Below are 66,634 nucleotides of genomic sequence, written 5' to 3'. Positions count from 1 at the left end.
AGGCAGGGCTGCCTGCACTGCTACTCCTGGGCATCCTGCAGCTGCCATGGGCAAAGGTTGCAACCACATCCATGTCTTTGTGTCCATAGATGAGGACTCACAGGGCAGAGTGACACAGTGGTGACAGCCCAGTGCAAGCAGGGTATCCTAGCCCAAGACCCTAGCCCCAGGTCCCCCAGGAATGGCCTCTTTGCTGAAGATCACTGCTCCCATGTGGTGCTGCTCAAACTGGGAAAGAAAGTCTATTCATTAAATCAAGAAACCCAAAAGACATTGCCTTGGGCCCCAAGGTTTTGTTTAGCCCTAGATGAAAATATTTTGCACTGAGTTCGGTACAGGCATTTGAAACATTTCCCTTTTTTCTTTCTGGAGGCATGAGTTGTGCTCAGCAGAAAGCATCCAGTTGTTTGAGGTCCTTCCAAAATCTCCATTAGCTCTTCAAATCTTCTAAGACCTTCATTAGTCCTCAGGCTGAACCACTTTGTGGGCAAGACCTTGTCCCATGGGTGGATCAACCATCCCACTGCCAGGCTGGGAGGCACCCCAGACTCTGAGCCCAGTGATGGTTGTGCCCTGGCCAGCTTGGAAAGACTTCAGCTGGTTCCAGGAACGTAAGAACCAAATAATCTAACAATTCCATCATTAAATATTTAGTATTGACGTCTTAGGAAGGAAATAATTTGGGTTTGTGAGAGACATCCTGGTGCTGATGCTCCTGCACTGATGCCAACACCTTCTCTCTGGTGGTTGGTGAGTGGCTTCTCCATGCCAGGCTGCCAGGCTTGTCCCATTGAGTTAGAGGGACCCAGCACCCCAGCAGCATCCCTGGCACCCCTGCATCCATGACAGCTGGAGGTATGTGACTGATTCTGGGGAGGTTCTTGGTGAGGTCTCCAGGAGCAGCTTCACCCCTGCAGTGTCCCACACTCTGCACTGCCTGGATACTTGCACTTGTCAGCTCCTTGTTTTCCTTCTCTGTCCCAAATCCTAAGTGGGTTTTCCTAACCTAGTCCTTTTTCACATTTTCCTTGGATGAGTAGACTGTTGCATCACTGCCAACTCAACAGTATGATTTATGCAAGTCAAAAATCTCTTTAGCCCTCCTAAAATCAAGGAATTAGGAGGATAAAAAAGAAGAAAAACCCACAAAAGCAGCTTTTGTAAGCAATACTTTTAGGAGAGGGTATTTATTTCTCTTCAGGGTCCTCAGCCTTCTTCCCTCCCTTTTCTCAGCTTCTTATGCAGCCCCTGTCTCCAGAGGGAGCCCAGAATTATAAAACCTTGGGCCCCTCCTGCCCTATTGCTGCTGGCTGGAGGCACCAGGATGATGCCTTCAGGGCCAGGGAATTTCTGCCCACCCTTCCAGCTGCCAGAGCAGCTGCAGGGCTGAGAAATGACTTTCCTGTCCCTGGCGTGTGCCAGTGTCAGGCTGTGATAAACCACTGCCACAGCTCCACAGCTGCCGGGTGCTCCAGCACTGCATGTGAGTGTGCCAATGACTCCCTCCAATGGCAGATGGATGGGGGAGCATTGCTACAGGCCCTGCTGTGCCAGTATCCATGGTAGTGCTCTGGGAGATGCCTGGGGATTCGGGCACTAGAGAAATCCTCTGCCTCGGGCACACGTAAGGGCATGAGCACAGCAGCACAGCTGTGGCTGTAGATGCACATGCTGTGCCAGGCTGTCCTGTGGACGTGCACACAATATCTGTGCACACACTGACTGTGGTCATGCCATGTACATGCTCGTCTTGTATCTGTTCACATCGTGTTTATAAGTTACACTGTCCATGGTCACATATATCCTTGCTCACACTGTGATCCTGGTGACACCATGGCTTTGCTCGCACTGTGGCCATGCTCTCACTGTACCAAATTGTTCCCCTCCTTGGCTCTCCAGCAAGGTAAAGAGGAAAGAGGCCTTCCATGGGCAACCAACCAACTGCTGGGGCTCGATGTTCTCCCCTCCAATGCCCCCAGACACCCTGGACACATGAGCACTGTTAGTGCTGCACGGTGAACCTCATCCTGCAGCAGCCTGGGAAAAACAGGCTGGGGATAAAATTAGCTGGAGTTTTTATTACTGGGATTTTATTTTTAAAAGCAATGGAAAGTACATCAATGATGGGAAAACCCCAGAGGTCTGGGTCAGCCTATGGGATCGCAGCATGCCTCTGCTCTGTGGTGGATATCCTGCGCATCCCAGGAGGGATGTGTTGTGGGAGCTGGCTTGTGGGAACAATCAGCATGGCAGCAAAGACTATGAGGGGGCTGATCCTGCCCTCTGGGGTGCACCAGGGTGGTGCAGTGGCACATGGGGCAGCAGGGACAGCTGAGCCCTTCCAGGAAGCACCACATGGCCATAGGGTCCCTGGGAAACTCTGGTAGGAAAGACCCTTCCTGTCTGAGCAGTACTGGTGCCTCCAGCCAGAGAAGATACAGCTGGGAGTCTGCAAACTCAGGACAGTCCTGGAGAGGGAGAGGGATGGAGCCACCAGCTCTTCCAGTATGTGAAGTGATGGTAGAAGCCAGATCCATCCCATCCTAAAGCAGGTGGTTCCCAGTGCTGGGGTGCAGCAGCTCCCTGATAAGGGATGGTGCTTCTGGAGGTTTGCCTGCACTGCAATAATGGGATTTTGACAAGTACAGAGAGGAGGGATCTACTGAAGGGTGAAAATCAGAAAATCATGGCTGGCTCAGGACACCCCCCCTGCTGAAGACAGCTGGAGACAGGGGGAGGGCTCAAGGAAAGTGTCCCATATGCTTGCTGTCCCTTCCCTCGTTCATGGACACTGCTGGGTGGCAGGAGGGCACAGTGGGAATATCACAGCTGTGTTATTGCTGCTGCTCCCAGGTTTATTTGCTGAAAGTGATATGTGGCAGCAAGGAATGTGGATTCTGACATTATTTTTTAAACAAATGGAACTTGCACCTATACAGATCTCACCTGAAAACTTAAACCTACTGCTAGGAGCCTAAGCAAGTGCCTGGTCCCCTGGTGAGCTGTCCAGTGACTCCCAGGAGACCCCAGCTATTCCAAACACTGGAAACATCTCTCCTCATGCAGCAGCCCACTGCTGAGCCACAGAACCTGATGTCCATCCTCTACCTGCCACTCAGGAGTGATGGTCCTGGCAGATTATTGAGAGGAGCCTGAGCAGCACCTGCAGCCTGGCACAGGGCTCAGGCTCTCCATGCCTCTGCTGGAAATGGCTGGAATGTGGCAGCTGCCTGGCAGCTCTTCTTGACTCTGGGTTGGGGAAGTCCTGCTGTGATTGGGCAACCCCCTAACCACAGAAGAACTGACACTGCCATCTTGGGCCTTGCTTCCAAAGAGAGATGTGCAGGGTATTGGAAAGGGAAGCTAAATCCTTTAGCAAGGCACATAAAAGCCTTCTTGCATGACAAGGTGAGGGTAGGAGACCGTAGCAGCCGGGCAGGCTTCTGGCACGTTTGGTGCTCAAACCAGCCCTCAGAGGCTGAGCAGGCTCCTGCCATGGGAAAGCAGAGGTGTGGAATATCTGCTCCACCCTGGACCTCCATAGGTTTTAGGAGTACAGCTGCCTCTTCATGGGCATCCCCACTGGCTGCAGGTAGTCTCTGTTCTGGCACCTGGAGCACCTCCTCCCCTCCCTCTCCACTGAACTGGGATCTGCAGGGCTGTGCAGTTGTTTTTACTCTTAAATACACTGTCCTAGAGGACCCTTCATTTACTCTGGCAGGCTGAGCTTTGGGTGGTGGTGGGTCCAACACAGGGACAGCTTCTGGTGCTTTCTCACTAAGACACTACAGACCCTCACTGCTCAGACCTTACCAATGCAGTCCCAAAGACACCATGTCCCCCTGGCAGGATGGGGACCAGACTAGAGCAGAGGGGGATCAGCCCCTTGCCACAGGGCTCATGTCAGGGGAGAAAGCTCATCAGGCATCGTGCCAGGGCTGCAGGAACAGGGTTATCAGTCTGAGGGGCTGCCCTGTGCCTCAATACTTCCCAGCCCTCTGTCCTGGCAGGAGAGGGCTCCTGGCAAGACAACCAGGAGAAGCCAGTGGGGCTTTTCTGCTACCTACTTCCTGGCTGGTTCGATGCCAGGACAACAGGGATCCCTGCCCATGGGCCCCCTCAGGGCTTGCATCACACAGACACTGTCCTGAGAAACAGGAGACAAAAAAGGGTTTAGAAAGTGAGGAAAGAATAGAGATTTGTACTTGGGTTTGATTTTCCTTCCAGGCAAGGATCCTTGCCAGCAGGGGGATTATAGCCTTGGATACACTGAGATCCTTCCAGGCCTTCAATGCCTCTAGGAGGACAAGATCTGGGCTTGGAGCCAAGGCTGGAATACATCAGGGGCTCCCATTCACAGGATGCAGAGGCCCAGCAGGAGCTGCACTCCGTCAGTAGCTCTCTCCTGACTGAGGGAGGTTGTTGCATTCCCATATTTTTTACTCTACCAGTTAAAAAAGCTCTGCTGGTTGGATTTGCAACTTACTGGCCACACTCAAAAACATCCCAAAATGCCTCACATGTGTGTACACATGGCCTTACTCAGTGCTGGGACTCACATGGCTTCACTCAGTACTGGCACTGATGTGGGCATCCCGAGAAATTCCTGACAGATCCTTGCTTCCACTCCAGTCCTGTCCGACTCCATGCAAGTGGAGATGTGGGTACGTGCCCCTGAGCAAAATCATCTTTCTCTCTCAAGGTTCACTTATCTCTGCTGGACTGTGGGATTTACCAAACAGCAGGACAGGCAGATGGGAGGTTTCATGAGACCCCACACAGAATATTGTGACTCCTCCATGCAAGGCAACAAGACACTGGGGAGAGAGTCAGCCCCAGCAGCTGGGGAAGCTTAGACATCCAAGGTGCAGGATTCACCCTGCCTGGAGGTCCCTGACAAAGAAGCACCTCTGGGCTTGCACAGTAGCCTGCATTGGCCTGCACTAGCCAAAATATACACCTGATGTCTCAGCTGAGTCCCAGGGTATGTCAGTCCAGGTCCTGACTGGAGTCACCGAGCCTTGGGGACTGGGAGCAGGTTCCCACTCCTCCATCTGTCTGTGCCTCCAGTGCAGCTCCCAGGCAGAGCTGAGATTGGGAATGGGAGTGGGATTTGGATTGAGAATGGGGCTGGGGGATTTCTCCCATGGACCACAGCCTGTGCACGGGTGAGCAAGCAGCCTCAGCCCAACCTGAAACCAAAGAAACAAGTCCCTGCCTGTATTCCTCAGTCTGTGCTGCAGAAGCAGATGGGGGCTGTGCTCCTTCTGGGAACACCTCTGCAGCCTCATGCTTTCCGAATTGTCCTTCTGGCTGCTACAGGGACTAGGCTGCTCTCCAGCCAGCCCCTCTCTGTCCCTGCTGGTTCTTGGTCTGGGTGCCTATGCAGAGGAGCCTGCCTGGCTTCCAATGCTCCCTCAGGAGCAGGTCAGGACCTCTGGGGCTTCTGCCAGGGCTGAGGTCAATGTTGTGCTCTGGAGTGTGTTGAGGGATTGTTTGTGCATTGCTCAGGGCTGGCCCACACTGGGCCAATCCGAAAGCTGTTGAATGCTTCTGGATTGAATGGTCCCCTGCACTTGCTGTTGGCTGAGGAGCTCACAGATGGGAGCAGAGAACTCTGTCCCTAACCCCTCCCTTTGGACCCCAGCCTGTTGCAGTGTCTAGAGGTTCATTGTATTCTTCCTGTTATTACCCAACCACATATGGGAGCTGCAGGGCCGCCCACCAGCGCTCCCAGATGTGCCGCCCACCAGCGCTCCCAGATGTGCTCATCCATGTTTTACAAAGCCAGTGTGCAGCCCTGAGTCCCACAACCAGCAACCCCCACCTCTCAGAGCCACCAGTGAGTTCCTTCTCCTGCTCCAGAGTCTCCTTTGATCCCCCATTCAACCCTGCAACCCTCACCCAGGTGGCCACACCTCAGAGGCTTTTGTTGGAAGAGATGGATTAGAAAACCTCTCTCCTTTGTCTGGGGAAGTGACGGGCCCCTGCACTGCTGGGTGCACTCCCCACTTTCTGTACTCCCCACTCTTTGTACTCACCCTGCACTCTGCCCCCAGGGATTATTTCCCCTGTTCCATGGTGGGGACAAGCTTTTCTGTCCAGCTGGGATGGGTGCCAGCATGTCCTGTCTTTCCTGGGGAGTCTGTGCCTGTGCCTCTCCCTGAAGAACGGATGTGTCTCCCCGAGTCACTGAGCTGAAGCTGACGTCCACACCAGCTGCAGGGGATGTAAAAATACAGACAACAGTCCTCAGGTGCCTCAGGCATGCTGGTGACACATCCTCATCCCATTTTACCTGAGATTAAGCTGTGTTTATCCGGTATGGGATGAGACAAAGACACCAGCACAATAGGGAGTTGGGGCTCCTGAGCTGGTTTCCCTTTGCCTGGGACATCCATCCCTTCCTCTGGGCTCCTGTCCCATGCTGCAAAGAATGATAGAACCATAGAAGGTTCATTCCTTTGTGGAAGGGACCCACAAAGATTACAGCATCACAGAATCATTAAGGTTGGAAAATACCCAGAAGATCATGGAGTCCAAGTTCTGGCCGTGCCCAGAGCCCCACCAATCCCACCCTGGGCATCCCTGGCAGCGCTGGCCAAAGGCTCCTGGAGCTCTGGCAGCCTCGGGGCCGTGCCCATTCCCTGGGGAGCCTGGGCAGTGCCAGCACCCTCTGGGGGAAGGACCTTTTCCTGATATCCAGACTAAACTTCCACTGACACAGCTTCATGCTGTTGCCTCAGGTCCTGTCAGTAAGCAACAGAGAGATCAGCACCTGCCTGATCAAACAGGTTAACCTGGTCCCTTGTTGTTATGGCCCCATCATGGTGTTGAAATAGGTTGTAATCATGAAAAATCAGCATTAAATTGGGGGAGCTTATTGCTGTCTCACAGCAAACCCTGCTCCTGCATGTGGTGGATTGTCTGGTTATTTCAGGTTTCAATGCCATTTTCATATCTGGTCATGCTGAGGGGATTTGTCCCTCCCACTATCAAAGCAGTTCCCTAAAAATTCATGGCATGCCTCTGTCCCTGTGAATGGTCAAGGCAGGACGAATGTAGAGAGAGCAGTGCTTTGGAGGTCAACAGAGATGACAGAGATGATAGAGATGAGATGCTGGCAGGCAGACAGATGGCAAGCATGGTGGCAGGCAGACAGGTAACAGTGTGGCAAGTAGAGATGTGGCAGAGTGGTAGTGTGGCAGGGCAACCAGGCTGTGCCGGGCTGGCTCCCACATAGCCACTTGCTCATTGAACCTGACCATTTGGGAAGATGGTATGCTTCACAACTGAGTCCTGCAGAGGTGACATCTGTTCTTACCTTTCTTTGATGGTGCCCAAAATCCACATCCGTGTTTCCTCAGGCAAGGCTGCTATCACATCCTGCCATTGGAGCACATTGCCTCCTTCGACTTCCATGGCAGAGAAAGTCCTCCCTGCCCCTCGCTTTTTTCCCACTGAACTTTCTTGTGCCCGGAGCTCAGGCACTGCCCACCTGGGACACCCACCTCTGCACAGACACCTGCTCCTCCCCAGGGACATGGCTGGGTTCCCTGTGAAGGATCTGGGGCTGTCCACACACCGTGGGCAGAGGCACTGCCACCCTCGGTGCCCTGCTCTCCAGCCTGTGGTGCCTTGACAGGGCTACATGGGAAAGGAGAAATTACATGAACTGTGCACCCCTTTCCCCCCCACCCCTTAGTGGGGCAGTAGCTGGCAGTGCCCAGCCCTGGCTGGGCTGAGCTCAGACAGCTGTGTTGGGGTGCTCCTCACCTGAATGTACCCTCATGGGGTATTTGGGTATTTCTGTGTCTATACGTGTGTTTGCCTGGCTGAAATTCCCCTGGGAATGAGAGTATTTCCACCCCAGCATGTCCAAGCTTTTGGTGCCTTCCTGTTTGCCCTGGAGGTTGAGTATCCTGGGACACCAGCAATTGTCCAGGGTTTGGCACAGGCTCCCTCAGACCTCAGCTCACACCTCCTACCCCCTTGGGGCTGGAAAGAGGGTGGCAAAAGTGACCCCATGAAGAGGAGGGGCAGCCTCCCCTTGGGAGGGAAGGAATGCCAGCCCCCCTTTCAAAGCCATCCCTGAACAGCCAGGGAATAGGATGGCCAAGTCTGTGCAAACCAGGGTATGGAGGATACATCTCCCAGGATGGGTCCCACCACACCGAGGACCAGATAGGAACTTCCTCCGGAGCCCCCAAAACCAAAAGAAGGATGAGGAGCAAGGGGACCATCCCTACTCCCACAGAGCTCCTCAACCCTGTTTCTGCTCCTTACCATCCAGAAAAGAAATATTTTTTCGGTCTTTGAAGACCTCATTGCTTGTCCATCTAAAGGTGAAGCAGGAGGTTTGAGGAAAGGATTAAGTGCAATCCAGAAAAGATCTCCATGGTAATCCCTGATGCAGTTGCACTGTGGAGAATGGCCTCAGAAGATGAGGTGGGCAGCATGAACAATCAAGAATACACAAGTATTTTTCCCATAGAAACTTGAGAAGGGTCAGCCTGGGAAGGCAGAAGGGTAGAGGAAATGATGCTGTGCTGAGCCTCAGGGACAGGACTTTGTTTTCCTGTGGCATAATCAGCATCAAAGAAGAAAAAATTTTTCACAGACATTAATATCTTAATGTCTTGAAATAGATTGACATGGATTTTCCAGGGTTAAGTGCTTAATGAATTGAAGTGAGAAGGTGAACCCCTGCAAACAGACTCACAGATTGAACACAGCAGTCCTGCAGAGAAACCACAGTGATGGGCACTGCCAGGGTGAGGGTGACAATCTGTCCCCCTATTTAGCCATTTTCTTCCCCAGACTCTGCTGCCAGTCACTGCTTTGGGGACAGCACTGGAGCTCGTCCCCTGTGGGACCTCCAGCAGCAGAACCTGCGCAGTGGAGTGGCACATCAGGGCTGGGGGCTCCTGCACCACAAGCCCTGGGCAAAGCTTAGCCCCATGAGCATCTCTGCGCCCCAATACCACAGAGATGGGCAGGAAGCTCTGCATGCAGAAGGTCCAGTGCTGGTGCAATGTTTGCAGAGCAGGGGTCCATGAGCATGACTGTGAGCGGCAGGAAATCTCCTGCTTCAAAAAATATTGAGAAGTGAGGCAGGTGTGAGAAGCCTCAGGCCACATCCTCTGTGTGAAAATGTGACTGTCACCCTGCAACCCAGCTGCTGCAGGAGGCACATCATCCAGCCTTCTCTCCTTGTTTATTATTTTGTTCACTGTTGTATCCCACTGTGTAAGCAAGCCGCAAATGTCCTTCTCAGAGGAAGGAGCCCAACCTCCTTTGGCACACTGCTCCCTATGCAAATGTATCACATTATTCACTTGTGACCGTATTGAAAACAGCCTCAATATACATCTGGGCTCCTCAGGGCTGTCACGAAGTTCTTGTGATGATTAAGAGCAGGAACACAGCCACAGTTGTTAATCATCATAGATGAGATGTTCTTGGAGCTTCTCTGTATCTCGGGATGTTCCCACATCCCACTGAACCCATCTAAGGGCTAAGCCCCAGGGCGGGGGCAGGATGGGGTTGAGCCTGGGGTCAAGGACCATGGCCGGAGGGGTAGATGGGGCTCGTCCCAGGCACACAGGCTGTGCCCAGGGAGGAGGGACAGGACTGGGCTGAGCCCTGCGAGTAACGGTGATGCTCCAGGGACAAAGCTGTTTCTGGAGCCGGAGCGGTGCCTGAGAGGCCGGGCTGGGGCTGATCCCGGGCAAAAGTCCCGAGGTCTGGGGGAGGTAGATCGGTCTGATCCAGGGGCAAAAGGGGCAGGAAGATCTGAGTCCGAGTCCGGGGCAGCCGCAGGATTCGCAGCCCGGGGCCGCCCCGCGCGGTGCCGCCGAGGCCGGTGTCCCGCCCGGGTGGGCTGGGGCGGCGGTGACTCAGCCGGGAGAGGCGGCCGAGGAGGAGGCGGGGGAGGAGGAGCGGCAGGAGCCGCCGCCGCCGCTGCCGAGCCGCACACCTGCCCTGCTCCGCCATGGCCCGCCGCCTGGCCGCCCTGCTCCTGCTCCTGGCCCTCGGCTGCCTCCTGGGCATCCTCCTCCTGCTCCTTGGCTCTGGGGACGCACGGGGCCCGCCGGGTTTCAAGGTGAGAGGGGCGGCGCAGGGACACCGGCCGCGGAGCGGTGGCGGGGACCGGGAGATCCTGGGCTGCCGTGGGCTGGGGGAGCCGCCGCGGGCACCTCGGTGTGTGACATTCCCGGTGTGTGACATTCCCGGTGTGCGGATCACCGGAGCATCAGAGGATCCCCCGCGTCACGGGGCTGAGGGGTCCCTCATCCGCGGGCCGGGTCGCGGGTCGCGGGTCGCAGCCGCTGCCGGGAGCACAGGGACAGGGCTGCCCCAGCAGCGACACCCATTGTGTGGCACCTCCGCTGCGGCACCCCTCGGCTGCAGCACCCCTCGGCCGCCCATCCCTTGTGCCTTAGGACGTGCGTTTTGGGAGGGGAATCTGTTGGACACGCTGAAAGATAGCGGCCCCCCGGGTCAGAGCAGCCGAGTCAGCATCTGCTGCTGCGGCTCTGCCTGGCCCAGGGCTCCCCTGCACCCCCAGCATCTCCCCCGGTTCCGCTGCATCTCCTGAGCCGCTGCTGCTGGGTGACAAATGCACTTTGAATACAAGCTGCTTTCCTCCCCCCTTTTTTCATTGTAAATTCAGATGATGAAAGAAGTTCCCGAACAATTTATTGTTGGCCAAGTGCTCCTTTTGTAGGCCAAGTCTTTTGTTTTAAAATACTCCCAGGCTCTTGTCCTGAAAAACAGTTCATCTAAAACCCCCTTTTTCTCATCCCAAGCAGTTTACTTGGAAACTTTCTGAGCCAGCCTGCATGCCAGATGTGCCACTGCCTTCTCTCTGGGTCAGATGTAATGAAGACTAGACTGAGAAAACGAGCTGACTTAGCCACGATGACCTTTTTTTGCTCTTAGTGTAACTACCCATTATTAACTCCTTCTCTGTGATGTCTTTCTTTGCCACCCATTGCCACATGCTGGGGCAACTTGGGCAGTGCCGAGCTGGTTTGAAAGTGGATTTTTTTTCTCTTAGATTGGTTCCAAGACTCCATATGTAGCACTTGGATCAGCCTGGAAAGCCTTTCTTCTTTCTGGTTCAAAGATAGACCTTTGGTTTTAAACCAAATTAATTCCCAGAAACTTTTCTTCTTGTGCTTTTTTTGGTACTTTTTCACTCCCTGAGTGGTAGCACCTTCTAGTCTGCAGGCAGTGTTGAGGTTTTGGGCCCAGCAGCCCTGAACACCCACCTCGGTCCTGACCCTGCTCAGCACAAGGCCTGGCCCAGGGAACTCAGGGTTCCAGGACTTCCCAAGTGCTGTGAGGTCCAGTATGGTGTGTGCACCTGTGTCCAGCAGTGCCTGTTCCCATGGGGCTGGCACCGGGAAGGTCCTGAGGAGGTGTTTTTGCAGAAAGCTCAGTGCTGTTTTCAGAATGCAGAACTTCATGTTATTTTAGCTCAGCCCAAAAGATGCCCACGTGGTTTAGAGGTCAGTCCTGCTATGGGAGACCCTTGGCATGTCTTCCAAGGTATCTCTGGCAATTTCTTCGTCCTGTGGCTGCTGTGGCTACTGCAGCATGAAGGAAACCTGTCACAACTCACTGCAAATCTGGGTACTGCATGACCTCCCTACCCTTGAGAGAGGCAGAATGGTGGGGGGCCAGAAATGGTGCGGGGGCAGATGTTGCTCACACAGCATGGGGCAGCCTGGAGAACCTGTGGGATAGGGGCTGAAGTCCTGGGCATGGCCATAGGGCACAGTGCCAGGCACATGGAGCATTTTCAATGTCTGCATCTGCCTCCTCCCCTGGGCAGAGCCATACACTGATCAGGAGCTCCAAGCCCTACCCCATCACTGTCCTCTGTGTCCCCTTTGCAGCGGCTTTAGGATTGAGCAGCCCTGACTGGGGCTGGGCTGAGTGATGTTGCATTGGGGCAGAGCCCTTGGGACCATGGGTGACCCAGGAGGCAGCAGATATAGGGCTGGAATTGGAAAACTGTCCCAGTGTGGGGCCACAATGGGGACTCCTCTGTGTTCCCCCTGCCTGCAGCATCACCAGGATCTGGTCAGGGAGTTCTGTTAGGAAAAACCCCTGTGCCACCAGGAGATGCTGGTTTTGGAGACTGTCCCACATGCATGAGGCCCTGCTAAAGCACTGGGTGCCAGCAGGCAAACATGCTGAGGCTTTTATCCTCCCTCCTGGGGTTTCCCACCTGTAGGGCCCCTGGAGCCCACCTGCCGATGCCTCAGCCACAACTCAGACCCACACGGCAGCACACTCTACTCTGGGGAATGCTGTGGGTCTGACACCCAAGCCCAGGGTCTGGGCAGGGACGGAAGGCAAAACAGGAACAGGATCTGGCACCTTTGCATACCACTGTAGGTGACCCCATTTGTGATTTCTGTATGAATGCTGGAGGCATGGGGTGCCCTTGGGATTAGAGGTGACATTCCTTCTTCACTGGGAACATACTAGGCTGCCTGAGTCTTGTGCACACACAATTCCCACCCCTGCTTATCACTGCCAGGCTAGGACAGTTTCGCCACAGGGACAGGCTGGGGTGCCAAACCCTGTGCCCCCAGGAGGGGCTGGCACAAGGCTGAGGTGGCTCCTCTCATGCCAGGGTGGCTATGGGTGAAGTGTCACAGCAGTTGGCCAGGCACTCTCTGCAGTGGTAGTGCCATCGTGTTGCAACATCTCACCTCAGCCCAGCCAAGTGCTGCTGCTGCCACCGCCATGGCCGGGGGACCCCTGGGATGCCCCTCACCCACCACTCCATACCTGCTGGGGTCCAAGAGGAGAGATTCCCATCCTGGCCCACAGGTTTTGGCAGCAAAGGGCACTAGGATGTGCCTACATGGGGCAGCCAGTTCTCCATCCTGCCCCAGTGGTGCCACTGTCACCAGAACATGTCACCTCTGCATGGTGCTTGCCCTGGGTGCAGGCTCCATGCTGCCTCTCAATGCCTGCACTTCCCTGGGCACGCACATGTGCCCACGCACACCCATGTACACGCCCCTCCTAAATGCATGTATGCACAGACATGCACCAGTGTGCACACAACACTGGCACACCTCTGTGCGTGTGCACCTCACGTGTGCACACCCACGGGCAAGCATCCCCACATACCTACCTCCACACCTAAATTTGCACACACCTTTGTATGCCCATGCACACACACACAAACACGCACACTCCTGCAGCATGTACACCACATGCACACATCCATGCACGTGCACATACATGTGTGCACCTCTCTACATGTGCAACTCCACCCCAGGTATCTACCCCCATGAATGCACCCTGGCACCAGGTCTCCATGGGGTGAGAAGTGGGGCACAGCCAAGCCAGCCCTGCTGAAGGCAGGAAGAAACTCTGGGAACCAGCCTTCCCCCTGTCACAGGTGGTGGGTCTCCTCCTGCTCACCCTGGAACCAGCCCTGTGGCCATCTCCCTTCCTGCCATCCCCGGCATCCCCCTCCCAGGCTGACCCCATTCTTGGTGGGCAGCACCAGGTATCCCTGGCACTCCAGGTCATCCTCATTGTCTCATACTCCAGCACCTCTCAGCCCTTGCCACTGTGTAGATATCGCTGTCTCCAATCTTGTCCCTCCCTGTGGACTTCAGCCCCTCCATGATATCTCCAGGCTGGAGACTACTCCCAGTGTCTCTGCTGTGCTCAGCCCTGTGTTTGGGGATGACCTATCAATGTTTTCCCTTTGGGGACAGCCTTGTCACCCTGCTACTGCTATCACTCCAGGTGATACTTGGGGTAATGTGGTGCCTTGTGAGCAAACCAGAGACATCTGCATGGTGGCTACAGGGTGTGTGGACACATGTGCCACTGTGGTGGACAGAGAGGGTCCCTTGAGGCTGGACCCTCCTCAGAGTCTCCTGTGGCTGGTCAGTGACTGCTTATCTGGGGACACAGGGGTGGCCATGGTACTCCAGGGTGGGCAGGCAAGGCAGAGGTTGCCCTGGTGAGAATGAACTGGGGTGCCACATGCTGGGCAGAGAGGACATTGAGAACCCTCTAAGCTGACCAGAGCACTCAGCCCAGCACCCAGTAAAGGAGGCTGGGGAAGGGTGTGGGGGGTGTCAGCCTCCTTCCTCCTCTTTGCAGTGTTTGTCAGGAGCTGAAGCTGCTTCACTGCTCCAGCCTGGCCACAGAGGGGGTTCTATGCTGGCTTGTAGCTTTTGGCCCAGGGCATGAGCAAATCTCATGAGTCTGGGCAGGTCACCCATGTGAGATGGTCCCTTGAGGGAGTAGCACCACTGGTTCAGGGCCATGGGTTCACAGTGTAATTTGGGCTACCTATAAGTGGGGATCTCAGGTGTCCCTACCTCTGCCCTGACACTTCTGTTGCCTGAGCTGGGGAAAACCAGGTGACAGGGACAGGAGTGGCATGGGGCATCCATGGCAGGCAGGGCTGGCCTGGCTTCCAGAGCCATGCAGGGAGAGAAGCTGCCTATTCCAGCCCTTGGCTCTATCAAGTCTGGGCAGGGCAGGAGCAGACAGAGGCTCATAGGAAGTTTAAGCCTTAGATGGTTTCACCCTAGAGATGCTCAGCTGGGGTGGTGCTGAGTCCTGCCTTGCTTTCCCCACATACTCACAGCCCTGAGGGGCCACAGCAGCCTCGAGACCATGGGCAGCAAGGGTCAGGCAGAGGGGTCCACCCTCGGGCGCTGCAGGCAGCATGTATGGTGTCCCTCCCTGGGAGCTGGGTAACCTTGTTTGGCAGAAGGAGTAGGGTTATTTATAGCCAGAGAATGGCCGAGCCATACAAGGGCAGGAGGGATGAGGGGCCTGGCTGCCCTTCTTTGGCCAAGAGCATCCCAAGGAGCCATTTCAGGTGTCCCTCCCCATCACCAGTCCCAGGGACTTGCTAGCATGGCTCAGCAGGCAGCCAGGAGGGATGACAACCTGCCATGGTGGGAAGAGACCCTTGGGCTGCACTCAAGGGGGTCTCCTTACCCAAAAAGCCAGAGTCCTTGTGCTGTTGCAAATAGCATCTCAGAATAGCCAGTATCCCACTCCCAGTCATATCCTAGGCAGATGTGTTTGGGCAGATGTGGGCCCAGCAGTGCCAGGCTGGGCTTAGCAAAGCCTGCCTCTGTGAGATTATGGTCTGGGGCTGCTGGATACTGATGGGGTAGGAGTAGTTGTGCACTGAGCCCCAGTGCCTTCCCTTGGTAAGGGCTGGAGCAGCCAGGGGACCTTCAGTCTCCAGGCCTGACCCACCACCTTCCCCCTGCAGTACGGCATCGTGCTGGACGCTGGGTCCTCCCACACTGCCATGTTCATCTACAAGTGGCCTGCAGACAAGGAGAATGACACCGGGGTGGTCAGCGAGCACAGCATGTGTGATGTGGAGGGTAAGGTCTGGCCTGGGGCTGGGGGCTGGTGGCGGTGTCTGTTGCATGCCTGAGGCAGGGCAGCGTGGTGTGAATGCCCCTTCTGTGCCCAGCTGCCTCCCTCTGTATTCACGGGTGTAGTGACGTGTTCTAGAGTTCAGCTCTATTCCTAAAACATCTCCCAAGTCCCCCCAAGGCTTGCAGCCATGCATGCTTGTGGTTTATCTTTTCCTAGCAGGTACTGATCCACCAGGGAATAATCCAGCTCCCTGCTTAGCCCAGTGAGGAGCCAGGGTTGGTTTTTCTCTCTGCTTATCAACCTTTCCCAGACTGTCAGCCAGCAGTGGAGATGTGGCTGGACCCTGGATGGCTCCATGCCCACAGAAAACTTTTTGGACAGCCTGGAAGGGGCAAAGCTGCTCACCAGGCATCTTCCCAGTGAGCATCATCCCTTCACCAGCAGGGAGCAATGCTGTTCCTCTTCACAGGTCCTGGCATCTCCAGCTATAGCTCAAACCCTCCGGCGGCCGGGAGAAGCCTGGAGCACTGCCTGAACCAGGCCCTGAGAGATGTGCCCAAGGAGAAGCACACGGGCACCCCGCTATACCTGGGTGCCACAGCTGGCATGCGCCTGCTCAAGTGAGTGCTTGGGGGGCCCTGTCGTGCCACTGTGACATGCCAGCTTGCCACACACAGCAGGGCACAGGTGGTGAAGGATGGCTGAAGTGTTGCCCCATTGCTTGGCGAATTTCTTCAGCACCCAGCTGCCCAGTGTTGTGTCCCCTGCAAGAGGGAGTCCTGCCTTTCAGAGCGGGATATGCTCTGCAGGGCACAGCCAGCACAGCACCAGTGGAAAGGGGCTGGTGGGGGGCCAGAGCGAGGATAACCCACACAGATTTTTTGGATGCTAGGAGGAAAATCCCTTGCACCCACTGTCAGCCTGATGAGACAGTGAGAATCATCACCCCTCAAAAAGCACATGGGGGAGAAGTAGTGCTCCCCTCGCTCAGCCCAAGCAGAAGGCAGCACACTTCATTCCTGCCACCTGCCTCCTTCAGCAGAGACAAAGGGAATTTTTTGGGACTTGCCTGTGGGTACCTAGGCAAGGGCTCACCTCTCTCCTGGGCCCTGCTGTGGCAGTGCTGGCTCCCATGGGCTGTTGGGACAGAGAGAGCTCTGCAGCACTGTGGCACAGTCCTGTCACTCTGCCCTGTCACTTGGCCCACAGCATTGCAGACCCAAAGCTGTCGGACACTGTCCTCAGAGCTGTAGCAGCCACACTGAAGTCGTATCCCTTTGATTTCCGGGGAGCAAAGATCCTGTCAGGGGAAGAGGAAGGGGTCTTTGGCTGGATCACTGCAAACTATCTCCTGGAGAACTTCATCAAGGTAGGCAGGGGATATTGACATCCAATGGGATGGCTGTGGTGGCTGGGCAGCTCATCATACACTTATGCCTGCTCTTGTCCTCCTTGGCTCAGCGTGGATGGCTTGGAGAATGGATCCAGCCTCAGAAGAAGACCCTGGGGGCCATGGACTTCGGGGGTGCTTCCACACAGATCACCTTTGAAACCAGGGACACAATTGAAAACCCCAGAAATGAGGTGATGCTGAAGCTGTATGGCCAGGCATACAAAGTGTACACGCACAGCTTCCTCTGCTATGGGAGGGACCAGGTCCTCAAGAGGCTACTCTCCAAGCTCCTCCAGGTACAATGTGTGTTTGATGTGGATGGTGGCTGTCACGACCCCACAGTTACGCCCTCACCCCAGTGTTTACACTGTCCCTCAGCCCTGGACCAGCTGCACACCTTTACCAGCCAAGTTGGGCTTTGCCCTTAACCCTCTCTTGTGTTCCCAAGGCTTTCTCCCACCATCTCCATGAGGTGATGCAGCCCTTGACTAGAGGCAAGACACCCCAAGCCTCTTGGGGTGTCTTTTTTGAGACACTTCTGGCAACTGCTCTGTGTCTCACTGCTCAAGCTCCGGGGAGCTGTGGCTACAACACAGCTCATGCACCCCATGTGTCCCTCCTCTGGCAGGCTGAGAGCTACCAAGGAACTGTGTCCCATCCCTGCTGGCCTACGGGCTACAACAAGAGCCTATTGCTGAGCAGCACCTATGACAGCCCCTGCACACAGAAGGAGAGGCCAAGCCTTGCCCTCAACACCGTTACCTTGGTCGGCACCGGGAACGGGAACCTCTGCACTCAGCTCGTCAGCAAGCTCTTTGACTTCAAGAACTGCCCCTTCTCCCGCTGCTCCTTTGATGGTGTTTTCCAGCCAGAGGTTTCAGGAAACTTCATTGTAAGTCCCGGCATGGAGGAGGGTGGTGACACAGCTGCTAGCTGGGCAGGTTGTCCCCGGCTCCCCAGCATCATGTAGTGGCAAAGCCAGGCCCCCAGCTCTGCAAGAGTGGTTGTTGGTGCCCACCACACTGGCCTGAGAGTCTGCTCATGGTGAGAGTTTGCTTCCAGCCTGACCCACAGCTGCTCCTTTACCTCCATCAGGCCTTCTCTGCCTTCTTCTACACGGTGGACTTCATCCAGACTGTGATGGGAAGACGTGTGCACCTGCCGAGTGACCTGAAGGATGCTGCAGACACTATCTGTGCCACCAGCTGGAGTGAGGTGGGCTCCCTGGGCATCGTGGGAAGGAGGGGGCTGCTGCATGTGGGGTATTACCCAGGCTTTGAGAGAAGCCATTAGAGGTCACTGGGTTTCCTGGCACCAGTGGAGTAGGGGCAAGGCAATTGATGGCTCCTGCATGGGACTGGGATGGGGCTCAGGTGAGTATGAACAGCCTTGGCCTCACAAGGTGGTTACATCTAACCACCCTGAGTTTCAGGCCATAGACACAAGCCTGGCCATTGCTGGTTTGACCCCTCTTCTCTTTCCCTCTGTGCATCCCAACCAGCTGCTCCAGAAAGCCCCCAAGCTGGAGAAGAGGCTGCCAGATTACTGTGCTGTCAGCACATTTGTGTATTTGCTCACCACCAAAGGCTACAGCTTCAACGACCACTCCTTCCCCAACATTGCCTTCCAGAAGAAGGTGGGTAGCACCAAAATACATCCCCATCCCATGGGATCTCTTTGGAGTTAGGCCAAAGAACCCTGCAGGACAGATGATCCCATATGGAAAAAGAGCCAAACAGAATCAAGAGGATCCCAGTGAACAGGGGGAGAATGGAACTCTCAGTTTTTGGAGGGATCTGCTGGGGGATGGAAACAAATGAGCTGACCTGGCTGTGGGATGGTTATAGGGTCAGGTCCTTCAGCCCTTCCTTGGCCCTCAAGACACCAGCCATCTCAAACAATGCTTTGCTGAGGCTTTTTGGGAAGTTACCTCAGGGTGGGATCTCACTTTCGCCTGCACGTGCCACAGGATGTGCAAGGAGCTCAGGACTGGCTTGAGTGCATAAGGTTTTACTCCCAGGGGATGAGCCCAGTTTGGCACAGGATGGTCACTGCTCTGTCCCTGGGCTGGCTGGACCTGTGGGCAGGCAGAGGGTCAGGGGGCTGTGGGCTCCCCCACACTCTTCTTCCTTGGGCTGACACTGAGGCAGGCCCTGAAGGGTCTGGAGCACAACTCTTATGAGGAGCACCTGAAGGAGCTGGGGGGAGCCTCAGCCTGGAGAAATGGAAGCTCAAGGGGGACCTTCTCACTCTATACAACACCCTGACAGGAGGCTGTAGCCAGGTGAGGGTTGGTCTCTTCTCACAGGTAACATGTGACAGGACAAGGAAGTGGCCTCAAGTTGTGCCAGGGGAAGTTTTAGTTAGATTTTAGGAGAAATTCTTTCATGGAAAGTGTGGTCAGGCATTGGAACAGGCATCCCATGGATGTGGCAGTTACCGTCCCTGGAGAGATTTAAAACACATGCAGATGTGGCACTTGGGGACATGGTTAAGGGGTGGCCTTGGCAGTGCTGGTGTTAGTGGTTGGACTCCATGATCTTAGATGTCTTTTCCAACCTCCATGATTCCATGATCCTAAAGTGTCCTGAGGCCCATGCAGCTGGGCTGGCTGGGTGGTGACCATGCCATGATGTTTCAACAGGCAGGAGGAACCTCCATTGGCTGGGCCCTGGGCTACATGCTGAACCTCACCAACATGATCCCGGCAGAGAAGCCCTCCTCCCACAAAAGCATGTTGTACAACTACTGGGTCATCCTCATTCTGCTCTTTGTGGTCACCACCCTGACATCCCTGGTGACAGCCATCTGCCTGCTCCGGCACAGCAAGTCCAGCATAATCTGATGGCAGGGACAGAGTGGGCCATATCTGCAGGACCAGCACCATCCTGCCTGCTGGAGCTCCACAGTCTGAATGCTTGTTATGTGGCAAGTGCTCAATGTCCTCCTCCAAGGCCTGACACCGTCCCAGTATGAAAACTGTCCCCTTTTGCCCTCCCCTTGCCCTCAAACTACAGGAAAGAACAAGAAAAGACCACTGGACCTGGTAGAAGGGCTTAAATGTTTCCCAGAATTACTCAGGGATGGACCCTGGAGCAGGCCTGGGAATGGGGCATTCAGAGTTAGGACATCTTTTTGCCACCAGAGCTGAGCTGAACTGGGCCAATGAGCCCATGCAATAACAGGATTTGTTTTCATGTGTATGTGTATGAATGGGGAATATTACTTACACTAGTCCTTATAGCTGACATTGCTAGCCTGTCCCTGGAGCATGAGCCCTGCCTCCTCGGGAGCTCTGGGCATCACCCAAAGCCCATGCTGTCTTTCTGGCTGACGCACAAACCCCACTGACCTTCCTGAAGGCAAGGTCTTGACCTTGGCCATTGGCCTCAGCTTTGGTTAAGGGCTTAGCAACAATCAGATGTGGGAAGCTGGCAACTTCCAGGTCCCACTTCAACAACCCAGACATGGTGCCTTCACTATCCCCGTGGTTCCTATGCCAGACTTGCCTTTGCCACAGCCAGAGATTCCTGCAGCTCCATGGTGCATGGCCATGCTGGCACAGAGCTGATGGGCTCCTGCACTGTGGGGCTTTGCTCCATGCCAGGATTTGAGCCCAGCATCACTCCATACCAGACAGCTGGGAGGATGAGCCTTTATTTCCAATTGAGTAAGCACAGGGATGTACAGACATGAAGAAGGTTTGGTTTTGTTTGAGATTTTTTTTTTAATAATCTGAAATAAACCTTTGTAACCACTGCTATGGCTCAGTGGCTTGTGATCAGCAACAGGCAGTTCAGCCTGGCTGTCCCATGGGGACAGATCCCCTCAGCCACATCCACAGGTCAGACTCTGCCTGAAGATATCAGCCCTTGCAACCTGTCTAATGCTGAGACACCATCACGGCTCTGTGCGCTCTACCAGGCTGGAGATGACCTCAAATAGACCAAGGTGGGCTGGAAACCTCACTCCAGACCCAGGCCCACCTGGAGGTGGAGGAGCTCCAGCCAGCTGCAGTCACCAAGCTCATTCCCCAGTGCTGGAGGTGCGGTCACTCCAAAGGTGGGAGCAGGCAGCTCAAGCTGTCCCTCACTGCCACAGCCCCCAGCAGAACAACCTGCCAGCAGCCTCCACTGCCAGGGCCCAGCATTGGTGCTCAAGAGTGGCACCAAAGCAGCTCGCATTTGCTGCTGCAGTCACTTGCAGCTCAGAGACACCAGGACACACATCACAGTGCTTGCCAGCTGCATGGACTGGTCCCAGCACTCCAACCCTTTGAGAAGCTTCCCCCTCCCCTGCACGTTCCATGAACACTGGAGAGGAGTGGCTGTAGGGACCTGCAGCTCTCACTGCCCTCTTTGATCCTGCTGGCAGCACCAACTCTGCTCCGTGGGTTTGCTCACTTCCCAGCACCCTTCCTCGCTCCAGCTGAACTCCTGGAATACCCTGCTTGACTTAACACACCTGTTCCCTGCAGCACTTTGCTTTCAGCTCTTCCACTGGCTGCTCCCCATCTCCCTGCACAGGGCAAACCTGATTTCAGTTCAGATGAAACTGTGAACCCCCAAGCCCAGTTTCTTCCCCAAGCTCCTCATCTCCTCAGGACAGGGACTCCCTCCTGTGGTGAGGTTCAGGGCCTGTTTACATATCTCACACGGAGAAGGCACTTCTGGTTCCTGAGGCAGAATGCTGCTCTAAGAACCCAGGCAGCTCCCAGAATTCAGGCTGGTTTTCCTCTTCTAAGAAATTCAGCTGTAGCTGAATCAGAGCTGGACATCCACCAAGAGAAGACCATTTACCTAGTCAAGACTTGGAGTCTGACATGGAAAAACCCCTCATGCCCCACCGTGTGCACGGGATTTGAGGCAGTACCATTACCTTGCCAAATAGTTATGGATCTGGACAGGCAATCTGGGACTAGCCAGTGACAGGTGAGCACTGCAGAGAGGGGCCCTGGGGACATGGTTGCCCCTGTTACAGGGGAAGAGGACAACCTAGAGGCCACCCAGCTGTGGGGTTCAGCTCAGGCCTGTTCAGGTAGGTATGAAAAGCCTTGCTTCTGCAGTGGAAGGAACATGGGGACTGGCTGGACTCAGGAAACACAGGGGACACAGCAACAGCTCTACCCTCACAACTTAGCCCAGACTTGTCTGTGCCTGTAGCCATCTCAGAGCAATCCAGGTGCTGACTGTGACTACATTACCACCGAGGGACCAGAGCTTTCTGCTCCAACACGCACTGCAGAGGTTGCCTCAGGCTGATATTCACCACCTGCTCTGTCCTTCACGTCATCCACAACAAGTGCCTTCAGCTCTCAACTTTTATTGTACCCCCAGTGCAATGTGCAGAGGCCATGGGGCAGACAGCAGCAATCTGTGAGGTGCCTCCACCACACTTTCACTGCAGGATTAAGTCCTCTGAGCTTGCCAGCAGTGTCGCCAAGACCACCATCCTTACAGGCAGCATGAGCAGTGTCAGGTTGGGTAGGCAGGAGGGTGTGAAGCAAGACATGGGCACAACATGCTATGCTGTGCTGGCTACTCCACCACGTCACCATACTTGTTCCTCTTCACCACTGTTGCAGCGCCATCCCTGCCCTCTGCACCTCTGGGGAGGTTTTCTGCAACAAGAAAGTAAAAGTTCCTTGGACCTCCAACTGCGCTGGTGAAATTCATCCTGGTGAATTTGCCGAAGGTGGGCAAAGAACCACAGAGCCATGGGGAAGCATGTAAAGCCTCTTCAAGTCGGTCTAGCTTTGGGAGTTCAAGGTATGTGTGGGAGACAGCAGTGAGCAGCCATGAGAATTGTCCAGCAGCGCCTGTCTTGATGCCCCTCCTGTTCTGCCCACCTTACTGAGCAGCAAATCCCTCCACATCTCAGTTACTCTCTCCATCCCTTACCTTCTCCTTCCTCTTCCAGCAAATAAGCCTTTTGTGCTGCCTCTCGTGAATACCCAGTGCAGGCAGGGCAGGAGGCAGCAGCAAGTACACCCAGCCCACATCTCCAGCCCTGCTCAGGAACCCACTGTGCCAGGTGCACAGAGGGACGGGGGAGGTGAGAAACCAGGTAAGGTGCTCCACCCACCACAGCTGCTCTTGCACCCATCCCTTGGCTGTAGGCTGTCAGTTGTGGGACTTATGTAATGAGATTTAAGTAATGACACAGTCACCAGCTTATTTACAAGACAGGAACAGCAACGTAGTTATTGCAGCAGGGAAGAACCAGTCACCACGACAAGCTCAGGGAAAGCAGCAGTAGTAAGTTATGATTGTACCTGTGGGCTGAGACACCCCACCAGCCACGGCAAGCTCCTGTGGGGACTTGCCCGTCTCCAGGTAAATCCAGAAGTCGGAACATTTCTGCGTCTCAGCTCTGGTTACCACGTAGCTTCCGAGGGACCCTGCAGCTGGGGAGGCCGAGGTGGTCCTGGCAGAGCCAGTAGCACCTCAGTGGGGACAGCACCTGCTGCCGCGAACCATCCCGAGCCCTGGGGGCCGGGGCACAGGGAGGTGGCTGGAGGCAGAGACAAGCCCCTAAACAGTGGTAAACACCGCTCTGTACCGCTCGGGCTGGGCACTTACCAGCAGCCAGCAGCAGGCTCCACTGCAGGCTGTAGGGCAGCATCTGCCGCACCAGCTTCTGCACTGCGAAGGCGGCCCCGCTGCCTGCCGAGACACGGCCGGGGTTACGGGACACGGCCGGGACATCCCCGCTGCCCCCGGGGAGCGGCCAAGGACAGCCCGAACAATGCCGGGGTGGCTGGATCGGCCCGTACCTGCCAGGAAGCTGCCGATGCCCTTCATGAAGGCGTGAGACTGGCAGGCCGCGTACTGCTGCAGCGCCTGTGGGGAGCGTCAGCCGGAGGCGCAGCCCTGAGCCCCGGGCCCCCCCAGCACCCCCGGGCCCCCCAGCTCGCCCCCCGCGGGCCGTACCGGGTGCCTGGCGGCCACATCATCCTCCACCCGCCGCACGCCCAGGTTCACCATGGCGAGGCTGCCGGGCCCGGGCCCGGGCAGGACACGGCGCTCCCGCCCCCGCCGCTGCGGCCCGCCCTTTCCGCCGCGGCCATGGCGGAACCGGCGGGGCCCTTTCACCGGCTCCGGGCCGGGCCGGGCCGATTCCTCTGCTACTGCGGCCCCGACGGCGCCGTCTAGTGAGAACGGGGCGGGAGAAGGAGCAGGTGGTGGGGAGGGCACGGGGCCGAGCGGGGGTCGAGCAGCCCTGGCCTGAGCTGCTCCCTCCCACAGTGTGACCGACGCGATGGAGGTGTGGGCCGGGGAGCTCGGCGGCTGCCCGGCGCTCGGCTCTGTATGTACCGGGGGGCGCGGGGGGCGCCCGGGCCTGAGAGCCGGAGTGCCAGCGGGGCAGGGATAAGGGTCTGGACTCGGGCTAAGCCGTGTTGGACGCGCTCTTCTCCTCCTCTCCCCCCGCAGCGGTGCCCGGCGGAGGAGCACGGCGCGATGCTCCGGTGAGTGTCCGGCCCTGGGGCCTCCCTCGCTGCGGGCACCTTCCTCGCCGCGGGCTCCCCTCACCGCCGGCCCCACCTCGCCCGGGGCTCCCCGTCTCACCCCCGCTCCCCGCAGGGCCGCTCTGGGTGACGGGGCCGCCGAGCTGAGCCTTGGGCCGGGTTCGGCCGTGCTGCGGCTGCCGGAGGAGCCGCGCTGCCCAGCCCTGGCCCTCGCACAGCTGCCCGCCGCAGAGGCACGTAGCCGGCTGCAGGCGCTGGTCTTCGGCATGGCCGGCTACATCGAGAGCCTGGAGAGGCGACTGGAAGGTCCGTGGTGGGTTTAGAAGAGGGGAGGGCTAGCAGCTCCTGCCACTTCCCTGGGATGGTCACCCCCACCTAAAGTGCCCCGGGTGCCCGAGTTCAGCCGCAGCAGGAGAGGGTTTCACCCCAAATGGTTTCTTCTCACCGGTCCCAGTGGGCCAGCTGAAGAGCTGCTCCCCATCACTTACCTGTTCGGGCTGGCCCATTCTCAGAGCTGGCCAAGGCCTGCTCCACACCCCCGCAGGCAGAAGGGTACACAGTGGTGTGTCTTTGTGTGGAAAAACAGCCCTTAGGGCCAGCACCACACCAGCATCCTGAATGTGGGAGTCACCTTACAGACATCTGAGGGGTCTGGGAAGATTTTGGTGCAGCAGCAGTTTGGATGGAAATGCTGAGAGGAGAATGTGGCTTAGTTTGGCTGTGGAGGGAGCTCGCTGGGGAGGCTTGAAGTGCTGCATGCGGAATCGGGGGGTGTTGTCACAAGCTTTGGCTCTGGCTTCTCTCTCAGTAGCAGTGGAGACAGCATTTAGACGTTCCTGCAGCCCTGAGAAGAACACCACCCAGAGCCAGCAGCTCTTCCTGCCAGGTAGGCACTGCCAGGGGCACCTTCCCTGGTCCTGCAATCTTTTGTCTTCTTCTCTGTGGAGGCTGCTAGTCCTGTATCCATATGCTCTCCAGGACACTCTGAGTGCCCTCTGCTGCGGCTGCTGGCAGCTGCAGGGCACGGCTTAATGTGGTGGCTCTCAGGGTGTCTGGGATGCTCAGGTCAAAGGCTGGGTGGGCATTGGCAGCCTCAGAAGGAGGGCAGATTTTCCTGTGCTTCCAGACTGGAGGCTGTCGTGGATCCATGGCTCCTTTTGGGAGAGGAGGCTAAGTTTGGCCCTTTCTTGCACTCTGGTGACTGCTGGTCCTGCCAGGCTGGGCTCCCAGAGGCTCCCCTGGCCCTGCAGAGATTGGCAGGGCTGCCAGAGCTCGTGGGTAACCTGTAATCTGTGTCCTACCTGTTCCTGACTGAGGCAGAGCCCAGCCCCAGGAAGAGTAAGGCTTCTGGCTCAGCTTTGCCAGCCAAAAGGAAGGTCCCTGGAGAATCCCTCATTAATCCTGGTTTCAGAAGGTCAGTGCTGGGGCTGGATGCTGCTCACTGGGCACACTGTGGGTTCTGCTCCAAAGCAGCAGGGCTCAGGGCTCTGCTGTTTCCTATATCTCCTTCCAGCAAGAAGGTGTCATCTGGAGTGAGTTTTGAGGACTCCTGATGGCTGCTGTCCTGTGCCCTGGTAACAGCACTAACGGACCCCTATGTCTGAACAAGGAGGTGTCTCTTTTGTTCTGGACCTGCTGAGGCTCCCTGACCCAGGGAGACAGCAGAGCCAGCAGTATCTGGCAGCCACCCCTCAGCTGGGTTAGTGGCAGGGCCTTTGAGGGGGACAGATGGAGCAGAGGGGACACCAGCATGGTGGGTTTTTCCCTTGCAGCTATTCCCTGCAGGGACCAGCTCCTGAGCTCACTATGAACTGGTAGAGTTTGGATGGAGCTTTGATACCGTGGAATGGAAAGATCACCTGTGCTTTGCTTCTTGCCAATAAAGGTGTTTTTAGCCAGCTGGTCCCTCTGGGTATGCCTGTCTATTCTGCCTCTCCCTTTCTCAGGAAGCCTTGGGCCTGTTTCAGCTGAACCAGGAGGTCTGGGCCTCAGAGAAGTTCCCTTCCCTGCCAGCTTTTTGCAAATAGGCTGATGGGTGTGTGGTTAGAGCCTGGCCAACCCTTCTGGAGAGCTGGAAGGGTGGGCTCTGCCTTGCTGGGCACTGGGAGAGGATGAGGAGGTCAGTACAAAGCCTTGTGAGGGAGGAGATGCTGGGGTAGTCACTCCAGACTCACACTGGTCTTGCTTGCAAAGCTTTTATTTATTTCCAGGAACTCTGAAGCTTAGCTTGGGCTTTCCCTGCTTCACAACCCCCAAGTCTGTTGAGAGCTTCCTAATTGTGAGTTTTTTGGGGAACTGACCTCTGCCCATTGCCTGTGCCATCCTCCTCCATCTCCATTCCTAGGTCTCTATGGCTATGCCAGATCCCCTCAGCAGGTGCACGTGTGAGGGCACCCTGTGGTGCCTGCTGCCCAGGTGGGTGGCACAGTGTGCCCATGCAAGTGGCTGCAGGGCAGCTTGTCATCCCCAGCTCTGCCCCTGCTCTCAGCTGGGCACAGCTTTAGCACTGATGGTGCCCTAGCTGTGCCCCCTTGCTCTCATCCTGATGCTCGAGTGGTCACAGAGCTTGTCCTGGTTGTGAGGAAGGGTGGGTGCACAAGAGAGGCTCTGAGTGCACTGCAGATCGCTGCCAGCACCTGGGTGCCAGTGGAGAGAGTTTGGATGTGAGGGGCACAGCTCTCCTGAGCCCCTGCAGGCAGGGGCAGTGGTGGGCTGACTGCTGCCTGACCCCAGCCGTGGCCCTGCGCACCCCAGGGCACGTGGCCGGCTCACTGCGGTGCCCGGACCACGGAACGATAGGCTTGTATAATCTCCTGGCTATTGGGGCACGTGTATTTGAACTCCTTGGTTTCACTGGCGCTGTTGAGGTACCGCCACACGCCCCGCAGGTCCTTGGGGATCCCAAAGCGACGGTAATGCTGGCACACAACCTGCAGCACAAATGGGGGAGGCTTGCCTGACACGGTGCCAAGGACAGCTCTACCACCAGGGCAGGCACCGCTTGGGAAGGGTGGCAGGAAGCCAGGGACATCCCTGGCACTGCACAATCGAGGTCTGACACTCAGGAGGGGATGCAGAGAGGAGTGGGATCTATGGAAGGGCACTGTGCTGGGCAGAGCTCCTGGGGAGAGGGATGCTGAGGGGCACAGAACTGAGAGAACAACTGGGAAAGGAGCAGGGGCTTGCTGTAGGTACCAAGAGGAAAGTGAAAACTTGGGGATGCCAGGGAAAGGAGAAGGGCAGGGTCCTGGGATGCTTGTGGCTTACCTGAACAATGTTGAGCTTGGGCAGCAGGTTGCAGTCGGCCAATGTGAGGTGGTCTCCATCAAGGAAACGGCGCTGGGAGGCCCGGAGGTGAGGGTTCTGGGCCAGCTCGTGCTCCAGAGGGGCACTCAGGTACTCATCCAGCTTCAGCAAGGCCCGCAACAGGTTCCTCTGCAGCGCTGCAGGGAGGGTGGCCCGGTCACGGTACAGCCCTGCTGTGGGCATGGGGCCCCTGCTCTGCTGTGGCCTTCTGCCAGCCCAGCCACATGTCCAGGTGCCGCCTGTCAGCTTCTTCCCACCTGGCTCAGGCTGGCACCTGCCTCTGTCCTCCCACAGAGACCTGGCACAGCCACACTGGCCCACGTAGGGAGGGCAGTCCTTGGACAGACCTGACTGGACTGGGTAGGGGGACTGGGAAAGCTCAGTGTGACCAGGCAAGGTTTTGGGGTGTGGCACCCGAGAAGTTGCATGGGGTGCTCCCCCACCCGCTCCTCACCCTCATCCTGGGCAGGTACTGGGTTCTTGATAAAGGCAGAGAACTTGTGGAAAATGTCATTCCCAGCCAGGCTTGACTCCGGGTACTGTGGGACCAGACTGGGGCACCTGCGGGGACATGGGCACAGCTGAGGCGGGTGGCAGAGGCTGACAGACTCATCTGTCAGCCCCCTCACCCCTCAGCTTGTCCTGCCCTTTGAGGTGCCCCTTCCTCATCTCAAGGCAGCACCAGCCACTGACATGGGGGGGCCCAGCTGGTCCTCCAGGAACTCCTCGATGGTGATGGTGTCGGTCTTGGGCTCGCCGTTATAGAGGAGGATGGGCAGCTGGGCACCTGGTGCGAAGTCCTTCAGCACGTCCAGTGCCCTGTGGGAGATGGGTACACCGCTGATGCCTGGCATGTCCAGGTTCTGCAGGGCACCGTGTGTGTGTGTGTTTGTATTGTGCATGTGTCCCAAGTAAAGGGAGTTCTGGGGGGCCAGTGCACAAGGTGGTGCCTCCAGGCCCCTCCTGCCTCAGTGTGTGCCTGAGGAAATACCTGCCAGCCTCCACCAAGCACCAGTGGTCACCTGGGGAGGTGCAAAAAGCTCCATGCATCCCATAGTGCCCGCCCTTCACATCCCTTCCCAAAGTGTTGGGGACCTATCAACCCCCCACCCTGCACACAATCCTGGTGCCAGGGCTGGCACCCCTTGGGAGGGGACCACCACTCACCTCTTCACATCAACAGTGGTGAGGGTGAAGGGCACCCCTTTGAGCAGCAGCACCATGAAGAGCCGCTGGCAGAAGGGGCAGTGCCCCACGCTCTCCCCATCCTCGCTTGCCTGTGGGCACAAAAGGAGAGCTCAGCTGCGCTTTCACCTTGGCATGGCCCCAGTGGGGGCAGCCGCAGAGGGTAAAGAGTGAAGTTGACAGAGCACATGCCCCAGCCCAGCCTGGGAAGCTGTGCTGCAGTCCATGGCACCTGCTATGCCAGGCAAGGTGCCAGCTCCTGGCCCCTGCCTGCTCCCAGAGCCTCAGTGCCACACCCCAGAGCAGCCACATGGCACAGCAGGTGCTGGCCCTGGCACCCTCTGGGGACAAGCACCTCCAGGCTCTGCCAGCCTCACAGTGCCAGGGGCACAAGGGCTTGAGAGCAGTAGTGGGAGCAGGGGTGGCTGTGGCAGGGGCAGTCCAGCAGCAAAGATGTGCCAGAGGAAGGTGACAGCGGTATTGGTTGGTGGTCCTGTCAACCCCCGCCACAATCCCAGGTGAGCCCTGCCCTGCCCTGCAGAGACAGACAGACTGCCCCGGCCAAGCTGTGGCTGGGAAGAGCCTGGCAGGTGCAGGCAGATGCTGGGCTGCTGGGCCCTGCTTTCGTGGGGGAACCTGGTCCAAACTCCCCTGGTTTAGCCCCAACAGCCCCTGTGCCAGCAGGGCAGGAAGCAGACAGCGGTGCACCCTGGAGAAGAGCCTGAGCTGCCCACTGCCTGTCCCCTCACCTGCCTGGTGCTCAGTGCCTGTTGTCAGCCCCATTGCCTACCCGGTACCTGACCCCCTGCCCACTATCTGCCCCCGTGCCTGCCCAGTGCCCCCCACACCTGGGCAGTGCAGTGGGCAGGGGCAGCCCAACCACCCCACCGCAGCACTGCCAGGGCTGGTTGCCCAGGGCTACCACTGGCCTTGGGCACTTCCCTCAGGACCCCTCTCACCTTGATGAAGAGCTGGATTTGGGGTTTCTCGGCCATGCTGTGTGGTAGCTGCTGGTGCACTGCTGGCTACACCCTGAGTGCCCCAGCTGAAACCACGGCCCCTCCCAGCCCACATTCCTCCCCGGGGTGCACCCGCTCCCACCCACGCCTGGCCCCGTGGCACAGACAGGACGCCCTGCAATGGGGCCCCGCCACCGTGGCTGCTGCCAACCACAGGCCAGTAAGGGCAGCTGGTGGCATTGCCAGCTGCTGCCACTTCGGACAGTACCCCCAGCCACCCCACACTGCCTGAATGATGACAAGCACTGGGCACAGACTTGTGTTGTGCCCAGCACTCCTTGCCCCTAGCAGGATCCTGCACCCCCACGCTGGGCACTGCCACTCTCCCCCTCAGACCCCACCCTCCCAGGCACCCAGCCCTGCCATTCCCCCCATGCCCAACTACACAGCCTCAATGGATCCAGTTATTACTTTTTATTTAAAACGATCATTATTTTCACATTTCATTTTCTTTTTGTTTGGTAGCAATATACAGGCAGCTCCAAGACGTCCCCACCCCCAGGGGCCCCTGCCTGGGGCTGAGCATGGCACCGGCACTATGCCCGCGGCTGGTGGCCAAGGACGTGCAGGGGGAGGCAAGGCCAGAAGCGGGGCCAAACTCAACAAAGTGAACAGTGTTAAAGCAGCAGCCACCCCTGTCCTGGGACAATGCCATGGGGTGCTACCTTCCTGCTCCCACCCTTGGAGTGACTCTAGCAGTGACTGTGCCCAGGCAGCCCTAAGCCCAGGGCAGGGAGGCCACCATGGCCACACAGGCTGTATGGGCACCTCCACTAACCCTCAGAAGCCATGGGGATGATGGCATGGTGGCAGGGGGAAGACTGAGTGGACAGGGAAGACACTCTGTGACTGGGGTGCCAGTGCCCATCTAGAGCCTGGAGCAAGAGTGTAGTGTACCAGGATAAAGCCCAGAGCACAGCAGCACTTCCCACCCTGGAGTGCCCCAGGGTGCCACCATGGTGACAGCTGGGGACTCAAGGATGACACTGTCCCCTCTCTCTGATGGCAAAGGGCAAGCTTTTGAGCTGGCTTGCCCCCAGCCTCCCCTGGGGAAAGCAGAGTGTGGCCAGCATAGGAGCAGGGGCATGCTGGTGGGGGCTGCCCCCCTGTGCCCTCCACCCCATCCCAGATCCAGCTAGTTTCCCATATGCCATTAAAAAAAATATGGTCTGAAAAATCTGAAAATAGAACTTCTTCCCCCAGTTTCCCCCCTATTGAAAATACTGTATATTGTATCACAATCTATAGCAGATGGTATATGGGGCTGATGGGACCAAGGGGCATAGGGACAGTTGAGGTCAGGCCCTGCTCCTGTGCCCAAGTGGGGCCATAGCCAGCCTCTCCCCACCTCCCATGGCAGCCACCTGAGGTGCCTGGTGCTGCTCAGGGCCTCCAGCCAAGCCTGTGCCAGGGAGGCAGAGAGGACATCAGAGCACACAGGGCAGATGGACCATGGGTGCTCCCCAGGAAGGTGCATGGCTACCCTGGGGTATTGCCAAAAGACTATGGCACCCAGCAGTGAGGGGTGGGGTCAGCATCACAGACCCTGCTGCCACCCCATCTCCAGGCACAGCTGCAGCTTGTTGAGAGCTGCAGGAATCAGCCATAGCCCCTGTGGGTGACAAGGCAGCAGGACCCTCTGCAAAAAGGAGGGGCGCTGCTGGCTGAGGGTGTAGCCGCTGCTGGCCAGTGACTCTGCCAGTCCCACTACTACAGTCCCTCCTTCCCTCCCCACCACCCCAGGCACCATTGCCAGGCTGTGCTGGCACCCACCCGGACTGTCCTGACCTCGTACCTCAAGGCCACCTCACTAGAAGCTTCCAAAGCCACCCTGGGGTGTGGCAACCCCTCTCCAGTACCACCAGTGACCCAACAATAAAACCTAGTGCAGGTGGTTCCTGTACAGGGCTGGACACTGAGGAACAAGTGTCAGGGCAAGAGCGATGTGGAAAGGGACACAGCAGAAAGGTGGCAGAGCTGCAGCAAGTGGAGGAAGCAAGTGGTGAGGGCAGGCAGGAGGCAGTGCACTTGAGGGTGAGGGACATGATTAGGGGCAGAGGGGAGAAACAGCTGTTGCCAGCATGTGAAATACCCTGTGAAATACCCCTCTGCCCCCACCATGTGCCTCTGCAATAGCACTGCTGCATGGGGATGAAGCCAGTGTCCAAGGCCAGGCAGGGCCGGGGTGAACGGACCCCAGGGTGGGCAAGATGTACCAGTGGGGCTGAGACCCTCAGTGACATCCCACCGGTGACAGAAATCGGTCATGGGTGAAGCACCAGAGCACCTGCCCCAGTAATGCCCAGGGCAGCATCAGCCAGGGGTGATGTGGAAGCAGCCATCCTTCTTCTAGCTCCATGGGGCCAGGCCTGGGGGGTTACACACAACCAAGGGTCCCCAGAGTGAGTGCGACATAGGTGTCCAAAGGCACTGCTCACAGGCATGTGTCTCTGCCCCAAAGTGTGTGGGGCTGGCAGTGCTGGCACCAAGCCATGTCCTTTCCTTCACAGTCTCCATCCACGGCATGTTGAGGACCATGCCCCCAGGCACCACGCAGTGATGCTGCTCTGGAGCTGAAGGGGGAAAAAGCCACACCAGTGGTGGCTTGCAAGGTCCACCCAGGCATTGCTGTACCCACTGTGTCCTCCCTGGCGTGTGGCTCCGGCTGCGGCAACTCCGCTCCACAGGGCAAAGGGAGGGAAAGGCCAAAAGGGTTTGGTGGCTTGACAGCATGGTTGTCCCCCCGGGTCTCAGCACAGCGTGTCCGTGTTGAAGGAGAGCTGAGCCTGAGCAGGGAGAGACAGGCACGGCTCAGGGGCTGCACACTCAGTCAGCACACCCAGGATGTCTGGCACAATTGGCAGAGCAGATACCTCTCCAAGAGAGCCCCCACCCATCCCGGGCCCAGCCCTGCTCCACTGTGTCACCTTTGTGGTGTCACAGCACCCAGTCTCAGGGCACATGGCATGGACTCAGGTGGGACCAGGAACACTCAGATATGGGAACAACCTCTCACCCTCTCCTCCTCAAAGCTGATGAGTCCTTCGTCATCAGTCTCCAGGTCCTCCTGCTCCTCCACCACAAGGGCCCGCAGCTCAGTGGGGGTGGTGCGGGGGCGCAGCAGACTCAGCACACGCTCCAGGGGTGACTGAAGGACACAGCTGGGGCTGGTCTCCTGCTGCTCCAGGTTGTCACTTTGCTTCTTGGCAAAATTCACAAACACCTGAGGAGGAAGAGGCAGGGGACTAAGGTATTTGCAGGCACCTCCATCCCATGCTTGCCAGGTCAGGACCCAGTGCATCCTGCTCTGCGGTGGCTGTCACCATGTTCCTCATCTAGCTCCAACTCCTGCCCCAAAGGCAGATCCTGCCTGGCACTTTGTCACTCCCTGGGGACAAGCATCCAGCTGCCCATGCTGTCCCCAGTCTTACATTGTCCAGCGTGGTTTGGCTGACAGAGTAGTCTTCAATGCCCAGCACATCCACCACTTGCTCCATCTTGCTGAAGATCTGTGCCAGCGAGATCTGGTCCGACTTCAGCTGGTACTGGGCCTTAGTGTGATGACGCTCCTGGAGGGTGGTCACAGAGGGCTGGTGAGGGCACCGAGCCTTCACTCCTGGACTCCCTTCACCTCATGGAGGATGAAGGCTGCTCGTGCCCTGAGGGCTGGCAGGGGACAGCATGGCCACCATGGGCAGCTCACCTTGAGGACAGCCTCAGGGAAGTTACGGTTGAAGAACCTCACCACTTCCTTGACATTGAGGCTGGACTTGGTGCGCACTGTGATCATGTAGCCATCACCGAACCTGCACAGGAACAAGGAACCTCATGAGGACCTGTCCCCTCATCTGCACTTCCATGACACGATGGAAGGGAACAATGCTCTCAGGCAGCCACTACTGGACACCAGGCCAGTGTCGGGGCACTTCAGTGACCCTGTTCCCTGCCCACCTCTAAAGCAGCATCCACAAAGAGGGCTGGTATCTTGTCATGGATGCCACACTGTCACCCAACCATAGGGATCCAGCCCCCTCCTGCCCAGCAGCACACACAGGCTGCTGGGCCTCATGCAGGCATATTGAGCTCCTGCCAGGCCCTTACCTGTTCTTCAGGTGCTGAATGCTGCCGAGACACTTGAGCCGCCCGTTCACCATGATGGCCAGGCGGGTGCAGAGGGCCTCACACTCCTCCATGCTGGGATGACAAGGGAGGGTTCAGCGGGGGACATGGGAATACAATGCCAGGGCTATAGTGGGTGGAGAGTTGGGCCTCCCAGGGCATCACCCAAGTGCTGTAGCCCCACCACCACAGATGAGAGAAGGTAACAGAGGGTGTCCCAGGCTCCCCCTGCCCCTACCAAATTCCCTGGGGATTGGGGAGCCCTCTCCCTCCCACACAGCATCTCAGGTGCTTGAAGGCATCATGGGCACAAAACCTCCCCCCAGACCTGTGAGACGTGAGCACCACGGAGCGACCCGTTTTGATGACATCCAGGATGAGGTTCCAGAGGAAGCGCCGTGCCTTGGGGTCCATCCCTGTGGTTGGCTCATCCTGGGGGACAGAGAGCACTCTCACACATGCCAGCCCTGGGAGGGACCCTGCCACTCCCTTCCTGTCCTGAGTCCAGCTCAGGCCACCATCCCACACTCCAGGAGATGCGTGGCGTGTGGTGAAGCAGGGGGTGAGCACCTCCCACCCGGGGTCTTCTATCTACCCTCAGGGCGCACCAGGAAGATGAAGGCTGGGTATCCGATGAGTGCGATGGCTGTGGATAGCTTCCTCTTGTTGCCCCCACTGTAGGTGCTTGCAGGCTTGTCTGCATACTTGGTCAACTCCAGCTTCTTCAGTGCCCACTTGACCACCTGCAAGGCATGGGGGACTGCAGTAATCCTGCCAAGGCCACGGGGCTGGCAGAGCAGGCAGGGGTTGGGCTCCCTGGTATGTCAGCTGCCAAGGGGACTACAAGCCATGTGCCAATCAGGGGAGCCCCATGGCAGACCCCGCCACAGCCATGAGCACTGGTGGGGACCTGCGAGTGCATGTGCCTGGCCCTGGCAGCCCATGTGGGCACACTGCCAGGGTGCCACTGCCATGAGAGCAGCAGCACTGGCTCAGGCTGCCACTGCTGCCCAGTGAGATACCATCCCTGCGGCACAGCACCAGCCTCTGCATGCTGCCAACTGCTTGCCCAGAGCCCTACCCGCTCCTCATCCTTCCAGGGGATGCCACGCAGGCGGGTGTAGAGCTCCAGGTGCTCCTGGGCCGTCAGCTCATCAAAAAGCGCATCGAACTGGGGGCAGTAGCCCAAGCTCTGCTGGACCTGCAGGAGCTCCTTCAGGATGCTGTGGGAGAGGATTGAGGGTTTGTGGGAAGAAGGAATCTTCTTGTGAGAACTGCTGCTGAGCCCCCTTTCACATGCCTTTACACTGGCATGGAGCACCTTCCCCCAGGTAAAAACCCACTGAGCAGCTCAGCACAGGGCCACTGTCTCTTGCCACACATCCCAGCTTGATGGCCACCCAAGAGGACACAAGGCTGCAGAATCCCACTAGGAAACACAAACTCACTCACGCTACTTTATCCTGGGGGCCCTCCAAGCAGACCCCAGCCCCAGGAAAGCAGGCAGCCCCCAGGCCCCCACCTACCTGTGTCCATTAATGAAGGCCTCTCCACCCGTGGTGCTCTCATCCCCTGTCAGCATCTTGAATGTCGTGGTCTTGCCTGCACCGTTGACGCCCAGCAGCCCAAAGCATTCCCCGGGGCGCACACCCACACACAGCCGGTCCACAGCCAAGATGCGCCCAATCTTGCGGGACTTGTACACCTAGTGGGGAAAGGGGAAGGTGGAGGAGAAGGTGGACTCAGCCCACCAGGAGCCACCTGGACCCGCTGCCCCACCCACATCCCTGGGCTGGGGTGGTCCCAAGAGTCTCCTTGCAGCCTGATGCAGCCCCCACCTTTGTGAGGTTCTCGATCTTTAGCATGTCATTGTCAGCATCACCACGCAGGACCCGGTGCCTCTCATTGGCCACATCAATGTCATCCTCGATGGGTTTGGTGGAGACGGGCAGGCGCCTGTGGGAGGGGGCAGAGGCAGGAGGGAATGTGGGACCAGGAGCTGCATCCCTGACAGGCCCAGGCAGCTCCCACTCAACACTGCCAGAAGGGCAGCCTGAAGCTCAAGGGTCCTAATGGCAAATCTTTACCCCATGGCCAGCCCCAACATCCCTGCCCTGGGCCACACTCACTGAGGCTTTCGGAAGAAGTTGTACTGGCACATAATGGTGATGAAGAAGCCAACAAAGCCTTCAATTGTCATGGCAACAAGCCCCCGTGTCACGATGTCCCATTCGAAGGGTGATTTCATTTTATCAAACTGCCCTGAATAGGAGGAAGAGGAGAGAGCAGCTGGAGACACCTTCCCATGGGGACAGCTTGGTTGTACCTCCTGAGCTGACCCATAACAATGACACTGCTCCCATGTTTGCCCACCACAGCTCCCTGAGCTGGTCACAACACAATTCCCTCTCAGAGCATGGGTGCTGTGGAAATCATCTTGCAAGTTTTCAACCTCAGTAGGATGAATCAACCCAACTGAGAGTGGAATCAGAGGGATTTGTCAAATCCTGACCCAAAATCGTCCCTCGTGATGCCAGCAGCACCTGGGTTATGTACAGAAGCTGCTCAAAAAACAGAGGAGGAGCTTCTGAGGTCAGGATGAAGCTGTAAGTGGCAAAAGGTTTGTGATAGTTGGGCAGTGCAGCCCCCAAGAGGCCTGTCTGGAAGGAGAGTCCCTGCAACTCCCATCCCTCCTGTCACAGCACAGACCCACCATGGCCCACCACAGTTACACTATGTCCCCACTCAGATCCACCACAGCCTCACCATGGCCCAACACAGGCAGTGTGCAGCAGCAGAACCACACACCTCTGTCAGGTGCCCTGTCAGAGCTCACACCCTCTTCTCCCTATGGGGCTGCTATTTGGGATGGCCCAAGGATCCTATTTCAGCAACACTAGCACCCTGCCACAGCTGACCCTCAGCCATGGCTTTTTCTGTGCCCTCTCTAGTCCACTCCGTTGGCTTTTTGCTCCAGGTTGCTGTGGGTCCCAAGACACCACCATGGGGCAGGCAGAGGGGGTGTACCAGCATCATGGTCCTCTCCAGCCCCACATGCCCTGGAGCAAGGAAGGGAGAGAACAAGCAGCCATACCAATCTTGGCATAGTACTCATTGATGTATTCATTGTAGGCCATCTCCATCAGGCCATGGCCCAGGTTGTAGTTAGGGAACACGAGGAAGCAGCTCTTCAGGTAGCTGTTCACCACCTTCAGGTCCTGTGGGGACAGCAGAGAGGACAAAACCATCAAACAACCCTGAGTGAGTGGTAGGATCAAGATCCCCAAGATTTAGCCCAGTCAGGTCTCATGGCTGATCCTGCTAGAAACAGACATCCTGAGGGGTCCCTCCCAGCTTGAGCTGCCCAACAAACAGACGTCAGCATCTCCCTTCCCAGTGACCCTCAGCAGAGCTGAGAATGCTGTACCTTGTCGTGCTCAAAGAGCTGCAGCAGGAACGTCGCGACAGTGGCTGTGATGCCAATGAAGAGGTTGATGACGATGAGGAAGACGTAAGCAGAGCTGGGCACCTCAAACCAGAAGGAGGCTGGGTACATGATCGGGGTTATGGACCAGCTGGGGAGGTGAGAAGAAAAAGCACACATCAGTATGGCAGCAGAGGGGCCCCCAGCCTTGGGACAGTCCATTTCCATCCTGCTGTTCCCAGGCTCCCCCATCCCAGCCCTCACAAGCCACTGCACCCCAACCAGCTATGGGAGCTGCAGAACATCACAGAACGGTTTGGATTGGAAAGGACCTTTCAAGGTCATCTAATCCAGTCCCTGGCTATGGGCAGGGACACCTTTGACTAGTGCCCCAAGCTGTCTAACCTGGCCTTGAACGCTTCCAAGAATAGGGCAGCCACAGCTTCCCTGGGCAACCTGTGCCAGGGCCTCACCACCCCCACTATGAAAAATTTCTTCTTAATATCTGGTCTAAATGTCTATCTAAAATGTCTATCTTATTGTTTTCGTTGAAAACCACCACCCTACAACACATCCCCAGTGCCTTCTGACCACCCTTTCTCAGCAACATACCCGTAGAGCAGGAAGAGGGAGAGGACAGCAGGGAAGTTGGTGGGAGAGGTATATGCTGGGAGGTCAAACACGAACAGGATGATGATACAGCATGTGGCTGGCACCAGGTAGTTTAGCTGGAAAAGACAGAAACTTCTGTGACTGCGCAGCCCCAGAGGCTTGGCCAGTGGGGCCACGTGTCCTGCTTACCATGTCCCACATGTAGTTGGCCAACCAGTAGATGACGGGGTCACAGCCACTCACAAACTGCAGGTGTTTGGCCTTGGTGGCCTTTTCAGCCACCAGGAATACCACAAAGCTGGCTGGGACGAAGGACATGGCCACGATGATGAAGATGGCGATCACCACATCTGTGCCTTGCAGGCTGGATGGGGAGTAAGGAGAGCAGGGACTCCATCACCCTCAGTTGCTTGGGCAAGGGCCACCCACCCTGGTGTGGTTCAGTCACTGTGCACAGAGCAGGGCATGGCACAGGGACCCCCACATCACAGCCACCCTGTCCCTCCCCATCATGCAGCCTGCAGAGGAGAAGCCTCGGCCTTCCCCTGCAATCACCAGCAAAAAGCCCCCTACCTCCCATGGGACAGCCACCCTCCCTCAGCCACCCTCCTTGGACCTACAGGTAATCCAGGGACAGGCTGGCACTCGTTTTGTTCATGGGGTGATTGGTGACTGTGATGCCTGCAACAATGACCAAGAAGAAACATGGAAGCATGAAAACTGGCTTGGGACACAGACCCCTGTCCCCAGTCTGCCTAGTCCTGGCTCTGAGCAGGATGGCTTTCCACCCTGAAGCTCAGCAGGAGCTGGGCTCTCTGAAGCAACTCAGCACCTCAAAGCCAAGCCCCTCCTCACTGGAGAGGCACCCTTGGACATGTCACAAGCCCAGGCACTTTCAGGCAGCACTTTGGGACATTCTAGCCCAGGCCTGATAAAGAGCTCATCCCAGCTCTCATATCTCAGATCTGAGGTGTGTGAACCCGTTCCAGCTGGACACTATCCTGCTTGACCCAAGGTGTCCACGTGCACTTTGAAGCCTGGTTGAACCATGCCCTAATGCTGTTCCTGACATGCTCCTGCCCTCAAATGCCTCCAGATCCTCACCATAGGCAGCAGGGTTGCCCTTGCTCTTGGGCAGGTTGGCTCTCAGGATGGCATTGTTGAGGGCATTGAGGTAAGTGGGCATGCTGTGGTAGCCCTTGTTGTTGTAGAAAACCTGGAGAAGGAGAGAGAAACAGTGAGAGATGGCAAGAGAGATGGGCCCAGAGATGTACTGGGAGGGAGGGATAGGATGGGATGGACAGCCAGCCACAGGGCAGGTGTCCTGTGCTCAAGGCTGTGGGGAGGTCACTGCTGACTGTGCTGGGCCAGACCTGCTGACCATTTCCCCATGGCTGAAGCTTCCCAAAGCACTTGGAGAGCTATGCAGCAAGCAGTCCCAAGGGTCCCCACCTATCTCCCCTGTGCTGAGGGGCAGTGCTGTCCCACCTGGGCCGTTCTCCGCACAGCGATCTTGCGCACTGTGGCCGGAGTCCTGACTCCAAAGGAGGCTGGGATGGACTTCTGGATGTTTCCAAACGTGAGTGCCCCATACCTGTGGGACAAGGCACTGCTGTGGAAGCTGCAACTGCTGTCCCCCACCTCCAGGGATGGAACTATGCTTGAGCATGTTGCTGACTCCAGCCGGCACGCTGAGGCAGGTGTACCCAGGCCCCTGGTTCTCCCCCCAGCTCTATGTGCAGAGCAGACCCTCCCAGCCTCCTCTCTTACCTGTGCAGCCGGAAGCGGTCCGAGGTGTAGAGCAGATACTCAGACACGTTGCGCCCTGTGATGTCTGTCAGGATGTCCCCTGTCACCACCTTCATCTGTGGAGGATGGCCCCCCACACCACTAGGGCAGGAGAAGCCGGTCCCCTGCATGGAGCATGTGCACTTGATGGGCTCATGGATGATGCGGGGCAGGGCAGGGGCTGATGTCACGGTCCCTGAAGAGCAGAAGGGGTGGCTCACAGCCAGGCTCCTGCCTGCCCCAGCTGGTGGGGACAGCATGAGGGTTGGGTGGCTGACCAGGTAGGGTCCTGGTGACCCAGAGACTGACATGCAAAAAGCTTTGGGGGGACAGAGATTCAGAGACGAGCCATGAGGTATGGCTGGAGAAAGAACAAGCTGGGGACCACATCCAGCAAAGGTGATGCAAGGCTGACCACAGGGCTTTGTGACAGTGTCACCATCCAAAGGGCTCTATTGGCATGGCTGGGGCTGAAGGGGGACTGTTTGAGGGCCAAAGCCACAAGTTCAGCCCAACAAAGCCCTGCTGTGCAGCCAGGCCAGACTAACAGGTACTCCCAAGGGTCCCTGCAGCCACTTCTGTGAGGGGAGGGATCATCTCCCTGCTGGAGACAAATCCCAGACACAAGAGCACCCAGCATAGGTGATACCTTTAACAGTGGAGAAGGTTGTGGAGTTCCAGGCATGGAGCAAGTCCTCATCCACTGACATGGGGTAGTCAGAGGGAGCAGGGGATGGAGGTGGCGGCACGAAGTTGGAAAGCGGAAGGCCCTGGGTGAAGGAGTCGATGCACATGGCACCAAAGTACTTGGCTGCCAGCATTTTGGACTCATTGCTGTTGAGGTTGAGGGTTTGCATGGGCTGGTCCAGTGTGTTGTTGAAGGGTGTCTTGAGCACACAGGTGGCCCCCACACCAGAAGGCAGATGGAAAGTGTTCACCAGCTGCTGAGGGCTTGCATCGGGAGATAGCCTGATGCTGCAGGAGCAAGGAGGAGCAGGAGACAGATCTCAGCACAGTGGCCATCTTCTGGGACCTCCCTGAGGCCATGGCACTTATCATGAACACCCACAACTTGTGCCTGGCATCACTGAGCTGCTAGTCAATGTCAGGGCTGGCACACCTCCCAGAGACACCCTAGCCAGGACAGAGACTGCTTTCTGTCAGAGGACACAGCACCAGCCAGCTCTGCTCCAAGCCTGAGCCAGCCCTGGCACTAGGCCTGCTGTGGGCTGCCCTCCCCACTTGCCCCCTGTTGCAGTCCCATGGATGGAGACAGGGATGGGCCTTGGGCATGGGGGGCTGGTCACCAGCGGTGGCAGCTCTCACCGGTACTCACGCCGCTCCTCGTTGGCGTATGGAATGAAGTTGCCCCTGGGCTGAGTGTAGTTGTGGTACTGGGATGGCGAGAGGATGAGGGGTGGTAGGTCACCTGTAGGAACAAGGATAGGAACCTGCTCATACCCAGAGCACCACTGCACACAGAGAGACTGCCCTGACCTTGTCCTCCTGCAGCCAGCGGCCACACCGGGGCAGGCAAAACAGATCACCCAGCATGCAGGTAGGTACATAGTTTGCATGCACCTATTTCGGGCACAGAGAGAGCCACAGTCATGGCCACGCAGACGAAAAAGGCAGGCAGGAGGATCTGAGAGAAGAGGGCCTTGGTGTTGCGCTTGGCGCAGTGGAAACGTTTGACGATCAGCCCATGGAACTGGCGCAGCTTCAGCCATGAGCCTTCCAGCTTGAAGCTCCCCTGACCTGCCAGGTCATGATCCTCTGCTTCTCCCTCTGCTTCTTGCTCTGGGAAGGAGAGGAACATCAGCTCTCTGGCACAGTTGCTCCCACACCAGCCTGGGCTCCCAGGAAGCTGAGCCAGATGCCCAGCCCAGCTCAGCCCCCTCAAGGGTAAGGGCAGCATCCAACCCCAGCTCTGCCACTGAGCCACAGCAGCAGTGCAGTGGGAAGCAAGTATGTGGCTGGCAGGTTCCTCTTGGCCCCAAACAGAAAATTTAAACAATTGTTAAAAAAAAAAACAAAACTGATTTGGTGCTTTTTTCTAGGACCCCTCTATTTTCCCATCAGCTCTGCCAGCTGGTGGGGGGTCAGCACAGTCAGGAACAGGGACAAGACACAAATGCAAGTCCCAGTGAGATAGTGGGAGCTCTGCCACAGCACTGCCCCAGCTCTGCCTCCCACAGCCCTGGTGGGGGGAAGAGGTGGCACATCCCTAAATTAGCCACAAGAGTTGTGAGGTAACCCAGAACACGATCTCTTGACTACAGCAATAACCTTGAGGCACCTGCCTGCACGCTCTCTATCCAGCAATCCCAGCATCCAGGCAGGGAGAGCCTTGCCCCCACTGCAAGGTATGACAGGTGAAGCCATCACCTGCAAGGTGACTCTGTGCCCAAGGACCAAGAGGAGAAACTCAACTGGTGCCAGTGTGGGAAGAGGGAATGTTAGTGGGGCAAGTCTGCAAGGTGGCACTGGAGATCCAGAAGAGGCAGACCCAACACTGGCTGCTCTCACTGGCTCCAGTGAGAGAGCTTGAGCTCCTTGGCACAAGACCCTCATGCAACACCCTACCATTATGGGGTGCAAACTTGTGGAAAGAGCCTGCTCCCAGCACCCCCACCCAGGCTGTGGCTCTCTGGGTGCTGTGTTGCTGGATGCCCCATCAGCCTCCTCCTCACAGGCTCTCATCCCAGCAGTCACAGCCACCCATCTCAGACACAACCACATACTCCGAGAGACCAGGCCAGCTCTGCCCACCCTGGGCAAACCCTCCGTGTCCCAGCTAAGTGCCTCCCCTGGCCCCTGCCGCTGGCCGGGCACCAGCGGCACCAACCTTGCAGACTGACGTTATCGGGGTCTTGCCGGTTATCGAACAGGGGCGCGTAATCCCCAAAGAATTCGGAATAAGCCCCACCTTCATCGCCGCGCACGGAGCCCACCGAGGACACTGAGCGCAGGGATGCCTGCGACTGTGCCAGCTTGGAGCAGGTCACCAGGTTGCTGAGCTCCACCTCAGGCTTCTCTGGCATGGCTGCTTCAGCCAGGGACTCCCCATTGGCTTCAGACTTTGGGCCCAGCTCAGAGGTGGGTGGCTGCAGGGCATCCTTGGATTCCTTCATGTCTGAATGAAAAAATGTGGGTTTGCCACCAGCCATGCTACTCTTCACTGCAGCATGGCACCAGCTGGGGATGGATCATATCACAGAATCACAGACTGGCTTGGGTTGGAAGGGACTTCATCTCATTCCACTCCTCTGCCTAGGGCAGGGACACCTTTTGCTAGACCAGGTTGCTCCAAGCCCCATCCAACCTGGCCTTGAACACTTCCAGGGACGGTGCATCCACAGCTCTTCTGCACAATCTGTGCCAGGTCCACACCACCCTCGCAGGAGATAATTTCCTTGTAACATCTAATCTAAACTTTTCCTCTTTTAGTTTAAAACAATTCCCCCTTGTTCTAACACTACCTGCCCTTGTAAAGTCCCTTTCTCATTTTTTCAAGCCCCTTTTAGGTACTAGAAGGTGCCATAAGTTCTCCCTGGAGCCTTCTCTTCTCCAGGTCAACACCCCCAGCTCTCCCAGCCTGGCTCCATGGTAGAGGTGCTCCAGCCCTTGGAGTATCTCTGTGGTGTCCTCTGGAGACCTGTGCTGAGGACACAAGAGCTACTCCAGGTGGGAGTAAACCCAGAGTGCAGCAGAGGCTAGCTGCACTTGGCCAGGATGGGCTCTGCTGGAAATCTCTCCACCTGGGACAGAAGACTCCTGCAGCCACCAAGCCCAGCAAGATCACACAGCCCCTCACTAGCACCAGCAGCACCTTGTGCTCCCCCAGCGCCCGTACCCACGTCACTGTTCTCCAGAGACTGGTCCTCCTCGGACACCTTCAGGAAGACCTCCTCCAGCGTGGTGTCCATCAGCCCAAAACTGGTGAGATCCAGTTCTTCTAGGCTCTGCTCCAAGTGCTGTGGGAGCAAAGTGCTGTGTGAGGAGGGCAGATTGTCCACAGTGCCACCAGCCCCTTGCCTGCCCACTCTGCCAGCCCCTGCAGGTACCTGGAAGAGCCTCTCAAAGCAGCCCTTCTTGACAGCCTCACTGGGCAGGATGTACGAGAGCTCTGTGTTGGTGTCTGAGATGAGGAGGCAGGAGGCCACGTATTTCTTGATGAACTGGGAGACACGAGGCTCAGAGCAGGGGCTGACAGAGGAGTGGCTCGGGGGGCTGTGTGGCTGACCCGGCTCTGGAGCAGAGGAACAGTACCCATCAGTCAGTTCACACATCACCTTCCACCAAGACCCAGCACACTTCCCCTACTCCCCACAGCCATAGGGGATTCCCTGTCATCCTGACTGGCCTGGGGATGACATTCTGCAATGTGGCCCACATCAGACATCTCACTGGGCAATCTACAGGCTCAACAGAACCAGCACCTGGAGACAAATGCCACTGTGTAAGGTCTGGCCAAGGACCCAGCTGGGAAAAATTAAGGCCGAGCAACGGGACCTTCTACACCCCTGCCCCCTCTCCTCTGCCCTCCATGTGACCTAAGGAGACCCAGGATGGGAGTACTTGGGTGTTGACCTCTCCTTTGCTGGGCTGAAGAAGGTGCCATCTACTCCTTTAACAAAGGGTCCCACTGCTCCCCAGACCTGTGCCATTCCTGATGTCTGACTGCTTCTTCACCACTGTTAGCTTGTAGCCATCACCATAGGTGCTCTTGAGGAACAATGGGGAACCACAGCACTTGAGCTTCCCATGGGAGATGATGGCGATGCGGTCCCCCAGCAGGTCAGCTTCATCCATGTGGTGTGTGGACAGCAAGATGGTCCTCCCTGACAGCAGCAAATAGCCTCAGCAGAGGGGCCACAGGTGCCACAGAGGAGCATGCTAGGCTCTGCCCACCTCTGCTCACCTGGCTTGTACTTGAGGATGAGGTCCCAGATGGCCCTTCGGGCATATGGGTCCACACCAGCTGTGGGCTCATCCAAGATAACAGCCCGCGACCCACCCACGAAGGCAATGGCCACCGACAGCTTCCTCTTCATGCCACCTGAGAGAGTCTGCACCTGGCAGTGCCGTTTGTTGGAGAGTTCCAGGTCCTCAATCATCCTGGGGACAGGGCAGAAGCACCAGGAATGCTGGGGGGGGCTGTTACTGGTGCCCAGTGCCTGTGGGGAGTACATAATGCCTCTTCCCCACATGGTATCTGTGGCCTTTGGCTGCTGGGACTGTCCAGCTGCAGTCAGGCTATGAGCATCTTCTGCTCACTTCCACAGCCTGGCACCCCAAGGGTGGGGAAACACTTGGTGGAACTGCTCCATGCAACACCTCTGCCACCAGATCACCCTCCATGGCATAGCCAGCAGGAAGGAGACTCCCTCATGCCAAAGGTATGGATGAAGACAAAGGAGCTGGAGGGTGCCTACTTGTCCATCTCCTTGCGGATCTCCTCCTCTGCCATGCTCTTGAGCTGTGAGTAGAACCAGAGATGCTCCTCCACTGTCAGCCTGTCAAAGAGCACGTTGTGCTGGGGACACATGCCAAGGTTCTTCCGGATCTTGTCCATCTCTGTACGGATATCGTGGCCATAGATGGTAGCAGAGCCCGATGTTGGAGGGAACAAGCCAGTGAGGATAGACCTGGATGGACAAAGAAAGGCAACCGTGTGAGGGAGCTCATATTCCTCAGTCTGGCACCAATCCCAACCACCACCTCTGGGAGCATCTGCTGGCCCCCAGGCAGAGCAGTATCAGCACAGGGCCACAAGTGTACTGCCTGTTGCATATTTGTACCAGCCCCACACCCAACACTGCTGCCCTCTGGGCATGGCACCAGCTGCCACAGGGCCCTGCAGAGACACCCTGAAGCCCCTGCCTCACACCCTGCAGCTGGCCAGAGGAACATGGTCTCTCTCTGCCTGGGCAGGCACTCACATGGTGGTGGTCTTGCCGGCACCATTGTGCCCCAGGAAGGACACGACCTGGTTCTCGTAGAGGTTGAGGCTCAGCTTGTTTAGCGCCAGCTTCTTGTCTGTCTTGTAAACTTTGGTGAGCTTGTCAATGCAGACAACCAAGGGGAGGTGGGTCGGCTCCTCCTCGATGCCCCTTGTCTCCTCTGCTGTGACAGTAGGATGGTGAGGAGCCAGGGGAGGGCAGGGAAGCCAGGCTTTGAGAGGGGCTCCCTGGGAAAGAATCAACCCGCCTCCATCCCACGGTGGCTATGCTGGCTTGTGGTCCCTTCCCTTCTGCTTCTCGCCAGTTTTCCCCCTCCCATGCCACAATGGCAGCTCCCAGAGAGGCCACAGTGCTTGGCCCAGTATCCTGCCCTGAAAAGAGCACAGGGGTCCATGGCCAAGGCAAGACCCCCATGGCAGAGCCGGGGCCACCCTTTTGCCACCCACTGCTGCTCCCTGCTGTCCTCACCCAGCCTCCGGCTCTCCATAGCACAGGCCTGATCCTCCTCCATGATGCTGAGGCGGGTGGTGCGTGACCATGGCCAGGTCCACTCCCAGGTCTCCACGCGCCCATTGCCCAGCCAGTAAGACTTCTGGAAAGGGAAGTACCAGGGCCGTGGCAGGCCGAACATGCCTGCAACCACAGCCCCAGGGAGTCAGGGCCAACTGTACACCCAGGGCCATGCAGAAGCTGCTGAGTACTGGGTCAGAGCTTGGCATGGGCATGGGGGTTTTCCCAGGTCACATCACCACTGCAGGGTAGGGGCTGTGACCACTCCAGCCAGCTGGGCTCAGGGCAGCTCTGTGGGCCGTGCTAGGAAACAAAGTCCTATTGGCCTGGGGTTACTTTTCATTGTAAAGCTCATGCTTCAGCTTTTCAATGAAAAAAACAGGGAGCAACTGAGATGCTTCTACAAGAAGGGGATAAGGGGGACTGGTATCTCAGCTGTGGACATCTGGCTTTGCTACAGCTGGCCCCTGAACTGAGATGCCTGGCTGACACCAGGAGATTAGGACACCTGGGCAGGTGTCCCCCAGGAAAGAGGCTCCTGTAAGGTCTGGGGTGCCCTCATGCCCCCCTGCCCACACGTACCCGGGTGCACAGCCTCGATGTACCACGTGAGCACCCCGTACACTATGGCATCCACAACCAGCATCATCATGGACAGCAGGAGGTTGAAGTCATCTCCTTCCACGGGTGACTGGCTGAAGGTGTGCCACTGGATACCCACGCCAGCCACCTCATACAGTGCAAAGTACTTGGAGCCCAACCCAAAGGCCGTGGTGGACATGAAGGACTGTGAAGAGGTGGAGGGAAGGGAATGGGAGGTCAGCAGGAACCACAGGCCAGCTCCAGAGAACACACTGGGGTAAATTCCCACCCAGTGCTGCCCCACCCAGCCCCATGGAAATGCTCCTGGCCCCGAAAGGCACCAACCCTTCTGGAAATACCTTCAAAACCCCACAGAGAGTTGGTTTTATACAGGCAATGGCTTGCCCAGGGCCTGGTGACAGCTTGGTGGCTTTGTACTGATGTGAGATGCCCGAGGCAAACCTGGGATGAAGCATGTCCTTAGCTGCTGCAGCCAACTCACCGCAATGCACTTCTCAAAGGCTGTGATCTTGTCATGTGCCACCTCCTCCCGGATGGCCACGTACATGTAGGGCACATAGCTGAGGAAGTAGATGATGCCACCACAGGCAGAGGCCAGCTTGGCCTTGGAGTAGAGCACTGACACCAGAAAGCTGCAGGGAGAACAGTGTCTCCTTAGATCCCACCTCACCAGGACCTTCCTCACACCATCTGGTTTTGGTGCTGTTGAGGCAATGAACTGGCTCCCCAAATCAGCTGCTTGGAGGGACATGTGCCCCTCCCCACATGGCTCCCAACACCCTCGGCTCCATGGCACAAGAACCTGGCACTGCCCATGTCCCTTTACTGCCCAGCACAGAGCAGGCAGCTCACCAGAACATGATGGTGGCCACAGCATAGATGGCAAGGAAGAGCCATATGATGAGGACGTCGCTGTGCATCAGGACCTTGCCGTACTTGAGAATGGCAGTGAGTGCTGTGACCGAGATGGAGAGCTGGACAAAGCCAGTGATGAACCAAGCCACCCAGTGCACCGCATTGTTCAGGCCCATCATCTTCATCACCTGTGAGGCCAAAACTACTCAGCAGGGCTGTCCCCAACCCTGTGCACCCCTGCTTACATTCTCACTGGGCTGGGAGGGCAAGGGGTAGCACCAAGGGAGCTGCTGGGAGTGGGCAGGACACAGCACCCTGTATTGGGGTGCCAAGGAGCTCAGCTCCCTCCAGTGCTGGGCAGGGCTCATCTCATGCTGGGGACACTCAGGAGGACCAGTTCAGCCAAGGGATTTGGGATCTGCATCTGCCCTAGTTCATGAAACCCAGAAATACAAGGAAGGTGACCAGGGACACAGCACAGAATGTAGGGCTCAGATATGCCTACTCCTCCCCAAGAATGTCTTCCACCATCCCTACCTCCTTCAGGCGATGCTCCTTCTCTGTCACAATGTGCTGGATCATCATGGCCACTGAGTAGACCCAGGAGATCACCATGCAGAGGGGCATCATGTGCTCGATGACAAAGAGAAAGCTGATGAGGTAGAGAGGGGAGAATTGGATGATGGCACTTGCCACAGACACCTGTGGAGACCCTGGGGCATGGGGCTTTGGAGGGACTCTCCCACTGCCCAGGGACAACCAGTCTCTAACCCAGCACCACCTCAGTGCCCTAAAAGAACTCCAGTGAGCCCACAGGACAATCAAGTGTCATGGCTGGTAAGCCTTTGCAGGCAGGCAGTAGCCATGGGCTCAGCCCAGGGCCCTGCCTATCCTTGGTGTGGATGGAGCCCTCTCCAACCTCCTGCCCAGGATTGTTGGTGGCTCTGGGACTTCTACAGGAGCTGCCTCCAGACCACTATAATCCATAACCATCAAGAGATCCATGTGCCATTCCTTTACTTTCCCCTGCATCCTGAGCCTGGTAGTCCAAGGAACTGGACTTAACTGGTTGCCCATCACTCCCAGTGTCACCAATTTCTTTCAGGCCCCCAAACTTGTTCCCTTTTCCCAGCTAAAGTATCCTAGCCCACAAAGTGGAAGGAGGAAGGTGCTGCAGGTGAGTGTTACTCACTCATCCCGGGTGTAACATGGGTACGGGAACATCTGTACATAGTTGCCAGGCTCCACCACATCATGGCCAACAAATGTGTTGATGAGGGCACGCTCCATCATGTCTGTGGCAAAGAAAGAGAGGCCAGGCTGAGTGCACAGGGGCCAGGGTCGTGGGCAGCAGTGGTAGGGCACTGACATTATTTACCCTGGATCCAGACAAAGCCATAGAGGAAGTAGAAGCGGCCACCGGTGTTGGGGCCAGGCCGCCAGTATGCCCGCCGGATCTCGTTGGTCTTCTCCGTGAAGCTGGAATTCTGCCGAATCTTGTACATGACATGGGGGGGCAATGAGCCATCCTTGTTGGTCTGGAAGATGACACCTGTGGGCAGCAGAAGAGGCAGAGAGTCCACAGGGGCCAGCCACATCAGCTGGCCCACAGCAACAGGCAGGGGTGGGGAGGGCTCTGTGAGGGCTGCCATGGATGAGATGGGTTGTGAAACCCCCATGGAATGCAAGGGCACATAGGCAGCAGGCCATGGCAGTGGGAGAGCCAGGACAGCAGCATGGGGCAGAGGATAGGTACCATGAGATATACTCAGCCCCCTCACCCACCCAACACGTGCACTTAGGAACCCACATCCTGTTAGTGGCTCCAGGGCACAGCTGGAGAAGGGCAAAGTTTCAGGGACCCCTGAGAAGAGCTGGTTCCCAGGGACATACTGGCAAAGACTGTGACGTTGTCCTGATAGGCTTGGTTCAGTGTGTAGTTGACAATGCTCTCCTCATCTGGGAAGCCTTTGAAGATGTCCACGCTGACCTAGTGGGAAGAGAATCATAGAATCACTAAGACTGGAAAAGCTCTCTGTAGCCCTCTTTCCGTGCCTGAGATGTTTTGGTTTTCTGAAATCCTTTTCTCAGGGAATTTTCTGTAAACAAGAGAGATGTTTTTGTTAACTGTACTTTGTTATTCATTCTTTTCCTGGGAGGGACTTCTTTTTGATGTCCCTCTAGTCTGACCAATGTGATTGAACAAATTTGTCTTTGCTTCACCAATCAAATTGGTCTGTGCAGAATGGTATAAAAGAGAAACACAAAAATAAATAAGTCATTTCAGCCTTCTGAAGCTCAGAATCTGTCGTTGTAGTAGAAAACAGTGTCAGTCCTCTAAGATCATAGAGTTCATTAACCCAAACACTATCAAGCCCAGCACTAAACCATGCCCCCAGGTGTAAAATTTACACATTTTTTGAACACAGGGGCAGTACCACTGCCCTGGGCAGCCTGTTCCAGGGCTGGCAACCCTTTCAGTGAAGAATTTTTCTCTTAAATCCAATCTAAACCTCCCCTGCTACAACTTTAGGCTGTTTCCTGTTGTCCTGTCACTTGGAAGAAAAGACCAACCCACACCTGGCTGCAACATCCTTCTAGGTAATCATAGGGACTTAGAAGGTCCCTCCTAAGCCTCGCCTCCTTCTCTCCAGGCTGAGCTCTCCCAGCTCTCATTCCCTCCTCATCAGACCTGTGCTCCAGAACCTTCCCTGGCTCCATTGCCCTTCTCTGGACATGCTCCAGCAGGCTAGAGTTACCCCAAGGCCCTGGATGCATCTAGCACACAGAACATGCACACAGTACAGCATGTGACACCCCAAGCCAACCCCAGCCCCTGAAATTAACAGTATGTGAGCACCTCCACCCTAGACATCTACTCCAAAGCTCTGGACACTGCACGAGGACACACCACCTCCCCCAGGGCTCCTGTCCCATGCTTTTAAAAAGGTCTCAGTGGATCTGACCCTCTTCAGCCCAACAGAGCCTGGCTGCCAGTGGTTCAACCTTACCACAGGCTCCCTCTCACCTTGGCCATGAAGCGGACCCAGCCGCAGGCAGCATTGTCAATGGTATCCAGCTGCTGGAGCAGGATGCTGGCATTGGGCAGGGAGAAGTTGCCATTGAGAAAGTTGTGGAGAACATCACTGTCAGAGACATTCAGGATCTCTGGGTGCTTGTGGAGGTCAGCGGTCAACTGAGATAGAGAGGAAGACATGAGAGGGAGAAGTTGGGATATGCCCTGCCTCTCAGATCAACTGTCCCCCCTCTATGGACACAGGTACAACCCAAAGCTCCTCCTGGGGATGTGGGACAGGGTGCACACTGTGCAAGGATCCAGATGAGTCTCCACAAGAGCAAGGCAGATACCAGGGAGTACCATACGAAGAACCCCAGGGTATCTGGGGGGAGGACGACCCCTTCTCCACCACCAAGGCAGTGAATCCCTGTCCTACCTGCTGGAGCCAGTGGATGCGCCGCTGCAGCCTGCCCTCCTCCAGGTAGGCTCGGATCTCGGGGGAGATGTTCAGCCATGCCTTGGCGTAGTGGGTGACGTTGCCCACAAAGGCGAAGGTCTCATTGGCCTGGGGGCCAGGCAGAAAATCATACAGCAGGCAGAGGCAGGGGCTTCTGGCTCTCTGGGATGGCTAGCAGCCATAGAGATACCTGCCCACCTCCCACTGCCTGTGTCTGGGAGTCAACCTCTTCCCTGCTACACAGCCCATCTGCAGAGCAGGACTGGTGGGAGAAGAAGGACAGGGGTCCCAGCCTATGCATCCTCACCTTCAGGATGACTTTGTCAACTTCGGTGCCCACAGGTGCATACAGGATTTTGGGGTTGCTGGTCATCAGATGCACAAGGAGGCCCAAGTTCCGCTGCTCCTTGCTGGTGAAGCCCAGCGAGCTCATGTTGCCCTGCTTCAGTGCCTCAGGCTCGATGGTCCTGCAAAGGGAGCTCAGGTTTTCCACTCTGTTTCAGGCTCAGCACCCGTTGCTGCAGGCATCCCCACCCCTGCCCATGACAGCCCTTCATACTGATTCCAGGGCTTGCGTGGTGCTGCCCAACACAGGAAGCATCCTTGGCAGCAGCACAGCACCCATCCTGCCTGCTCAGTAAGGGGTGACAGCCCCAGGCTGTGCAGGGAGAACCTGGAGTCATCCCCCAGAGCTCCTACCGGTTGTTGCCGCAGAGGATGGGCTGCAGCCCTGCCCAGAGCTGCACAAATGCTGAGAACTGCCCCTGGGGGTTGTCAGTGCCAGATGGGCCCTCCCCAGTGCCCTCTTCCTCCTCTGCTGTGGTATTGCCAGCCGTGGCATTGGCGCTGGCCCAGCTGGTGCTGTTGGCCGTGGGTGGTGGGGCCTTGCTGGCACAGGCTCCCCTGGGGAGCAGCTTAGCCAGTGCCGAGAGGATGTCCACATCTCGGAAAACCTTCTCCATCTCCACCAGGTCTTCGAGGAGGGCACGGAGGCGGTGCTGGGTGGCTGTGCTGTTCACCTCCTCTAGCTTCAGCTGTGAGTATGAGTGGACAAGAAGTTACTCATTGCTGGGACAACAGGGTCCTACTTGCCATTAGGAAGGGACCAACGAGGACCCCAAGGAATAGCAACTCCACTTTCTGGGTTGGAGCTGTGCCAAGGTAAGGCCTTGGACTCATTGCTGTGCATGGTGCCTATGAGGCAGTGAGAATGGTGGCAAATGCTGGCAGGGACTTGTGTGAGGGTACAAGATATCACTCAAGACAGGAAGGGTGGTCCTATGTTCGTACAAAAGACACATTGAGCTTAGGTGGGACAAGGAGTGAGACCTCAGAGTCAGGCTTGAGCTGTGCCACCAAGGACTTTGCTGGTCCTGGGGGGAGAAGGTGGCAGGAACACCTAGGAAGATGTTGAGGACTTCCAGTCCTATCCAATAGGCAGTGTTCCAGCAACTGTTAGAGGGAAAACCACCTGGGATCTTACCACGGAGGTGGGTGGGGCAGTGCTGACATCAGAGAAGCAGATGGCCAGCAGAAGCCAGGCCATGTAACTGCTCCCCATCCCAACACAATGCCAGCTGAGTAGAAAACCCTGCCCAACCCTCTTCCCTGCCACCAGCCTGCCCCACCTGCCCAGCTCTCACCTTGCTGATGATCTTGGGGGTGTCCAGCTGCTCCTGGAGCTTGGAGGCCAGCTGGGCAAAGCGCTCCTGGCGGGTGGCTTGGCTGCCATTGCAGGCCAGTGCCCGATACGCTGCCAGCAGTGGCTGCTGCCTGGGAGACACGCGCAGCAGGCGGTGCAATTCCCCTGGGTTCTGCTCACATGTCAGCTGCTCCAGCACCGGCCCAGTGAAGAGGACATTCTACAGGGCAGGAAGTTGTAGTGACAGCACTGCAGCACCTGCTCAGGCAGAGCAGCCCAGGCTGCCCCGTGAGGTGCTCACCTCCATCTCGGTGACGAAGGCCTGGGGGCTATCAGAGATGGCAGGTGCCACAGCAGTGCTGGTGAGGCCCAGAGCCTGGGAGAGCATGTGCAGCAGTGCTGGCTGGTGTGGGGCTGCCACTGGGTCCCGCAGCACCCTGTGAACCAGCCCTTCCTGCAGGCTTCTCCAGCCACTGGGGAGGCTCTTCTGCAAGACAAAGAATGGGGATGGCTTGGCTGGTGAAATGTGGGCTTCCCCCAGGCCCCCCTCCTTGTGTGTACCTAAGCATACATGAACAGCCCCACAGCATCCACGGTCTCCATAGAGAGGGGAAGAAAAGAGATGTGCAGATACAGGGAGCAGGGGTCCCTCACACGCCAGATGCAAGGGGGGAACAATCTCCCCTGCTCCCTCCACAGTCATCGCGCAGGCAGCACCAACCCCCATTGCAATGGTAAACCAGGCACATTGGTGTGTATCATGATGCTGGGGGAACTGGTGACAGCACCTAGATGGACCCCAGCCACCTCTGCTGCTGCTCTGCACCTTGACAATGTTCTGTCATGGCCCCTCAACTGGGACAGATGCCCCTAGATCACCTGGGGTGGGATATGGAGGAGACAAGAGGATGGGCTCTACCCTACCACACCCCCTGCATGCTGCACCACTCCCCACCTGCAGCTGTGCCATCTTCTTGCTGGGGCCAAACCCATCCCACAGGTCTCGCTCATGGGTCTCATCAGGTACCAAAGGAAAGGCATCAAAAAACTGCCGGCACACCTGCACCAAAATGAGAGCAGGACTGCCAGGTGTGCCAGAAGTGGAGCACCAGTGCTGCACCTGCTTGGCCAGCAGGGCCCTGGTGTAGGGTGGCAGGGAAGGACAAATCCCAGCTGGGTGCCATTCACAGGGCAGCACAGACCCCTGCAAAGCCCAGAGGTCACCCACCTCCCGCAGGTCAATGCTGGAGCCCAGGAGCAGCTCAGCCGTGCTGTTGGGGAGGGACAGGTTCTGCACCAGGAAGCGCCGCAGCTCGCCCTGGTCTTTGGCCGCCCATGCCAGTGTGAAGCTGGATCCTGCAAAGGAACAACGTGGGAGGTCAGAGCAGCCACCAGCATCAGGGACATGGCATGGCCCCAGAGCTGGCCCTGCCCAATGCAGCAGTGCAGGACAGTGGCAGGGTCCCCTGTCCCACACCATCACTTAGCTGGGTGCCGTGCAAGCTGGCGCTATCTGTCACTGCCCGCACAGGCAGCAGGGGCAGGCAGAATACAACCCACCTGCTCGGCTGCTGAAGTGGGTCTCCATGGAGCTGGGCTCAGGGCTGCTGAGGGCCTCCAGGTGCCGGCGCAGTGACTCCAGCTCCTCCTCCAGTCCTGGGTGCTGCGGGTCGAAGAGGCTGCTTTGCTCTACTGCCTCGCTGAGGTGTTCCAGAATCTGTGTCACCCTGTGAGAGCCCAGCATCGCCCTGACTTCAGGGACTAGAGGGATGGGGACACCTTCCCCAGAGCTCTGGGGAAAAGAGCCCCTCAGGTGCAGGGGACAGCAGTCCTGTCTGAAACAGGGCACCACTACCCTTGCCTGAGCACTGAAATCCAGTGTGCCAGGGTTCAGAGGAGAGCCCCAGAAACTCAAGGTGTCTCCAAGGGCCACCTCCATCCTCCTCCCAGCACCAAGCACCTGGGAGCCCACAGCAGAACAGACAGAGATGTCCCCTGCACTAACGACACAATGGTCTGCACCCAAGCACTTTGGGGGACACCAACTTCTGCCTCAGCCCTAGGGTGGTAGCGCCAGCGTGGAAAGGGGCAGGCTCTGCAGGAGTGTGAGGGCTGAGAGAGGAAGTGCATGGTGAGGGCAGGACTCACGTGGAGTTGGAGTACTGCAGGAAGCCAAACTCATCACGCTGGCCGTCGGGGCAGAGGGACTGCATGACCGGCAGAATTCCGGCTGATGTGAGCGGCGCCGCCGTGTAGAAAGCTGGAGCCAGTAAGAGTGCAGAAGAGGCCAAGGAAAGTGCAGGCAGCGGGGAGGAAAGGCAAAGAGGCAGAGAGGAGGAAAGGGCCACCAGAGAAACAGACACTCAGTTCAGAAAAGCACGCGCTGGAGTCTGTGAGCCCACGGGAGGCTGGCAGCCACGATCAGAAGTCAGCAGCTTTCCCACCAGGGATGTCCTGGCTGGTGACTCTGTGGAGCTGCAGGCAGCTCCAACACCCTTGGCTCCAACCCTCTTGCCCCCACCCATTCTTCCCTGGGTGATGGCTCCCTTTGAGCCCCATGTCAATGCCAATTTCTGTCACTTGTCCCCAAGATGGCCACCAACCTCCTCCAGGCTCCCAGCCCCTCCTGTTAGTAGCCTCAGAGGCAGTGGTGGATCTCCAGAGGAAAAGGAGGAACAATACAACAGGGAGGAAAAATACAACAAAATAGGTTTGTCACCTGCAGCTCCCAGAGCCCCCAGCCTCCTCCCAACCCAGCTGCCTCAAGGTGTGGTGGCTGGAAGTAGATGGAAATGGAAACACGGAGCAGGAAGAAACAAGAAGCAGCAAAGGGCTGGCAAACCTTCCCCCCTCCACTGGCACTGAGCCATCATCCCTCCTGGGACCCTCCCGTGTCCTTCTCCAGGGCAGGGCAAGGCCAGAATGCCCCTGTCTAATTGAGTTGTCTACAGGTTGTCACTGGGCAGGGACCCTGCTCTTACCGCCCTGCCAATTACCCTGTGGTTAGAGACAGGTCAGTGCTGTTAGCAAGGCCACAGTCAGTGGAAACTGGTGAATATGGGCTTCTGGCAGGAACAAGGGAGAGGTGCAGCATGGGATAGGCCAGCAGCCTGCTGGGGTGCTGGAACCCACACAGGTGGCCATGCCACCATTTGGTGACAAAGTCAGTGCACCACATCTTGCTGGCCTTGGAGGCTCCTCTAGTGCTACATCCCAGCTTGTCCCAGCCATGAGGGGCCAAGACTGGGACCTGGTGGTGGTGCCAGAGTGGGAGCCAGCCTCAACCCCTTGGCAACTGGGCAAGACTGGGTGACCAGAGGCCACCACATGGGTGACAGGACCCAGCAGACTTTGCTCCAGGAGGAAGGCAAGAAGGGGTAAGACAAGCTCCACCTGGCCTGGAGAGCCCTATGCAACCCAGGAGGCTGGGGCCATGGCCACCAGTGGCCCCAGCACCTGGGGAACCCAGCACCACCAACCAAGGGGGTACACCACTGTGGCTGGTCAGTCCCCATGTAGGAGCAGGTAGGGACCATACTGTGCTGCCCAAGCTCATCTTCACCAGTTGTGGAGGAAGGCAAGGGGTTTACAGAGGCATGGATTAAGGCAAAAGTGAGTTGATCTAAACCAGGCTCTTCCTCCCCAGACTACGAGGCCAGCACTGGCAAGGGAATGGAGGGAGGCGCCCACCCGTCCCACCAACTTACAGACTGGCGCATGCAGTTGAGGCATGAAGGGCAGGCGGGCAGGGGAGATGGTGGGAAAGAAAAAGAAAACATGAGCAGAAAAGAATGAAAAACCAAACCAAAAACCACAGAACACAGAGAGCATGTCAGTGCCAAGGCAGGAACGTGGGTAGTGCCTGCCGCAGCCGGACCACGCTGGCAGCTGGGCTCTCCCTCGCCGGCACACACTGAAACACAGGCTCAAACCATCGTTACATGGGGTCACCACCAGTGCCCAGCATCTCCCCCAGCCTTGCTGTGCCACCTGTGCCAGGGCATTCATCAAGGTGGGCATCCATGGGCCCTTGCGAGCTGGCAGCTTCACTCTGCTGTCTCCTCTCAGCAGGACAGCCCGCAGGCACCAGAGCCCAGGCCAAAGCTCCAGCTGGAATTCTCCCAGAGCCCTCAGCTCCAGTCCCATTAATTTATCACCCTGCCAGGCCTCTGAGCACCCCAAGGCTAGGTGTAGGGCTTCCTGTAGGTCACTTTCCCCCACACTTCCCAGAGCCACTCCAGCTGACCCTTGACTCCTTGAGGGGGACTGTGGCTGTTCCAGCACCATTCAGCTCCCCTTTCCCCACACAAAATGTCCATGCCGATGACAGGCACAAGCTGGTTGGTGCTGCCCCCCCCAGGGGAGCCTCCCCAGGCTGGGATAGACTGCTTCTTCCACCCATCAGTCCTTGGCTGTAGCCCCTGCCCAACGCAATGTCTCCCAGAAGGCTTCCCTAGGTACCCCCTGCCCCAGGCTGGAGCACCTCCCCAGGGCCTCAGGGTGCCCCCAAACGTGGCAGTGTCCCAAGCACCACCTTGCTGGGACTCACCTTCCTTCACAGGGATGGTTGGCTTCTTCTGCCGCAGCCCCAGGAGTATGAAGAAGAGAACCAGGGGGATAAAGATCTCGAAGGTCAGCACCCACTGGGGATGACACAGAGCAGAGGAAAAGGATGCTTAGGGACAGAACCCAGCCACCAGGGAGAAGCATGGGCAGTAAAAGGACTGCCAGGCATTGGTGCAGTGCAGCACTGTGTCCACATATGGCAGATGGCTGGTGGCTCTGTCACAGCTCAGCCAGCAGCCAACAGGTTCCTGGGCATCCCACTTCCTGCCTGCACCACCCTGCACAGAGCACTGCAGAACAGGGCAGGGTACACAGAGGGGATGGATGCCTTCAGCAGTGCAAACAGGGGGCTGGGGCTTGAGCTCAGCCTCGATGGTCGACCATAGCTGGGGCTACTCAGGGAGAAGACCTCAAGACCTGAAGGCTAGTGCCTTCACAGCCTGGAGCAGCATGATGACCCCTTGTCACCCGCGCCACTGCTGGATCTAACAAGGTTTCAATAGCTGAGTCTAATAGCAGAGGGTAGAATTTCAGTTCAGCCAGGCCCTGGCACCAGCTCCAGGCGCAACTGGGTCATCCTGGCACCCCTTCCATGCCCTCCCAAAAGGCTCTGGCTGGAAGGAATTTCCACTGGCAGCATATGGTAAATAACAGCAAATTCCCAGGAATTCCTGGCCACAGTGGCTCAGAAGTCCAGGCTGGCTCTGTGCCCAGAGGCCCTGGGGATAGGCATCAGCATCTCCAGCCACCAGCAGGAGCAAGCACCTGGCACACTGCCAGCACAGCTGCTGCCACTTTGCACCAGAGTACCCTGGCACGTCACAGCCCCACTGCCCAGTGGCAGGGAACCATTGCAGGTTCAAAAACTGAGGGACAAGGTGGGGTGAGACAACTTTGGCTCTCTCCAGGGCCAGATTAAACCCAAAGCAGCTGCTGATACCCTGAAACCTGCTGCCACCCATGGGCAGGGCAGGGCCCAGCTGCACTACTGGGAAGGAGCTTGCTACACCACCCACACCAGCCTCTCAGCAGTGATCAGTGCCAGTGGGCAATGGGTGAAAAGAATGTATTTTACCATGAAAGACACACCTGCCAACAGGTGACAGGGTCAGACTTTCCTGTCTCCAACATCACCTCCGTGCTGCCCCACTGAGGGGCTGCCAACACTGTCAAGAAAGTCACAGCAGCCCCAAATGGCAGTAAGCAGAGGGAGGCCTGCACCCAGGTCCCAGCCAGCAAATGGCCACAAGTGCTACTTCTGTGGGATGAGCACAACTGCACCCATGGGTGCTGCCCATGCTGCACTCTCAATGCCAGAGTTCCTGGTTTTAGAGAGGAAGAAGGACTGGAGGAGATGGAAAATGCCCCCAGGAGCAGTGCCTGAGAATCCTTATCTTTCTGGTAACACCAGTCCCAGGGACAGTCCCTGGTGTCACTGTTCCTGCACAAGGCAGGATAGCAGGGGACACCCTGACACACACTGCTGTCCTGTGGCCCCTGCTCCACCCCCTGCCTGTTTACCAGGCACACAACAGGGCCTCTGTGCTCGGGCACTGGGGGGACCATCCCCACACACCCACGCTGGCCTGTACCAGGCTCGTGTGGAGACTGTCCTTGGCGGCAACAGCTTGTTGGAACCTGCTTGTTGTTATTTATTTTTTTGCCAGGGGTCATTGACTTTTTCTCATCTCCATCCCCAGGGATGTCCCTTGTTCCCAGCCCCTTCTGCACTGCCACATACCCCAGTGTCACAGCAGGCTGGCTCATACCTTTGGCACCCAGAGTGACACGGTGATGGGCAGACATGGTAACATATTGCTATTTACCAGGCTGCACCTCTAGGACCGACCATGCCCCCCGGTCCCCAGGGCTGCCCCCATGGGAACTTCCCAGAGCTGGGGAGGCCAGGGCTGCTCCACACCCACAGTGGGGCACTGGCACGCAGCAGGACCCAACAGAGCCTCACAATTCCAGAGAGGCACCCAGCGGTGACACCAGCACAGCCTGAGGATGGTGGGGTCCCTCCCCACAGGTGCAAGACACCAGGGGACATTTTGGGATTGTGTGAGGAGGTAAGGAGGAAAGGCCATGATGCAAGCAGCTGAGAAGGAAATGCTCCCCAGTAGGTAGGAGAGGGCCAAGGAGAGGAGAAGGGCCGATCCTCGCCAGCAGCTGGCCATGATTGCAGCAGCTAGTCTGCCATGCCATCATCCACCTCCTGCCTCCCTTCTCTGTTGCCGAGGGCACAGGTGCAGGACTGAGAGTGGGACACTGGTCCCCAGAGCCCTTATACCAAGTGACAGTGGCTGTGGGGGCCAGGGACAGCTCCTGGGTGGTGGCACTCACTCCTTCCACATCCCCTGCCACATGTTCATTTCAGCCTGGTTGGATGCGAGCAGGATGAGGTCATAGGAACTGTTCAGATTTGCACAAGTGCAGGGTGTCCACCTGTCACCCTACAGACACTGGGAAAACTTGTCCCAAATTCAGCCCTGCCCTTGGCTGGAGGCAGAGGTGGTGGGGTCCTGCCCAATTCCCCCAGCAGGGAGGCAGAGCTGGGTGGGTGCCATAGCAGGGTGCTGGCCCCTGGCAGGGGGACATGTCTTTCTTGGAGCACTGGGACAGTGATGCAATGCCTCTGCCCACCCTCTGCCACATTGTCAGATGGGAGCGAGAGCCTGTGAGGAGACCAAGCAGGAGGCAGCAGTGCCTGCTATGACACACAGCTCCCACACAGCCAGGCCAAAAGGCCAGATAAGCACCACAGGACAGTGGTGCAAACAGAGCAGAGCAAACAGCCCGGCCTGACACAATGGTGCCACCATTCCCACTCTCCAGCCAGCACTGGGACAGCTGGGAGATGTGCTGGAGCCAGGGTCAGCATAGACATGGGTGTCAGGTCATGGACAACTGCGCAACTCCACTGGTGCCCCCAGTATGTGGTAGCACAAATGTCCCAGTAGCTCAGGGGGCAGTCCTCGTGGGGACAGCCAGGTCAGGGAGAGGCATCATCACTGTCACCCAAAAGTTTGTCAGTTCCCTCCTGCCTGCCCCCAGCAATGCCTGATGCCCACAGCCTCCAGCCAGCATGGTGTGGGAGAGGGGCAGTCAGGGCTGGGCATTCCCATACTAAGACCCTCCAGCTGGCAACTCCAGTGACACCCCTGCACCCCAAACGTGCCATGTCAGCCCCCCTCCCTCACAGCCTGGCACCTGTTATTGGCTCCAACACAGGTGAAGCACCATCACACAGAGCACATACCAAAATCCCCGCACACACCCTGCAGAGGACAGGGCAGGGTCTGCCTGTGCTTCTCATGGGAGAAAGGAAATGCTGCCTACTCCATGCCAGCCTCTCTGCCAATCCCAGTGCTGCCCACAGTGCCAGCAGGAATTGGCAATAGGTGCTGGCCTGCAGGAACCCTGAGGGATTGGGCTCTCAGCTCCTGCAGGATCCAACTTTTCCAACAGCATTTTAAAGCTGCAGAAATACCCTTACATTTTCATGGGTCGAGACTTTAATCACTGTTAAATGCCCACTTTTGCCCACAGCCAGAAAGTAAAGGCAGGTAAAGCCATGGCCACTGGGAAAGATGAGCTCAAGAGCTTTAAGGACAAATTAGGCCCCAAAATGCCTGAGGCTAAGCCACCCAGCTCCAGTGGAGACCTGACCATGGACACCCACTGACGGTCACCACCCAGGTGTGGGCCTGAGAGGTTCCCTCAAGGTCACCTGCCCCATGGAGACAGACGAGGCGAGGTCCAGGGGCTGCCAACTCCCATCCTGCCAAGGCCTAGCCATCCTCACCTCTGCCTCTGGTCACTTCCACTTATGTCCATCTGTCCCACTATTCCCTGCCCTCAAGCATGGGCACATCCCCACCTCTGAAAGCCCTGGCACAGCAGCCTGGAGTCCCGCCTTGGGAAGGTTGGAGGAGCAAGAAATCCCTTCTGGGGTTTGTCAACAACTCTCCTGAGCTGAAGACTCAGGAACACCCACCACGGTTCTCCCCATTCCTGCAGTGTCAACCAGGCATCTGTGTGCTGGGCCAAGAGGGCACAGCATCATCAGTGCCCTATGCAAAGGCCACACAGCACGGGGACAGGGCCACCCTCCCACTGGCACGAGATGCCTAACCCGAGCATAGGGTCATGCCAGCAGCCAGTGTGGAGGAAGGTGTTTCCCAGCAAGTGTCCCCCACCTGCCTTGCCAACAGAGATGCTGCTGGGCCAGCACACCCGTGCCAAACCCATGCTTCCCCTCCCCACACCTGCTGCAAACAACGAGGGGGCAAAGTGCACTCAGAGCCTGGGCAGTAACCAACTGATTCCTGCTGCATTCAGTACCAGCACCCTCCCAGCCCTGGCAGCAGGAGCTGGCAGGGCCATATGCACAGGGTCCTAGGAACACTGTACTCCAGCAGAGGCACTGTTACAGCCCCCACAGCACTCCAAATCTCAGTCTTTCGTTTTCTGGCAGCATCAGTTTACCTCCAGCCCTCTGCCACCAGCAGCCAGGGGGAAGGGACAGATCTGCCAGCTCCTGTGTGGAGTTTTCCTTCTTCAGGACAAAGTGCAGAAGGCACAGATCCTGCCACAGTGATGTCAGCTCTCCCTATACCCCTTCCCTCCTCCCAGGGCCCATGCCACAGGGAGCTCCACCAATGTGCTGCAGCACCAAAACAGCACAGAACTGCTCCCACTAGTACCCCAAAAGAGCCTTGACCTGCCCACCAACCCTTCCCCAGGACCAAGCAAACTGGCAGCACACTTCCATCACTAGGAGCTCCAGCTGTGGTTGCCTGCCCATCCCAAATCAACAGGCACAAAGCACCCCAGGGCAGGCAGGTGAACACCCTGTACTGCAGCTGTGGTGACTTCTGAGAGAACATCTGCCAATTTTACATCCAACATAGGTTTAAACCAGATACCAAAGTCATGGGAGAGGTCATCCTTTAACAATTCCTGTTCCAGCAGACTCAAAGCACAGCCAGCAACTCCCAGGGCTGCCATGAGCACCCCAGGGGACTCCACAGCCTCAGCTTCTCTCCACCAAGAGCCACCGATGCTGTTCTGCTCAGACTTCCATCATCCTAGGGCTCCTGCCTGAATTTCTGCTCTGGGAAGAATAAAATGGAGGCCCAACCCCAGAACAGCCCCTGGAACAGCTGAACACCACCAGGCAAGGTCCAAAGCCATTGTGAGCTGGGAACAGCCTTACAAGGCCTTACAAGAGGTGCCACTGGCCAGGGACAGTGCCTGGCCATCCCCCTGGCCATGCTGCAGGTCTCCCTACACACACCATCCACCTAGAAATGGCCTGGCCAAGCCCTCACCAAGGTGCCTATGAATAAAGTCTGTCCCAAAACCATGGCAGTACCCTACTGTAATCCTGCTGCCATGGACAACAGGGATGCCCCTAGGCCACCCACATTCATGGGCAGAACACAGAACTGCTCCAGCTCTCAAGTCCCAGCCCAGAGCCCTCAGTCAAACCTGGGATCTCTGCTTCCCACCCTGCAGCACTGGCTTTGCTGCTCCACCTATTGCCATGAGGGGAGCACAAGGTGACAAGGACTGACCCCAGGGGAGCACCTGCAGCACCAGGCTGTGCCCAAACGCAGCTGCTGGTGCCCACACTCCTTCTCTGAGGCTGGGAGAAGCCCAGCAACCCTCAGCTCTGCCAACCCCAGGTGAACACCTAACAAGAGAACGGGCTAGTAGCACATCCTCCCTTCCCTGCTCCAGCTCCCCAACCTCAGGCTGCTCTCAGTGGGAGTTGGTTTCTCTCACTGAAACATCCATCAGTGGCCACTGCCAGGGCAGACCTGCACGGGTGAACCCACTGCTGAATGCCAGGTGCAGCCCCCACGCAGGGCTCTGTCCTGGCCAGCCAGCCCCAGCACTGCCTGGAGAGGGCAAAGCTCCCCAGGCACTGGGCAGGATGATGGCCCCTGCACAGACCAGGGACACCAAGTGACTCTGGGATTCCCACACAGCAGTAGCACAAGGAAGGAGGTGACATCCTCAAGGCACAGCTGCCCTAAGTACTGCATCAAATCCATCCATGAGCACCCACGGCACTGGGACCAGCCCTCATCTGGGCACACACCCTGCACACCCCATGCACTCATGGCATCGCTGAGTGGACAAGGGGTGGCTGCTCCATACCCTGTCACCCTGCCTGCAGCAGGGGCACTCCAGCCACAGTCCATACACACGGAGATGATGGGACCTGGGCACCTCACCCTCCTCCTCTGGCCACAGCTTCCTGCGCTGCGCTGCCACTCTGCCCACAGGGCTGGCAGGGACGGTCACGGAGAAAGGGGTCCCCAAAAGCTGTGTGCACCCCGACTCTGTAACGCAATGGCCGCGGCAGCCAGGGCCGGCTCAGCCGATGTGTGCCAGGGCCCGGCTGTGCCAGGCTGCTTATCCTTGCGGGCAAGGGGCTGGTGCAGCCCCTGCCGTGGCCACGCAGCTCTGCTCGGGGTAAAGAGGGGAGATGACTCAGCCAAAGAGCATCATCCCCCTCATCCATTTTGGGGGGCACCGGGGCCGTCCGTGCAGGGAAACCCGCCTGCAGCGCCAGGCTCGGCCCTGCTCCTGTCACAGGGGCCTCTGCTGCTCCGGCTACCGGGACATTGGGGTCAGGTGCTGGCGGCTGGGGGTGAGGAACAGCAGCATCGGGCCTGCGGGATATTTGGGAGGGGAAAAGAAAAGCGATGCCAGCTTGTGAGCAGCAGCTCTGTCCCCTCCCCCATCCGCTAAAAATACCGGGCTCCCTCGGGCCGCGCACCCACCCGCTGCCCACAGCTGCGGGGTCCCTCGAGAGGCTGTGGGTGACCCGCCACGGGCAGCCTGCGACACAGCGGCAGCGGCCCCCAGGCCCCAGCACGATGCCATCTTACCCCTTCTGCCAGCCCGGGAGGGCCGCGCACCACCCCCCCGGCCCCCAAACCCATAAAGCTGCCTTTTCTCCAGCCCGCCCAGGACCGGCGGCTCCGACCCACATATGAGCTGAGCACCCATTAATACCCGGCGGGTACCGGGGCTCGGGGAGCGATTCCAGCCCGGTGGGGGCGACATCCAGCCCCAATCCCGGGCTCCTCCTGCAGCCCCCGGGTCCGGGCGGCCCCACGGACACGACAGTGAAGACACAGAGCCCCAACTGTTGCTGCCACAGCGGGGCCCGGGGGTGCGCCGGGCCGGAGGATCCGCGCACGGGCGGCCCGAGGCAGGCGGACACCGCCGAGCCCAGGGACCGGCAGGACCCTCCAACACAATTTCCGAGGCCAGGGCCTCGCCCCTCGGGGCTGCAGGGCCCCCCCGCCCCCGCTCACCGGGCTGCGCCGCTTCAGTGTCACGTTCTTCCAGAGCAGAAGATGGAGCTGATGCAGGAACCCCATGGTCGGGTCAGGCCGGCCCCGCCGAAAGGGCCGCGCCGCGCTCCGCTCCGCGGTCACCCTCCGCACACCGCCATCCCCTCCTAGCCGCCGGCTACCGCTGGCCGTGGGCTGCGAGGAAGCAAAACGGCCTCGGCCCGGGCCTGGCTCCGCCGCACCCGCCCCGACCCTGCGCAGCGCCGGCACCACCCCCGGGCCGCGGTGGCCGCCCCTTAAAGGCACCGCCGGGGCCGCTCCCCCTGCGCGGCGGGGCCGGTACACGGCGAGGCCGGACACATGGCGGGGCCGGTACACGGCGGCGCCGGTACACGGCGGGGCCGATACACGGCGGGGCCGATACACGGCGGGGCCGATACACGGCGGCCCCCGGCACACGGCGACCCTGGTACACGGCGGGGCCGGCACACGGCGGGGCTGGCACACGGCGGGGCCGGCACACGGCGGCCCTGGTACACGGCGTGCCCCGACCCGGCTCATCCCGCCCACAGTGGCGCCGGTGCTGGCTGTCCGGAGCGGGGCTGCTGCCCCAGGGGCCGAGGAGCCCTCGCTCCGCTCGAGCCGGCGCCCTCACGCCCCTCAGCCATGCACAGGGCAGCTCCGCGCTTCTGCCCCTGGACTGGCGCATGGCTACGGGATGTGTGTACCAGGGTGCCACGGTTGTCCCTGCTCTTGGGCGCTTCCCACCCTGCTCCTGCCTGACCTCTCCCAGGGGCATGTGCTGGGGTGTTCACGGGTGGTTTTGGAGGGACCAACATGCTGCCACATCTATCTCTTGTCAGCTCTGAACCCAGGGCTGGATGCCCCTCAGCATTAAGCACTGAACCAGGCCAGGTCTCCTCCTTAATCCCATCCACTCTTCCTTCTATCCCTCTTTCCATCCATCCTTTTTCCCTGCCATTCAACCATCCTTCCTCCTATCCATATTTCCTTCCATGCATCCATCTTCCTATCTGTCCTTCCTTCCATCCTTTTTTCCTTCTTTTCCTCCTTCCTGCCATTTTTTCTTCTTTACATCTGTCCTTGCTTCCATCCATTCCTTCGTTCTTCTTTCTCTCCCTTTTCCTGTCCTTCTGGTTCTCTCCATTTCCCACCTATCCCTCCCTCTTCCTGCTCAGCCTTCTCTCCCCCTTCGTTTTCCTTTCCTCGAGCTCTCTGTAACCATCTCACTCTCCATGCTGCTTCGTGGGCCAAGTGTAGCTGGGAGCAATGAATCCCTTTCTGGCTGCCCCAGTGGTGCTGCCAAGGGTGCCTGTGCTCAGGGCAGGCCCTTTGGCAGCTGCTCGGTGCTAACAAAAGCTCCTCTTGTCCAGCACAAAGCAACATTATTCCTCAAACTTCTTGGCAAAACACTGCTGAGGTCCAGGAGGACAAAGGATGCCTGGTGATGTAGTGGAGAGGCACTGTGTGCCCAGCTCCGTGCTCTGAGGAGGGTGACTGGTTTGGGAGGGTTGCTGGGTGCAGAGCTGCCCAGAATTGAGGGGAGCTGGGCTTTTACTAGGTCCCTGGAGAAGGAAGGATGCAGTCACCCTAGGCTCCTCACAAAGAATTGTGTGTGGTTGGCCCACAGCCCACACAAAGGAGCACCTCCAAGCCCCTGTCTTGCAGCAGAGTGGGTCCCTATCTTGGAGGTGCTCAGTGGGGACACACGTGGGTGGGTCAAAATCCTGACCTGGGTTTCCTGCTCCTTCCCTCCTGCTGCTCCTGGATGGGTCTTGGGGATCTTCACAGCTGCTCTTCTGTTTGGCATGGCCATGGAAACCCTGAGAAGCCAGCAAGGGACAGACCTAGCAGTGTGCCATGGGGCAGCACAGCCCTGGAGACACAGTTGCAAATCTCCTCCAAGGACCCAGGACCTGAAGCCCAAGGACCCACTTGCCCAACCCCTCCATGGGCTAGA

The 66,634-nt window shown here is 57.7% G+C and overlaps 5 protein-coding genes across 11 annotated transcripts; 2 read left to right on the top strand and 3 right to left on the bottom strand.

Annotated features, from left to right (window-relative positions):
* The first annotated feature begins 9,601 nt into the window (after nt 1–9,601).
* Nucleotides 9,602–19,998, top strand: ENTPD2 (ectonucleoside triphosphate diphosphohydrolase 2). 3 transcript variants are annotated; one of them, XM_066332606.1, is made up of 9 exons: nt 9,624–10,105; nt 15,287–15,404; nt 15,872–16,022; nt 16,612–16,771; nt 16,864–17,091; nt 17,424–17,687; nt 17,891–18,010; nt 18,297–18,431; nt 19,440–19,998. In XM_066332606.1, the coding sequence occupies exons 1-9, from the start codon at nt 9,995–9,997 to the stop codon at nt 19,638–19,640; spliced, it is 1,488 nt and encodes a 495-aa protein (XP_066188703.1). In that variant the 5' UTR covers nt 9,624–9,994; the 3' UTR covers nt 19,641–19,998. The 3 variants fall into 3 exon arrangements, with proteins under 3 accessions (XP_066188704.1, XP_066188705.1, XP_066188703.1); XM_066332607.1 differs by lacking the exon at nt 18,297–18,431 and having other exon boundaries at nt 9,602–10,105; XM_066332608.1 differs by lacking the exon at nt 17,424–17,687 and having other exon boundaries at nt 9,623–10,105.
* A 2,103-nt stretch (nt 19,999–22,101) lies between these two features.
* On the bottom strand, nt 22,102–23,851 carry TMEM141 (transmembrane protein 141). Its single transcript, XM_066332616.1, has 5 exons — nt 23,728–23,851; nt 23,571–23,637; nt 23,377–23,460; nt 23,070–23,201; nt 22,102–22,415 (listed from the first exon to the last, which is right to left on the bottom strand). Exons 1-5 carry the CDS (start codon nt 23,779–23,781, stop codon nt 22,333–22,335), a joined length of 420 nt encoding a protein of 139 aa, XP_066188713.1. The 5' UTR covers nt 23,782–23,851; the 3' UTR covers nt 22,102–22,332.
* Nucleotides 23,852–26,161, top strand: PAXX (PAXX non-homologous end joining factor). Of its 3 annotated transcripts, none has more exons than XR_010745043.1 (7): nt 23,852–23,948; nt 24,043–24,103; nt 24,229–24,263; nt 24,379–24,569; nt 25,072–25,149; nt 25,514–25,677; nt 25,777–26,161. XR_010745043.1 is itself a non-coding variant. In XM_066332613.1 (7 exons), the coding sequence occupies exons 1-7, from the start codon at nt 23,863–23,865 to the stop codon at nt 25,814–25,816; spliced, it is 582 nt and encodes a 193-aa protein (XP_066188710.1). In that variant the 5' UTR covers nt 23,852–23,862; the 3' UTR covers nt 25,817–26,161. The 3 variants fall into 3 exon arrangements, 2 of the variants coding, with proteins under 2 accessions (XP_066188710.1, XP_066188709.1); XM_066332613.1 differs by having other exon boundaries at nt 25,075–25,149; nt 25,584–25,677; XM_066332612.1 differs by having other exon boundaries at nt 25,584–25,677.
* A 281-nt stretch (nt 26,162–26,442) lies between these two features.
* CLIC3 (chloride intracellular channel 3) lies at nt 26,443–29,799 on the bottom strand. Its single transcript, XM_066332611.1, has 6 exons — nt 29,714–29,799; nt 28,737–28,846; nt 28,263–28,388; nt 28,024–28,130; nt 27,531–27,706; nt 26,443–27,193 (listed from the first exon to the last, which is right to left on the bottom strand). The coding sequence occupies exons 1-6, from the start codon at nt 29,747–29,749 to the stop codon at nt 27,032–27,034; spliced, it is 717 nt and encodes a 238-aa protein (XP_066188708.1). The 5' UTR covers nt 29,750–29,799; the 3' UTR covers nt 26,443–27,031.
* Nucleotides 29,800–30,172: 373 nt separating this feature from the next.
* On the bottom strand, nt 30,173–64,857 carry ABCA2 (ATP binding cassette subfamily A member 2). 3 transcript variants are annotated; one of them, XM_066332590.1, is made up of 49 exons: nt 64,675–64,857; nt 57,318–57,411; nt 54,917–55,028; nt 54,329–54,495; nt 53,997–54,124; nt 53,724–53,828; nt 53,070–53,255; nt 52,770–52,988; nt 51,826–52,160; nt 51,434–51,593; nt 51,106–51,234; nt 50,679–50,846; nt 49,544–49,640; nt 49,029–49,202; nt 48,843–48,945; nt 48,188–48,302; nt 47,648–47,838; nt 47,277–47,427; nt 46,775–46,979; nt 46,151–46,315; nt 45,662–45,845; nt 45,155–45,367; nt 44,641–44,837; nt 44,378–44,560; nt 43,784–43,968; nt 43,573–43,693; nt 42,565–42,852; nt 41,298–41,516; nt 41,043–41,145; nt 40,366–40,691; nt 39,699–39,912; nt 39,417–39,522; nt 39,033–39,144; nt 38,549–38,609; nt 38,118–38,292; nt 37,929–38,044; nt 37,320–37,467; nt 36,987–37,110; nt 36,022–36,154; nt 35,731–35,848; nt 35,419–35,597; nt 34,974–35,115; nt 34,501–34,635; nt 34,221–34,324; nt 33,875–33,967; nt 33,477–33,579; nt 33,205–33,342; nt 32,790–32,996; nt 30,173–32,559 (listed from the first exon to the last, which is right to left on the bottom strand). In XM_066332590.1, the coding sequence occupies exons 1-49, from the start codon at nt 64,738–64,740 to the stop codon at nt 32,524–32,526; spliced, it is 7,533 nt and encodes a 2,510-aa protein (XP_066188687.1). In that variant the 5' UTR covers nt 64,741–64,857; the 3' UTR covers nt 30,173–32,523. The 3 variants fall into 3 exon arrangements, with proteins under 3 accessions (XP_066188687.1, XP_066188689.1, XP_066188688.1); XM_066332592.1 differs by having other exon boundaries at nt 42,646–42,852; XM_066332591.1 differs by having other exon boundaries at nt 45,662–45,842.
* Between the last annotated feature and the right edge of the window lie 1,777 nt (nt 64,858–66,634).

The sequence above is a fragment of the Sylvia atricapilla genome, chromosome 19, assembly GCF_009819655.1.
Source record: "Sylvia atricapilla isolate bSylAtr1 chromosome 19, bSylAtr1.pri, whole genome shotgun sequence".
Taxonomy (NCBI): domain Eukaryota; kingdom Metazoa; phylum Chordata; class Aves; order Passeriformes; family Sylviidae; genus Sylvia; species Sylvia atricapilla.
The sequence above is the reverse complement of the archived record's forward strand: the minus strand, read 5'-3'. Positions and strand labels throughout refer to the sequence as shown.

Excerpts from the sequence above, each read along its gene's own strand:
- ENTPD2 (XM_066332606.1), top strand. The coding sequence starts at position 9,995 with ATGGCCCGCCGCCTGGCCGCCCTGCTCCTGCTCCTGGCCCTCGGCTGC. Across the intron at positions 17,092-17,423 it reads TACTCTCCAAGCTCCTCCAG|GCTGAGAGCTACCAAGGAAC; the intron begins GTACAATGTGTG and ends CTCCTCTGGCAG. Across the intron at positions 17,688-17,890 it reads AGGTTTCAGGAAACTTCATT|GCCTTCTCTGCCTTCTTCTA; the intron begins GTAAGTCCCGGC and ends TACCTCCATCAG.
- TMEM141 (XM_066332616.1), bottom strand. The coding sequence starts at position 23,781 with ATGGTGAACCTGGGCGTGCGGCGGGTGGAGGATGATGTGGCCGCCAGG. Across the intron at positions 23,638-23,727 it reads ATGTGGCCGCCAGGCACCCG|GCGCTGCAGCAGTACGCGGC; the intron begins GTACGGCCCGCG and ends CGCTCCCCACAG. Across the intron at positions 23,202-23,376 it reads GAGCCTGCTGCTGGCTGCTG|CTGCAGGGTCCCTCGGAAGC; the intron begins GTAAGTGCCCAG and ends CGGCCTCCCCAG.
- PAXX (XM_066332612.1), top strand. The coding sequence starts at position 23,863 with ATGGCGGAACCGGCGGGGCCCTTTCACCGGCTCCGGGCCGGGCCGGGC. Across the intron at positions 23,949-24,042 it reads GGCCCCGACGGCGCCGTCTA|TGTGACCGACGCGATGGAGG; the intron begins GTGAGAACGGGG and ends TCCCTCCCACAG. Across the intron at positions 25,150-25,583 it reads CCAGCAGCTCTTCCTGCCAG|AGCCCAGCCCCAGGAAGAGT; the intron begins GTAGGCACTGCC and ends TGACTGAGGCAG.
- CLIC3 (XM_066332611.1), bottom strand. The coding sequence starts at position 29,749 with ATGGCCGAGAAACCCCAAATCCAGCTCTTCATCAAG. Across the intron at positions 28,847-29,713 it reads AAATCCAGCTCTTCATCAAG|GCAAGCGAGGATGGGGAGAG; the intron begins GTGAGAGGGGTC and ends TTGTGCCCACAG. Across the intron at positions 27,707-28,023 it reads AGTACCTGCCCAGGATGAGG|CGCTGCAGAGGAACCTGTTG; the intron begins GTGAGGAGCGGG and ends CCCTCCCTGCAG.
- ABCA2 (XM_066332590.1), bottom strand. The coding sequence starts at position 64,740 with ATGGGGTTCCTGCATCAGCTCCATCTTCTGCTCTGGAAGAACGTGACA. Across the intron at positions 52,989-53,069 it reads CCTTCGTCACCGAGATGGAG|AATGTCCTCTTCACTGGGCC; the intron begins GTGAGCACCTCA and ends CCTGCCCTGTAG. Across the intron at positions 32,997-33,204 it reads GCCAAACCACGCTGGACAAT|GTGTTTGTGAATTTTGCCAA; the intron begins GTAAGACTGGGG and ends CTTCCTCCTCAG.